At 44.8% G+C, this 72089-nt stretch overlaps 1 protein-coding gene and 1 long non-coding RNA gene across 3 annotated transcripts in view; both read left to right on the forward strand.

Annotated features, from left to right (window-relative positions):
* The first annotated feature begins 6260 nt into the window (after window positions 1-6260).
* Cph (BCL11 transcription factor chronophage) lies at window positions 6261-42297 on the forward strand. Of its 2 annotated transcripts, none has more exons than XM_046631349.2 (3): window positions 6261-6328; window positions 30324-30755; window positions 36947-42297. In XM_046631349.2, exons 1-3 carry the CDS (start codon window positions 6304-6306, stop codon window positions 38989-38991), a joined length of 2502 nt encoding a protein of 833 aa, XP_046487305.1. In that variant the 5' UTR covers window positions 6261-6303; the 3' UTR covers window positions 38992-42297. The 2 variants fall into 2 exon arrangements, with proteins under 2 accessions (XP_046487305.1, XP_046487304.1); XM_046631348.2 differs by lacking the exon at window positions 6261-6328 and adding an exon at window positions 18086-19419.
* Window positions 42298-52858: 10561 nt separating this feature from the next.
* The window catches only part of LOC124221390 (uncharacterized), a 37690-nt gene continuing 18459 nt past the window's right edge, over window positions 52859-72089 (forward strand). The window contains exon 1 of the long non-coding RNA XR_011177428.1: window positions 52859-53041. This is a non-coding gene — a long non-coding RNA (uncharacterized lncRNA). The remainder of the gene's footprint in view (window positions 53042-72089) is intronic.

Genomic DNA, 72089 nt, shown 5'->3' on the forward strand with positions numbered 1-72089 from the left:
TGTCCGTGGTGTAAATGAAAATAAAATATATCACGTGGGTGGGTGCAGTGCGCCAGTTCTTTCGCGGGGCTAGAAAGTGTCCCAGACCGAAAGTTGAGGAATAAGAATGAGAATAAGGCAAAATAAAGAAAAGAAAAATACTCGTGGGGAGAGTGAGAGAGGGGGTGGGACAGGGAACGGGGAGAGAGAGAGAGAAAAAAAAGTCCGGGTCAGTTTGAATAATTTTGACCACACCTCTCGTCAAAGCAATACACGAGCGTATGAATACATACATTTAAATGTTATCCCCGCCGGGAAGCTATTGACTGAATTTTTAAGCAGGTTCACCTTCGTTGCAACTCTCGCCTGCGTATATACGGACACTCTACGATTTTTCTTACTTTCGTTGTTTTACATTTATATTTTACTTCCGATCATCTAATCGTTGCGATGTCAATGTTCTTTCACGAAACCCATTCTACGTCAAGACTTTTATCAAGTCCCTAGCTACCGGTCGCAAAATAGTAACCTACCGCTGGTATGCGTCTTTGATAAAAGCGTCAATCCGAAATATTGCGCGCACGCATCGCGACTCGTGTAATTCGAAAGTTACAACTATTCTGTTGGCCGTCATTTTCAACACGTTCTACAGCGTGATTTGTCAGGCAAGACACTCGAGACCGGTACAAACATGAAAGATTTCGATCGCGGGATGATTGACAAAAAAATAAAAAATAAATACCTAAATAAATAAAAATAACAAAAAGAGTTCGCGGTACGCGAAATAAACTACAAATCGGATGCAAATTGGATAAGTAGCGATTAAAAAAAAGTCCTCAAAGAGACGGATAGGTGCAGGGTGTGCACGGTTATACCCAAGGCATACATGTATAGTAAACGCGCGCGTACCGTGTTAGCGGGAAGGTGTTCGTCATTCGAAAACGAGTCTAAGAGTATTTTGACTTACGAGCCGATGTCTAAAGACATTATCGGTGACATTTGTCCAGGGTGGACAAAACATGTTCCGGTCCGGTAGGATGACCCTACGCCGCGCCTTTTGTCAAGCGAAAGGTATGGTCGACCCGACGTGTCTTTGTCATTATATAACTCCATTGTGCCAACACTTGCTAGTCGGAGAAGTCGACTATATACCTTTGCATATTATTAAAATGACGATGATTGTCATTTTTGTCCCCGCTTCGCCCCCTCCTCCGCCTTCTCTCTCTCCTCTCCTCTCCTCTCCTCTCCTCTCCACTCTTCGCCGACGCTCTCGGTCCGTCTGCATCTCTGTGGGTCGGCCGGTCGGTCGGCCGACTGGATTGCTCGCTGGCTGGTCTGTCTATCCATGGTAGGTGGGTACGCGAACGGTGTTTACACGTACGTGTATAACACACCAGAGGCGTGCGTCTCTCCTCCGAATCGCTCTCGGTACCCGAACGTCGTCGAGGAGTGACCCGGTGCAGGAATTTCTTACCCCCGTTCCCTTGGCCGCGCATCATCCGAGCAATGGTGCGCCTAGTTTTCTCGATCTCTTCTTCTCCTCGTCCTTGTCTATCTTACTTACGCATCGTACGAACTTCTCTCTCTTTGGCGCCCGGCTCTCAGCCGTCACTCGTTACACACATCTTTACAAATTGAAAAGTAGCCGGTACACCGTTGCTCACTTCGTTAAACTTACGATAATAGCAACTTTTTTTACCACCGGGTCACGTCATTTTAGCGCGTCAAATTTTACGAGGATAACGAAATCATCGTTCGGTAGTCCGACAACGGTCGTATTTATGAATTTCTAATAAGGAAGATAATTTTTTCGGATCTCTAAGCCTCGAGGAAAGGAATCAACTTCTAGCTGCGGTGTGTCTAATGAAGAGCAAAAAATTCGTGCGAAGTTGCTTTCAACTTTTCGTTTTCTACTCGTTTCCAGAAAAGAACGTTCAAGTTCCTTGCCGAACTTGAATATTCTTATCAAAAATGAAAATTTCTCTTTCCTTTTTACTACAACCGTAATCGGTATCCTGCACCAAACGATCGGCGAGGAAGGAACGTCCCGGTACACCGTAAGTCGACGGCTGCCTCGGCTGTGCGAGTATATGGTATAATGTATACATGTATATACACACATATACATATATATATATATATATTCTCATGAAATAGTTACTAGAGTAAAATGTCACGAAACCTATCGCGCCTTTCTCTTGCGGCGGACGCAATCCGGGCGAATAATTTGACCGACAAAACTCTGTGTAACAATGAGAAGATGGTCGACGTCGAATTATTGGTCAATCGTTTGCACTCGGTTGAATAGCACGCGATTCGACCTGTTACGTTGCGATATATACGTAGAGGCACGCGTGATATCATTGTGTCGGGATTGCAGATTCGAAAGGGGGGGCAAAGAGACGCTGTTTCGTTATATCAGGCCAGACATTGATCGAATGAACTTAACGTCATCCGTTTACCGTGTGCGAGAATCATTGCAATAACGAATATAATTGTCGGGTGAAGCGGGAAGATGATCGAAGACTCCAACAACGAATCGTCAATGTACGACGACCTTCCGTCTTAACAATTTCTTACGTATATAACTCGTATAACGCGGGTGTAAGACACACGGCTCATTTCGATGCTTGAATACTCAGCAATTTGGTTGGAAAATGATTAACAAGTGTACGTATATAAGTTTCACGAGCACAGCCATCGCGCACGTTGTACGATGTTGGATATATATCCATGGATACTTACACACGTAAGCGCTCCCTTTTCGAAGCAATTGGTAAAAAATAGGTTCTGACGCAACGAAACAATTCTTTTTACCTTAGCTCTACACCTGTGTACCTATTGTTTTGACATGTGTCCCATTGTCGGGTTTCTAGCACACGGACTCAACAGCCAGACAAACGTACGTTGTACGTACGTATTCATTTCTGGGTCCGCACCTATGATACTTCTCGCATGCGGGCAGCGAGTACAGTCAATGTCGAAAAACACCCGTATACGAGGTATGAAAAATAAGACCATTCCTAGCTTTCGAAAGTTTTCTACTTAGTTCATTGAAAGTTCTCTAATACCTTGAAAAATTCTTATCCCAAGCATCGCTTGCGATATTTATATACGATCCGTTGGCCAAAGCCTTGACCGATGTTTTACCTTTTTCAGCGAAATTTAGTACTTGTTTTAAAGTATTCGTAATTCCGTAATATTATATTATACAGTGATCGCTTCGAAACGTCTCGTCCCCGGCTGCAAACGTATCCGACATACGTGACTTTGAGCAGCATGTCGTCCACGAACCGTTTGTAAAATAAACGGCCGAACGGCGAGTATCTACTCATTTTTTGCGCCGCTGCTTCCGATCGACAAATATTGCAAAAATCTTTAACCCCGAGATATCTTCACCGAATTTCATCAACGACGAGGGGTAATATTTTTTCGGTGACTGTACACCGTGGTCAAGTTGCCCCATGCGCACCCGCATGGCGAAGAGGACTCGGGACAGGTGAGGCAAAAAGATAAAATTCGATCTGACCCTCATCGCGTGTACATACATACGTACATACATACATATACATATATATATAGATATACATACTTTACATGCTCGGAAAAAATAAACTCGTGCAGGTTAATTAGCGCGAATGAAAATGTAGGTTCATCGTGAAAATAAGGTCGGACGGTGTCGAACAGCCGGGACATCGGATGCGACGAGTTAAAAGTTTGGAATCGATGTATGGAAGGTTGGTGTTTCTGTTTGCACACGCGGAAGAAGTCTAGTTTGAATACATGTGCATATGACGCCTCTTTTCGTGGGTGGGAGGGAGTAGCCGGATAGACTTCTTCACATGGATGCTGTTGCTGTGTGTGTGTGTGTGTGTTTGCTCGTCTCTCGTAATTTGTCACCGGCTCGTTATCCTGCGAGAAGAACGACGCGCGACAGTTACGAAGGAATCTCAAAGCTCCGCAAGTAATTAGCAAAGAAGAAAAGAAAAATGAAGAAACCACAATTCCCGCCTACCGAACCGCCGTCTTGCACGTGTTTCTTTTTGTCTTTTTCTTCTTCTTCTTGTTTTCTTAAAATATTTTCCAATTCTTCATAATTTTGTTATCATTTTTAAACAAGTCACGTTTCTAATTTGCGGTCTGCCTCGCTCTTCCACCTTGTTACGTATTATTCGACTCGGACCCGACAATGCGTGCTTCGCAAACACGTATTTACTGCAGTGGGATAAAATTGGCCGTATATACTAGCCATTGCAGGGAACCGTTTATCCGACAACGCTGCGACGGTATTTGTGCGGACCGTCGTGATCACTGACTTATTGAATATTACCTGCACAGAAGCATTTTTTTTTTTTTTTCAATCTTTTTATCTGGTTTTTTGAATTTTTTCCCTCTGATTCTTTGCAATTCTGCTTCGTGACTCTATCATTCCCACCGCTGTACATCTTCTTATACCTTGCGGAAATAACACTGTGCGGTTTCTTTGCAAGTTCTGACAAGGGGCATTTAGCAAACTTGTTCGGTAAGGAAGGGAGGGGTTCGGGGGGGGGGGGGGGGCGACGGCAGCTAGAATAATATGCGGCTCGTTCTATAAGGGGAGAGATCCTAATCTTTCTTAGCTTTGGTCGAAAATTCAATTAAAGTTTTGATACGGGCGGGCAGTAAACCAGGACGGTTGCGGCTGAGTAAACCAAAATTTCGCAAGGTCCGTGGACTTTCCTTGGCCCGGGGGCCCGGAGCTGGATCGAAATCCGCCCGTCCGAGGGGCCCGTGAGTAAAACGATTAGACGGACCCACCGCCCGAGCGGATCGGACGGGGCACCTGGTTTTTTAAAACGTATACTAGAAATCTTGAAATTTATCTACGGCAATTTGTCAGAATCCGTTTTTCTCGCGTCCTGATCCCTCTGCGGGACGCCCGGCCAACCGGCCGGCAGCGACTCTGAGGAAGGAGATTCTTCGGCATTCCGCATCGGAATGTTTATACTTTTGAATTACGTCAGGCTACGTCGATTTTCAGGGATGTTGGTTGACCACAATTTGATGATTTTTGACAATTTTGCTGCACGGATTTTATTTATTTTTTATCGTTATTACCAGTGAATTCAATGTTGCCGTCCGCTTCTCTTTATCAATATCTGTGCAATGTTGTAGAATTGAATTCTACGTTCCCAAAATGACGGAAAAAATAGCGTTCTAGCGAAATTGTGGAAAACGAGTCTAGTTAGATTTTCTAAAAATTTGAAGCGATTCGAATTGTACCGTAAATATCCAAACTTCGGTTTCTACTAATTCTACTATGTTGTAGATTTCTCGGTAGCTTATTGTTTTCATAATTATTAACAAATACTCGGTCCACGAGTATCTCGGTGTAAACTCACAAATAGCATCAAATTTTAGACGGCTAACCTCCGCAAATTCGGCGATTCTCGCGACAATCGCCGCGTTATTTCGTCCCAACTGAATCGGCCGCGTCACGTGGCTTTCCTCCGTGGCTTCCAGTCCGGCAGCCTTTCTCTCTCGGTTTGGCGCGTCTTACTTTTCATTTTCCGCACAAAGGCAACAAACACCACGGGCAATCGCGGAAGGCATCGGAGGAGGGCGACCCTCCTAATTTCATTACAAATTTTAAACTCGATTGTCTCCGCGCTCGCGGCTCGCGAACCACTTAAAGACTTCCACTGAGCCTCCGGCCCTCCTCCTCCCATTGCGGCATCGCCTGATAATTTCCAACCTCACAGCAAGAAATTTTCTCAATTTCTGACGCGGCTAAAACTATTAACGACGGTTAGTCGTGTAACGCGCGGCTTCTTACCTTCGAGACGAATTATTGCTGACCCTGTTTTCCTGCATCCGCGATTTCTTCCTCTCCTCTTTTCTCCTTCTTCCTCCGGACACTCTGGATAATCTAGATCCTCGTAACCGTGCGAAAATTTCGACAATGCAGTTAGCGGAGTGTTATACCTAGTTTAGTTCGAAAAGGTGAAAGGTCGGTAAGTCCGGCTAGTCGTAGGAATCCGCAGTTGTCCAACCGGTCATAATCAACAGAATTGCCCAAATGTGGTCCGTTCGGCGCAAGAAGGATCAATGAATTTTGCACGTCATTCCGAAAATCTGTTTGTTGTCCCTCCTAGCTTTCCTAAAAATCGTCCATCATAGGCAAATATGACAACCGGGCAGCGCCCTCTACAAAAGATCGGCACCGTGAATAATATCCGAGACCTGACGGTGCAAAATCGGACCTTCCATCCCGCCATCCGATCTACCGAACTCCTCGCTGCAGAACAAAATCTCCGCATCTCTTGGCTGCCTCCGATATTGTCAATGACACTTCCATCAATGCCAAACGGTCAGTCCACATCGATTGAAGGTTTTTTTTCTTTCGCTTTCATTCCATTTTTCCTCCTCTCCTTTCACCGGCTAGATTTGTGCAACGATTACACTCTTTTCAACTTTTTTGCATGACTTGGGAACACATTTTTTTACTATCTACTTTACTTTCTAAGAGGTTTGAGAATCATTGAAATTAAGTATTTTAACGTTATTTCCAAGTAACAACGGGCAGTGAATAATTCACGGCGGGTTTTAACGAGTGCAGTCGGTGAATACCATCAATTACATCTGTTCGGCTAGTCGTTTGAATTTCCCTGCGAATAATGCGCGGTGCAGCGCGTCGCGTAAATCGCACGCGTGTCTCTAGCGCGAAAAATAATTTTTCTCCCCATACTGGGCTATTTTTGACCCAACGGAGTGCATCAGGAGTTACTGACCCTTGGGCAGTCCGTGACACCGTCCGACTATTTTTAACTGTGCGAAAAATGCATCACTTCCTTCGAAAGCGGGAGGCGAAAAAATACGCTTCTTTGTCCGTCCGTGATCGCTTGCCAGTTGACCCGGCGTACAGCTCGCTGAATTCGCGTTCACCACGGTTCACGTAATATTTCACCACGTTGAAGAGAATCTTCCAGCCGTGGGCGGTTAGAGTGTAGATATATCAGTCGACAGGCTAACCTCTTGTAGCTACGCCAATTTTTATTCCCCGCTTCTTTCCCTCCGCAACTCGTTGATACAACGATTCAAGCGAAATTTCCCACCACCGTCACAGGCTAGTCTGATTTTCGCCGAAAGGGGAAAACGGGGATAAGGACTGAGCTAGGATTGACTAGCCAGAAGAAGGTCCGATTCGTGGAAGCCACTCGGGTCACCAAGGAAGCAATTATCCATCACCAGGAGCTTGGAGCAGGTCGACAGTCAAGGCTCTGCACATTGCCCAATCTCCGAGAGGATCTTTGTCCCGCTAGGACGATGTGTCGTTCGTTTTCGTCCCGAGAGAACCAGTGATTGTTCCTTTTTCGCCGTTTCGTTTTCATTTCTGTTTTATTATTTTTATTTTATTTTTGAATTGATTTTTTTCTTGTAATCCCCTAACCTGCAACTAAACTTCAAAATCGAGTGGTGAGGAGCAGGTGTCGGGGAAAATGTTGCCGGAAGGAATCTTAGAGCTCTGTATACCTACGTGGTGAGGTTGAAATTTTAGGAGAGGTTAATGATTCCGGATAATAAATATCTGGTAATCATTCACTTATTATCTCCTTCCTCCCTCCACGACGGTGCGGCACAAATTTTCGTTTTTATCACGCTGCAGGATCTTTTTGCGTAACTGTAAAGGATCCTAAACCCGGAGTCTCTACCTATCCTGAATCTTGGATGACCCAGGATGGACTCAGGTAGAAAAATCGAAATTCATAAAAAAAAACAACTAAGCGCATCTTAGCGCAGACCAGCTGACCAACCGTGGGAAGAGGTGATTGTGAGTTTTTTTTTTTTTACTATTCATCCCACTTTCACCTCCTCCGCTTTTTCGTCTTCTTTCTTGTCTTCGTCTTATTCAAGGGATTCGAGAAAATTGCTTTTAAATTGGCGAACCCCTATACTGGATATACTCTACAGTGGACAGGTATTAATCTGCCGGCCATTTCCGGGGAACCTCGAAATTAGAACACACCGTATATTCCTCCTAGTTTACAATGCCGGCTGCCAATTCAATTTGAAAAAAAAGTCTCATTCAAAGCTCGCACATCGACACAACGTGTTAAATTAAATAAATACAACGCCTTGATAATATAATTACGTATACAGCCTGCGGTAATTATCACCGAGTATTATACATTAGTAATTAACGCACCTGTTTGGAAAAAGCAGAGTCCGTTTTTTTTCATTCGCTACATTTTGGTTTTTATCAATTTTACTTGACTTTTATTTATTTTTTTTTTTTTTTGCAAAATTTCTCTGTGACTCCCTTTGCTGTCGGGCAGGTTTACCTGTTTCGACGAAAGACGCACAGCAACGATAATATACAGAAATTAAAGGTGGGGTACAATGGGAAGTATTTTTTGTTCTCGAATAAACAGCAGGAAAAAAAAGAAGACAAAGTCTTGAAGCCGATCCGAATGAACGAGACCCGCAACTGGAGTCGAGTGTTTTTAAATTATACCTACAACGTCTTGTCAACGAACGGTCCACTCAAAAAAGTTTGGAGTAAGCCGGCATGCTGTTGGATCTTCTTGGTTTCGTGAGCTCGTGGACAGATTAAGAGAGTCTCGCTGTGGTACATAAGAAGCTGAGGAGAGAGAACAGCAGAGTAAAATAAGGAGGAAACAAAAGTAGAAAGAAGAAGAAGAAGAAGAGAAGGAGGAAGAAAAAAAAACATCCGTACGTGAATGGTCGAAATTTGATCAAAGGACGAAAAATCTGGTGCCTCCTTCGGCGTCCATCGGAAGACGAAATGGTCTCACGAATTTAAGAGAACACACGTGGTTCCTGGGCATCATCCCCTGCCCAGCCCGTGCTTTTTCATTCCCTTTTTATAAACCTTTTTTTCTTTCACATTTTTTTCTTACCCCTTGGCTGGCCATCTGCCACTGCGGAAGGGGCGGCGAGGTGGGGACTTGAGGGCCCGAAGGCCTCCGATTTAGGGGTAACGGCTTGAGCCTTCGCGTTTAAGATCTCGGCCGAACAACTATAGAGTTGAAGGTCCCTAAGAAAGACTGAATGAAACGTGAAAGGGGAGACCGGCCTTTTTTCGAGATAGAATTTGATAAGACTTCGATTGTCGTGAATTTAACGAACCGACCGCCAAAACTATTTTTACGCCCTTCTCACATTCCGCGCTCCCTGCAATTTCCTTCTTCATTTATTCCTCTGTTATTCGTCGTCTTTTTTACTATCGACGTGCGCCGCAATTCGTAGTATAGCGATTCCGAAAATGTTCAAAATTCATTACTCGTATTCGAATCTCCTCCTAAGACCGCCGAATATCACGTACTCGAAAGTTTTCGATCCGTTTTCGCGATCGTCGAAGCACGCAGCTTGCGCTTTCTCCCCTGCGCCACTTGTGACACAGGGTAAAAATTTTCACACGGAAATTGTTGGATTTTTTGAAAAAATTTCGAAAACAGGGAATGGAGGGGCAGCCGCGCACCCGTCTTTGGCAAAGTTTTGTCTGGGGGGTGGGGGGCAGAGGGGGCAGCGCGCGCACACCCCTCATCTCGACTAACAACCTAGCAGTATTTCAATTTTTTCTAATACATTTTTTTCACCTTCCGCTGCACTGGGAGGAGAATCTGTGCCACTTGGGGTACCGTAAGCTTTTTTATACGCTACTTCCGTCTTCGTTTAGGAGTTCCTGGGCTGGCCTTCCCTACGCTCTTTAAGCCCGCTCGATATCCTTCCCATAAAAAACCAAGGGGTCCGTTCGAGGCTCGCGTACCATATCCCATCGCGGGGCCCCATAGACTTACACCTAGCACCTAGCGGAAGGTTACCCCCCGGAATAAATTTTTTCACTTCTCATTTCCCTCTTTCTTTCTCTCTCTCTCTCCCTCTTTCTCTCTCCCTCTCGCTCATTGAGTTTTTTTCCTTCCTCACCTTCACCGCGGCTTCAAGGGGTCGTGCGAAACTTCGACGGTGAGAATTTTTTTATGCAAAAATGGACATGGGAAAAAACATCTTCGCGGTCTTGCCGCAGAGTGGCTGACGCAGCCACACTGCACTGCAGAAGTTGATGGGGGATTTAGAGGAGTCTAGGATCGAACGGACCTCGGCTTCGTCCTTATTTCAGCCTCTAATTCATCGGGCGTCCATTAAATCAACGGCAAATTGGAAACGCGGTCGAAGGATCCGCGAGGAAACGAATATACGCAACGCTTCTCTTGTCGTCCAATCGCGAATCGCTCTTTTACCGCGAAACGCGGACAGAGTGAACCGATCGTTATAATGCGGCGTGCACGCGCGCATTATAACCGTGTGAAGTTGATCTATTAAAATTGCGAAAGATCGTTAGACGGAGATCGTTTCGAGGGCGTGTTTCACTCGGTGAGGAAATGCCCTGAAACGGTACCTTCCGCCACCTTCCAACCCTAATCTTCGGAAAGCCCGAGCGAAGAAGAAGAAGACGAAGAAATCGTGCAGGGCATTAGCGAACCAAGTATAAATCTCCGTGACACGCGAGCTACTACCCGTCATCCTCTACCGATATATATTATATCCAACGGCTACCGATTCCAGATCGAATTACTTTCTCCGTAACTGCTCGCGTGGATATATATAGCTACGTCTCTGATCTCAAGTCGAGATATATCCTCACCCGCAACGAGCTCTTCCATACACCCACGATCGCATGATACAAAAATGAGCAAATCAGATGGAAAATCTGCTCGGGGGAAAAAAAATCTCATTCGATTTGCGAATTTTTTCAGGCTAATGGGAATATTTTCTTAAAGATTTTAAAACGTGTTTTTTGGTGTTTTTTTTTTCTAATCCCGTGACTTTTTCTCAAGCGGATGAAAATTTCAACACCATCCTGATTCATTCGATACAAATATTCGACCAAAAAATTTTTGAAGATGACGATTTGCAAACTATGTACATCGATTAGGAACCATATCTTCGTTGGCGTATCGAATCGAAAGGACACGAGCCTTCAGAATCGGCCTAGCAAATACAAAGAGTACAAAGCCGAATGGATTAGATAGAATTTCTGTAAATCGTGGGGCATTCATGACTGCAGTACGTAGACACACACGTATGGGAAGCTTGCAGGTTCCCGCAACCCTTGCGTCGTTGAGCCAACTTCCAAACACCCTTGGCAAGGGGTCCGTCTCTGGTTATATTTGGTGTCTGTCACTTCACAAGCACACATGCTCGCAGTGGCGTAGTCTCGCTCTCCTCGGACGCGATGTTTTTTCTTAACTCCTCGGAGCGAGCGGCGTGCAGTCTGCAGCCAACGGTTATCGGTTGTCACATGCGGACGATCTAAGAAGCTAGCCCACCGCGCGGTTTCACCGAATGCGAGAAGAGAGCCAGCGGAACGATTTGTCCGAGACCGAAGGCGCTCGGTATTTTTTTTTTTTTTTTGTTTTTCACGCGAAACGAGACCAGCCCGCGTCAAAATTCGACTTCCAAACGCGGCCAGCGCAGATCCGGGGGATATCGGGGCTCCCACGACGCTGACGACGTCGGTCCACGACTCTGGCACTGGACGCTGGAGAGAATCTGCCTCTAGCAGTGATGTACAGCGGCACGAAACGCACATGTGCGTCTCGGAGTCGCCAGACAGAATTTTTTTGCCTCCAAGTAAAAATAATCTTAAAGCCCCGAACAGGATGCGTTGTTGGGGTATGGAGGAGCCCTGGGGTGAGGAGGGGGGGGCATCGTCACCACGATGGTCCAAGATGGTCCGCGCGCACCAGTACGTTTTTTCACCCTTTGGACGACCGCGTCTTTGCCATCAAGCTAACTCCTCATCCACTACCGGGTGACTCAAATTATCAACCGAATTATACGCGGCCTGAACCTCTCGGCTTCGTTTTTTCACTTGCCCGCGTGACGCGCAAGCTGAAAGCTCGCGTCAACCTCGATTCTCGGACTCGCACGAATTTCTGGCTAAAGGAGGTGTGTGCGGCTCGAAAACAGAATCAAAATTAGTCCCTGTGTTTTCGAACGAATTCACACTACAAGTATTCACGTTTCTTTAAGATTACACAGGTCTGCGACGAAATCGTCATTACAGAAGAAAATATTACAGCATGAAGGGTATTACACGATATGATTTTTTTTATTTCTTGTTCGCGAATCAGAATATGTTGTATTTTGTTTTTGCATTCACACTACTTGACTCTATTTAAATAGTATCTGTATATACAAAACCAATTCGAACTGATATAAAGAGAATTTGAAGGAGAAATTAGAAAGAGAAGAGATTCGTCGTGAAACTTCAATCGATGATACGAATGAAAAGAAAACTACTAAATAACTAGAATTATACTAGTAGACAAATTTTCTGATGATTTTAATGTCTAAACTTCTTAAGTTTATAACTTTTTTTTTAAAGAGATTGCTGCGATCATCAGTGTTTGGTTATGATTTGTAAGGAAAAATAGCGTTTTATTAAAAAAAAAAAACATTACATTAAAAAAGTATCCGTGGTACATAATTCGATTCAAGAGCATCAAATCTATTATAATTATATATAATAATAAGAAGCATAAAAAAAAATTAGTGTTTTTTTTTGCCCACCAGTGATTATCTGCACTGTGAGCTGTAAAGCGGTTTTCTACGAATGATCTAGGTATTCTACAGTTTTAACTTTAACCAATTTCTCGCTAGTGGGTTCTACCTATTGGGAATCCCGGGTTAATTACATGTTATCAATTATTTACTTGAACTGTCTTACGAGCCGTCAGAAATAAAACGTAGATACGCCCGTCGACCGTGATGAATTATTCTTAAGGGTTGAAAAGTTGGTGACCATGCTTTCCCTTCAATTAATTATTTCTCAAGGCAACAAGCCCGAGTACGTCGTCGCTTCGTGTCCGAGCGGACTGTCACACACACATATATATATATATATATATATATATATATATACACATATGTAATGCATACAAATGCTACACAGCGTCGGTACGTAACACTGTATACGCAAAACGCATGTAATTGAACAACTTAAATTTATTTATAACCATTATTTGGTCGGTGATGCCAAGTATTTCTTGATCTGGTATTTCAATCTAAGCTGCCGTAAAATGTTCTCGTCATTTTCGCATACTGCTAGTCTATTCCTTAAAAATTTCTCAGTGCTTATATTCTGCGCTGGCTTTTATAACATGATCGTGATGGCTATTTTCTGGCTAACACTTAAGGTAGCTCTTCAAACCAGGTACGGATTTTTTGGGTGCCTCGTCAGAACGTAGCATTGGTTTTTTAATTTTGAATCGTTCAAATATTCGTCACTGATTATTCTAAAACCTAAATATGGTGAAGAATTTGGAGAGAAATAATAAAAGTAAAACGTGAAACGTGAAACACCGTTTTACCGATAAAAAATCATCATTTGTTACATTAGAAAGCAAAACTTTTGAAACCTTGGGGAAACCTTTGGGCTTTCAGTTTTGGAGTTATAAATTTTTTAACCAATCAATTGGTTGAATATTGAATTTTTTATTTTTTTATTTTGTTGCTTCTTAACCAGCATTTTAGGAATTATCAAGAATTCTGTAAGTTGAGGGTTCCGATAATTTGAGATAATTCACCACAAGGTTAATTAAAGTTTATTCTTGATTACTAATTTTTCTTGCGAATGCGATATTTTCCGTCCATCTCTACGGCCGGATACTTTTAGCGAGCGATGTACCATCAGTGGTCGAAAAAACACAATGCTATTGCTATGTCTGCAAAATTGTTTTCCCAATTCCGAAACAAGCGGCTGAAAACTTGAAAGTCTTGAGTGTAAATATTTTCATCCGTACATTTCACAGTAGCCAATCGTACATTTGTTGGCTGAGAAATCCACAGATATATAATATAAGCTCGATCGCTGCGTCGTCGGGTTAAAAAGAAAAGCGCGGAAGTTCACTATTTACGTATTCACAGCGAATTTGTCACATTTAAAATAAAGTTACAGTTTGAAATTGTATCAGCGACGAATATCTGAAACATTGAAAATGAAGAAATGTTTCCATTTGTAAAATCACATGTTTTTACACTTTTCCAAAATCTGTTCGATCACACGTCGACATACCTGTTTCTGGACCAAAAATCAAGAGTATAAAATATTACGTCGGAATGAATTGAAAGGAGCTATAATGCTCCTTTCACACGTTTGCAATGTAGGAGATATAAATAATGGGCATGCATTTCACAACATAGACTCTGAATAAATACCTTGGCCACATGTCGCAAATGTATGAATCAACATACCGATGTCCAAGCATATGTATAATAACATTGACGTATCAAGTGGTCGGTAAACGGCGGTCGATGACATCCAGGCTTGTATTTTTCAATATATCGTCGTTTACGTGTGTTGGTAATTATTTATATTTTCCACCTGTCCATAGATAACGTGTACGTGGTTATTTAAAAATGATCGATTTCGTAAAATCGTAGAAAAACTCGATGATAACAATTGTATTGAAAATGATTGTGGAAGTGACAGAGATTCCGAACGCAAGTTGAGCAGGGCAATTAGGTGGGGGAGCAGGCGCGCTGACGCGGTACAAGAGAGGCTAGCGATGAGGACCGATGAAGACAGCCGTCGAGCACCGAAGCGTGGAGCCGCCGCCGGCGGAAGAGAAGAATCGAGGGGCTTGAAATTTTTATTCATGCAATTTTTCTCACAATCAAATCGTTGTGATCTTACCCGTCGTATACTTGGAGTATAATAAATTTTCTCAACTAAAATATATCTGGAGGACTGTAAGAGAAAAAAAATCGTAAATTTTTCACAATCGTCAAAGTCACTCGTCAAGGTCAGATTCGGTTCTCGAGTCACATCGAGTGAAATCGATCGATTAACTTCGCACCTTCCTCAAAGGTTTCGGGTGATTTCGAGTCGAGATTAGCCAGGACACAGATCCGACCGACTCTATAAGTGCTCTTACCGAGTGTGTATGGGATTTGTTAAACAGGGCAGGCCTGGCAGCCTCGAACCCTATATATGCCTTTACAGTTCCGATAGCGCAGTGTCTCTGGTCTGGCTTGTCCAGCGTGAGTCCAGCAAGAGGGTTTAAGAGCAGGGTGAGATTTTGGGCCCCGTCGTCTGGGCCTGATGCTTATATTTAGTCGAGACCTAGACAAAGAGGTTTTTTGAGGAAAAATATTGGATTTTTCCACCAAGCAGGCTCGGCAGATTGTGTAAACGGTATGCATTTCAAAGCAGCGTGTTAATGAAAATGCGATTGAAATTTTTCCGATAAAATCTGTCCCTTATTCAAATCTTTTGCCGCAATCTCGAGCCTTGCCGCAGGTTGAAAGCTCCCCAAAGTCCCGGAATCTGTGAAACTAAAGTTTTCGGTCCTCCCGCTGGCTCGCTGAAAGAATACGAATTACCTCTGACCACAGATAAGTTTCGGGCGCTAAATAAATTTCCCAACTTCTTTCGGACAACCTCATTCAACTTGACTTCTATAAATGCATAAAATTTCACAGCGACGAGGGACAGGAATTGAAAACGCTTGGCATTATTTTGTCACAGTCGATGATTTTATTTATTTACGTATCTACACATTTTTTTTTCTTTTTTTCTTTCATACGGAAAGCATGAAATGAGAAACTGAAAAATGCGAACGGGATTGAAATTGAGATTTGGTTCGGCCGGCTCGCAGATCTGGTCAGGCAACGACGCCCGCGATTTTGAGCACCCTATAATTTTGAAGAGGGTGGTTTTGACTGCAGTGCGACACTTGATTGGAGGGAAGGGGGCCGACAGAATTTCCCAAGCCTGGTGCAGCAGGAGCGAAATTCTTCGAGTCTGAAGTGAGTTTTAACAATCCGGAAAAATTATCTGCTGTTGCGGTCTGCTTCGAGGCCTGGACAGTCTCTCCTGGACCTGCCCAATATCTTAAGCACCCAATCTTGGGCGCAGCGTTATTTAGAACCCAGAGGATCGAAAACATTGTCTCTCGGAAAAACAGAGGCGGAGGAATGGCCGGCTCTTGCTTCTTTCCAAGACACCTGCATTCTCAAATCGATCGAATTTCTACACAGCGAAAGAAGAGGACGAACAAAAAGTCAGACATACACAACACCGGAATTTATTTACAATTCTTGGTATTGTTGAAACGATGATTTCACCGCACGTCTTCTTTCAATCCTCGGTATTAGAATTCGTACTAGGAACGTTGAACCGAAAACAGTGTTTTACATGCCGGATGTGTCGAGAAGTTTGATTCACTACTATTCCAATAAATTGAGATGACGCAGACGCTTATCATTCATTTTTTCAATGTAAAAAATTTCCGTTCTTTCCCTGCCTTTGAAGTAGTCAAAATTTTTATCGATTTCTTGGTTTCTTTCGCACCCGTTTACCCATCGTCTGTTTAACAAATGGCAAAACAAAAGGGAAACAAACCAAGTAATAAAAATATTCTACGGCCTCCGAACGCTTTGCTCGAGCAATATTGTAATCTGGAAATCGGTCCGATACCTGAGCAACCGAAATTCGTTTAATTATCCAACAACGCGACGATGGATGTCATCATCTCTACTTTAGGACAGTATATTTGTACTTATATCCTCGGTACGATTGTGTCTATATAAACTTAAAAACCACACGTGTTCACCAATCTGCAATGTGTATTGATACGTGTAGGTACATAGTAAAGCATGGCCTTAAATACAACTACACGTCTCGTTACTTGCGTCAGTTTACCGAAGTTAATTTAAAACGTTTATGCCTGTATCAACGCTACCGCGGATACATTCACGCGTGTCTGTTACACGCGTGCACGCAGGTATGTCGGAAGGGAGGGAGGAGGGGCAACTCACCGACGCCTCCACCCATCCATATCAAACCACGAGGTATTTATCCTCGATTTCTTATAATTTCCCACCGTAAGGAACGCGGGGTGAATCTTACTTACGGTTGTAACAAGTGCAGGAAGAGCGTCGTGATCGGTAACTCGAAAGCGATGTGCGCGCTGCTCCGAACTCATCAAAAGTACGAAGGAGAATTTTTCCGCCGCGGTGGAAAAATATCCCCGACAACGACAACGGGTCCAATTAGCACAGTGTGCGTTTACACATCCGCCTCGACTTTCCATTCCCCGGGTAAAATCCCGAGCGATTTCATCGCACGGTTACCCAGTGTGCTTTATACATCGATGTACAGGTATATCATTTACCTACGGTGGCACGAAAAACGCGAGTACACACACGCAAGCACACGCGCACACATACGCACGTATCGAAGGTACTTGAAAAAAGTATAATAAGTATCGCACAAACCGGTGTGTCTGTGTTCGTCTTCGCGTGGGCGCACACGGTGTGTTTTATACCTCCGAAGCACCTTCTCACGTATCCGCACCGCACGAAGATTACGTTCAACACCGATGATATTCTACTTGGGAAGTAATCGCGGTGTGCCTGTAACCCGCGTTACGTATCGGATACAACGTACCCTGGAACGGCGGGTGCGGCAAGGGGGGAAAAAAGTAAAAAGAAAAAAAACGTCAACGGGATCAAGGATCGACCTGTTAAAATCGTGACCATGCACCCAACGCTGCATCGATCTTTCACCGTTCTCCAGATCTTCGGATTATTATATGTTACATGTATATAATACAGGTATATAATACAATACATGTATGTGTGCATGCAGTGCGCTATTCCTAGGTATGGAAAAGCCAACGTTACACAAGACAGAGAAACGGAGACGCGCGAATGTGCCAAAGAAAAGCAAGGAAAGAGGGTGAAAAAATCCTCCACCCGGCAAGGTTACACCCCGCGACTCGGTGTGTCGCGTGTGTTATATATGCGCGCGAGCAGAGGAGATAGAGGCACGGGAAAGCGTACCCCGAAATTTCTGCCCCACGTAGAGGCTACCCCCACCCCGAGGACGCGTTCGCGCGAGGGCTGAGGGAGCGGGGTGGGGCGGGGGGGGGGGGGGGGGGGCAGGGGGGGTGCAAAGCCACCCCACGACGCGTGGGGTGTCCGGTCGAGCCGAAGGTTGCCGAACGCGTCCGAAGTGCGCCAAGTGCCCCACACAGCAGACCCCACCGCCCCGCCATGGCGCAGCTATCCACAGTCCACTCAGAGATACGGCCGTCGCTGGACCATCGCTCCAGGTCCACGCCGAACTCTTGCACGAGCTCTCCGACCAGTGACAGCTACTTACTCGAGGGCCTCCGCATCGCTCCGCTCGAACACCGTACCTCCGGAGATATTTAAATACGCACGAATACCGGCAGTGTGACTTCTGCGGGCACATGGACCAACGCCGAGGAGATTGACGCGGCTGTGGTACGACGGGGATATCGCATAACGAGATTGATAAATAAATAAATAAGTAAATAAAGAAAGAAGTAAACACACGCCGCACGAGGAGTCGACGTGATATCTCTAATTACCGTATCCATCGACACCCTCGACCACCCCCCGTCTCACCCCAGCCCCGCACCGCCCCTCCGGCTGAATGTAAATAATATATCCGATGATATAATTGTCGAACAACGAACGAGCGAGAGGAGCAGAGCAGTTTGTGAATGGTGATCGATTGTTTTTAGTTATTTTTTTGTTTACGCCTCTATCGTTTTCCTTCGCCTCGATCCTTGTATGTACGTACGCGCTCGTTTAATACGGTATTTTTATAATTATTCGGCGACGGAGGGGTTGTGTAATAATAAGAAAATATTTATTAAAACAAGGATAAAATATAAAAATTTCTTATCGTATTATATTTGCTGGTTTTGATAAAACGTTCAGTTCTGTGCCACATCGTCATGACGCTTCGCTGACGGTAAATCAACGATAATCTGTCAGTTCTTCGCCAACCACGAGGGAAACGACAAATTTTTAATTCAACGCTGTTTTGTGAAATGATAGTTTAACCGCTAGAGGATCGCGGGGGATTCTCGAAATCTCGTCAAAGATCGCCAGTGACAAATAAAATAAAAATTAAATTATATCGGTTGAACAGTTGTGAGCGTAACGTATGCGAAATTCGAATCTGTTGTAACAACGCAAGTCTGCTACGAGCAGTTTAAAAAACAAGGAAAGAGGGTCAGTGACAGTTTTTACAGACATGAGGAACATTTGACAGAAGTTTTATTTATTTATCAATCGACGCGGATATAACATTCGGTTTTGTTTTATTACGATTTAACGTTCTTTTAATTCAAATTTTCATCACGTTTTTTTGTGAATGGTGACAAAGTTTCGCAGAAATGCGGTGAAACCGCGCAATGCGATGCGATGCGATGCTGCAATTGCTTCGTGTTACCGACTATAAGTGACAATCTGAAGCTGGACCTTGTTTCTAGTTTTTGTCCGGGAAAACGAATCATTTTGTTGTTTTAATTTTCTTTTTCCCCTTTTCCCGCGGAAAGAAGATCAGAACTATCAAAATGAGGATCAAGATGCCAGCTGTCAGAATTGCCCAAGGTAAGTCGCCAAGAATTACTCGTAATTTCGAATTGAATATATCCTGATCTCGTCTCATTTTTTTCGTTCTCCAAAATTCCTCTATTTCACCGTTTCCTCGCTAAGGTATTTTGTCCCTGTTAAACGCGGGGATGCGAGAAATCGCCGTAAGAAGAGAACCAGTGTACTCTAAAAGTTGCGCGACGTGTTCTCCGGTAGTCCGAGTACGATTGTCACCTATCGTTCTTTTCTCCAATACGATCGCGACGTGTGTATTCCGAGTTACCGACTTATCACGCTCTAAAAATACCGTACTACATTGTAACATTCTCCGTTTCTGCGACGAGAAGTAGAAGAAAAAAACTTCCGTCCAAGTACCAGCGGCTGTTTTTTCCTAACATTTTTCCTTTTCTCTGTATCTCGTATCTTCTCCCACGTAGACGTTGCGAGGCGAAGAAATGAAAAAAAAAGAAAAAAAAAAAGTGAAACGCTAACGGTTTACATTCTTTTCGCAACTTGCGAATCAAGCGTCTTCCGTTGGACACATGCACTTCTCCTCAATTACAAATAGTAGGGGGTTAATTATGTGTGAAAGGACGTTGCTCGAAGCTCGATTATATTACAGTTCCCGTTTAGTCCGCGATACCGTAATTTCACGCGTTTTTTTCCCGAACTTGATCGTTCGGAAATCAGTTGAAAATGAATGAACAAAATAAAAAAAAAGAGAGAAAACCTGCAACTCGTTTCGTCACTTGTTACCGCGAAAAAATAGCCGCGACCCTCGTCGCACGATACCGAATCCTCGACTCTCGCGATTCCTTACTCCGCGCGTTAAAACTCGTCTGCCGCCTTATTTTCGCGAGGTTAACGACTCGCGGATCGTCGAGGGGTAGTTGGAGAATTTTTAATTAGTTGGTAACCCCCCCGTCGGTTTCCCCTGACCCCCCTTCTTCATCTTCGGACGAGATCGCAAAGAGCGAAGCTCTCCTGAATTCTGCTCGAGGATGACGAGGGGGGGAATCGCGGCAGGGGTTACGGGGGTAGGGGACGGCGGGTGGGGGGCGCATTGTCATGCGCGAGTTTTTCACAGACTTTTCCACCCCCTCATCCCCCTTTCGCGTCGTCGTTTTCTTAATTACAACTGCGATATTCTTTAGTCCGCCCGATGGCGTCGGGGCGAAAAGATACCGGGGGCATCTTCGGATGACCCGCCCGTCGCTCTTGTACCGTCTCTCGAATCTACCTGTACGTCAGAGAAAAATCACAACGTATTTCCGATTGCGATTCCTTGTAACCGACGTCGTTCGATCAACCTGCGGTGATAACGAGAACCGTGCAGCGCGTACGTCATGGATTTCCCCTTTTACTCCACGCGGCTTTGCAGATGATTCAGTGTTTTCTCGTGTCAGTTATGAATTTTGACAGCTGCGGGCTAAGTGCGGTAAAAATACTCGAATTTTTTTTTCCGAGGTTCTTCACAAATCAATTGATTCGTCAATTGATCCGATACGTGATTTCTGTCTTTTTCTCGGTTTCTTTCCTACCGCTAACCACCCCCCCCCCCCCTCCCCCTCCCTCGTTTCGTGCTTTCAAAATTAAGCGATCAACGTCGATTTTCTATTGAATTTTAACGATGCGAATGTTATCTCCATCGGAGTTTCTCTTAACGATTCCATCAGGTTTTTCGCTCATCATACCTGTCGTAAATTTTCCGCAATCATATTAACTGTTTTTCTTAGATTGATACGTCATTGAACACGAAGTTGTTTTCACACCGAACACAAGCGGAGATGATATACGGGCTACCTGTATATGGGAGAAATGAGTTCCGTTGCGCCTTGCGCTAGTTTTTCTCAACCTGTACAAAGTACAAATAAAAAGAAAAAAAAAAAAAAAAAGAGATGGAAAACAACGATTTCTCAGTGAAGGAAGAATCCAAGTTCGATAGAAAGACGGAGGAAACTAGGCGTTTGAAAACTAGATCTGCTCGCGTGAGAAAGATAAGAAAAAGAAAGCGAAAAAAATTGATATCCTCACAATGTGTTGTTGTTTTTTTTTCTCTCTCTCTCTCTCATTGCGCAATTTGATTGCACATAGGTATAACGCGGTCTTCTTGTACCGTCTCTTACACACATAATAATCGTAAAGCTACATAAGATGCGCTACACGTATGCATGTGTATAAATGTATGTACGTATGTTTGTATGTACGTTGGCTACCGCGTATAACAGATAGCGTATAATATGTATAACTTTTGAACGGTATCCGTCGGTGCATTGTTTTAACAACGGTGTCTTTACACGTCAAATGGATCCGCAAGTGCACACGTAAGATACGTAAAAACTGTTATTTATTAAACAAAGTGTGTTTTCAACACCCGGACAACCCACTCTTTCCCTCCTCTCCTCCTTCGACACGTGTGACACATATGTGTCGTATCTATTAAATATTGTCTTTGATGTAACCCGTCGCCGTTGCAGGATCGTCTCCCTCTCCCTGTAACACACACACACACACACACACGCAAGCGCACGCTTGATCACCTTGTACCTACTCGCTCCTCTCTCTCTCTCTTCCTCTCTCTCTCGTCGTTAAGACACGGGCGCAAAAAACTCCACCTCGGCTATGCCTCTTCGGATTTGACTTCGGAGATGAACCTCCCGGGCCAAGTTCGTTCGCCGCGTGGCCCCGACCAACCAACCCTTTCTTGGCTCGCGCCCCGCACGCGCCCAGGTAAGGTGGCGTCGGATTATGTCACGAGACAGAACTGACCCGAAAGAGTACGGATGCTCGGGCTGGTGCTCGTGGTTTCTTTCCTCGTCTCAGGGACGCAACGTGGGTGGCGCAAAGAATCGTCGACGGAAAAATCATGCCTTGCGGAAAATTGTAAAGGGATTGATCGAGAGTAATAAAAATTGAATGAAAATGAAGTTCCGAGATCGAAGATTCGTCGGAGATGGAAAATCGTGCGTGGGTGGTTCGACCACCCTCCTAGAGATGGCGCCAGGGGTCGTCGACGAACGACGTCGGGGTGCGTCGACGCAAATTATTATCAGTGTCAGGCGAGGAATAGAGAAGCTGCGGTGGGAACATCCGCATTTACAATTTTACTTAATTTTTTCTCGCGGAATCGCAAACGGTTCGCCGTTCCGAAAACAGACGAGACTGGCCAGCGCCTCGTTTTATCTGCACAATTTTCGCCCCACTATTTTCTGACAAAACTAGCCAAGGCTGTATATCGTCTATCCAATCTAGTCCCGGCAATTCCGTCTGAAATATACGATGGTTCGCTCCCATTTGCGGCCGAGGCTAACGTCAAGTGGGTTTATTTCGTACGTTTTTCTGGGGGGTCGAACTGCACGGAAGCCCGCGGTATACGTTCTATAGGTGTAACGATCGACTTTCGAATCATCACCGTGTACGGAAAGAGATTAACTTCGGTTATAACTGCCCCGGCTTATTGCCGCAGGTCCGACCTAACCGACCGTCTTTGTAAACCATTGACTGCTTACACTCCTTTCTTTAAGTTTATGTTCGGGGCCAAAAACAGCGCTACGTCATACGCGATACACCTAACGAGGATTAGCATCGGCGATACGGTCGGTATGTGTTATAACGGCGGCCATTTTGTATTTACCATTTTTATTCACCGGCTTGGACACACCTGCAGCCACCACGCCGCGCTCGCGCAACGCCTATCGCAAACATTCTATTACGTATACCGTTTCTTTCCTCTCCTATCCTCCTGTGCTCTGCAATAACGATCTGGAATTGATCAATCAAGGAAGTACCGAAACGAATATCATTTTGGAACAAGTCGAAGGCGATTGTAGCAACGGTCACGGGCTGACACACCGTCTGCGTATATTCGATTACGTTCTGCAGCCGGTACCGCGAGTCGTTGATCGTAAAATATAGCGATTGTTAATCGCAACGAATGAAGAAACAATCACCCGGATAGACCGATATGTACAAATTATTCCACGCCTGTGAATACCGATGATGTATCTTGTCGTCTTTCGGTCGCTTTTCCCACTCTAAATTACGGTGACAAATGTAAATACTACATTGTTGCAGGCTTAAGAACCGATACAGAATCATTTTGTGCCCATTATATCGGAGACACCTGATTCACGGGTTTAAATCTTGACCCCCTTGGGTAAAGACTATTAGCACGAAGGCAAAGTGCAGCGGAGCGGACTGACTGAGGACCGACTGACTGGTCAATGGTCAGGTAGCCCTGGACATCCCCCTTTGACCGAACGACCAACAAAGCCCACAATGCCCGAAGATTATTGCTTCAGAAGTGTTCACACCTTATGCAGGAGGTGAGGGGCTGCTGCGGGGCGGTGTCGGACAATGAGGGACAATGGCCAGGAAACCGACACTACAAACAACATAAATTTACCTTGTCCCATCGAACCGGCGCGGCGTCCGAGTGGCGCGTCTCTCTCCCTGTCTCTTTCTATTCTTCTTCTTATTCTTAGGCTTCTTTTTCTAAACGCCTATCTTTTGGGGTTTTCTCTACGCCCGACGTACGACGCTGAACGCCTACTATAAACCGTTTAAGGGTGTTTGAAGGCGTTTAAGAAAACTTACGGCTTAAGAGGTCGTAAAACTATTTTATCCGAGATGAAAAGCTCGGGAAATAACTTTACAGAAATTATCCTACTCCCGCCTACCTCGTACAACCCTCTCTTGCAAGTTTAAGTCCGTGAGTAAAGATTCGTTGCCGTTTAAAGAACGAGAGAGAGAGAGAGAGAGAGAGAGACAAACTTCTCTCGGTGAATGATTCGAACGGTATATACATCACACCTGTACGTATTCTTCGAACGGGGAGGGGATGCTGACGCGAATGCTGACTTTGCACCGACTCTCTCGATTTATTATATCACGCTTACGAGGTTGTTGATAAGCAACGTTCGCTCGGCGTATATCGCGAAAGTTTCTTGTACAAAATTTCACCTGCGAAGAAACGAGAGAAAAAAATCGTAGCGCGAAGGAGAGGAGAGAAAACCGTTGGAGGGGCAAAACGAAAATTTGAATCGCTCCATAGGCATATCATATACCGTATACCAACCAACCAACGTGCCTCGACGCCCGTTACACGAAAGAGGCAGAGATCGAGGGTACAACACACGTATGTGTCCGGACGTATGCGAGGTTCTATAAATAAAGTTTAGGAGAGCAAGTTCAGGGGAATAGGGAGAACGCGAGTGTTTTTAGAATCTCTTTTTATTTTCATTTGGCTTTTTCCATTTTTGACCCGAAGCCTCCGCGTACGCACGCACGTACATACAGATACGACACACGTACGTTAGTACGGATCGTCGTTTATACCGCACACCGTGTAACGAAGCAATTTCTGTGTGCCCTTGCATACGGCACTGCAACGTTTAAACGCCCCCTGACCGAGGACAACGAAAACAGACGAGGAAACCCGGGTGAACTTCTTTCGGTTTTTAGAGTTTATTAGATCTCTCCGAAACTCCGCGGTCTCAAAGGAGGACCTCTCTACCTCCGAGCGAATGGGAGAGAGACGGATGGATAGAAACGTCTTGGAGTATTTTCTTGCCAAGGCTTTTAACTGCCAGGCACGTAGTCCGACGCTCTGTGTAGTCCAGTTATTTTAAAAGTTATCTACTTTTCCTCGACCCCACGCGGCGAGGTCGAACGGTCAAAATTGACTCTTGAGGCTGAATCATTTTCTGCTGTACTTGCTCTTTCCTCTTCTTCTTTTATTACAAATTACCTAAACTCGATGCACGGTTGGGTTGGTTTTACTCGAAACTAGACGTCGGAAAAGTCTTAGGTAATTGAGTACACACCTGTATACATGTACACCTACACGTGCAGTTCCCGTCTCAAAGACGGATAAAAGATCTCAACTGAGCCAAGACCGCGCCCGTTTGATTCTTTGCGCCGGAAAGGGAAGCGACAATTTTCAACGCGATCAAGCGCCGCGGTTCGAGCGGGACAGGAAATTTGCTTTAACTTAAAATGTGAGCACCGCAAAATAAAAACACCGCACGAGAGAAATTTAAGAAATCATGTCCGGCCATTGCGACGTTGATTTGAAGGGGAAAAAAACCTCGAACCGAGACATGCATATATAGTAAAAGCGGCGTGGCCGATTCCCTGTGGGTATGTACAATTATTTCCTCAGCTCTCGATTGGCGCACTCCTCGTGCAAAGGCACGACGGGATATTGTCGTATTTTTTTTTTTTTTTTCTATTTTTTTTTCTTTCAGAACAATAATTGCCGGCTACTGGACCGATGGCGCTGAAAGATGGGACCAGGAGGGGCGACCTTCGGGGCAGTGGGGTGGTCTCCGAGTGTGATTCTTTTGTCGACTTCTTGGGCAATGGGGTCGTGATTCGCGGGGGGTCGCGATGGAGTTTTTCAAAGTTGACGCAAATATCATTCATTTTTTCGGTCACCGGATTCCGATGAAATTTTTCAGGACCCAATTTTCCGTCATTATGAATTTGATTCGTAGTTGAAAATTACTCCTTCGCTGCGCATCTCTCGACACTATACAGATAATTTTTTTATTATTTTGTCATTCTTATCCTTCTTCTTCTTCTTGTTCTTCTTCTTAGCGAGTTCTTCCTCCATTTCTCGTTTATGATCCAACTCACGTATTTCTAGTTGACAATGAATTGCTTTAAGAAAATTATTCCTAAGGTGTTGGGATAGCTGATGGTCAGGTTCGGTAAACACCCTTCTCCGTACAACAGTTTTCACGGAGGAATTCAAACGTGTCGAGGTGTGACCGAGTGTGCCGGAGAGACACGATTCGACCGCTGAATGAGAGTAGGCGGTATAACCTTTGACCTAAAGAATTGAAAAATTGGCTTTTGTCGTGGGTATGCCTATGCTGCCGAGAGTAGCTAAACAGCTGATGGAACAAACCCGAAATGATCGAACGAATTTTTTCCGAGCGACGTTTCAAGTTCACCGAACTTTTTTATGCACGTCTATTCGGCTGGATTAATTTACTCAAGTGCGGCTTGTCGTTGAGTTCGTGGCGAGAAGGACACGAGATTTTTTTTTAATGAAAATTTTCTAAATTATTTAATATTTGTAACTTCACGCTTGCGATTTAACGAAGAGAATTTTCGCACTCCCGTTGACCGAAGGTCGTGCAGGGCGCATATCTGCTAATTAGGAACTCGTATGGCGCACATGCGTCGAGTTACATTATTCAGGGGAATGCCGAGCTCCGAAACTCACGGTACACCGGGCAGCGATAAAAGGTAGAACACAAAACAGAAAACACGGTGTGGACAAACTTTTGCAAAACTCGCTGACGATGAGAGTAGCGAAATGGGTATAATATACAACCGCAATAATTAATAAATTTCAATTTTGATTGCTGCGGTGATATTGCGGTGAAATATTAACGTCGTTACGAAAGGTATTTATTTTTTTTTATTTCAATCCATCCCCATTCTAAAATTTATCACAAAATAAATCCCCACAACGATCGCACACTCATTCTGAAAAGTATTGAAATTTGAAACAATGAAAGTTACCATCGACAGCCTAACGAGGCATATCTTCGATTTAATCGATGCCAAAATATAAGATTTCCTTCTCAGCGGTGTCTCAAAATTTTGTCGAAATGTGGTCAAACGGACATGTGCGAGACACCTGGACGCATAACTGTATTCAGTCCGATCCCACATGATTTATTTTGATGAAAATTTCACGAAAGGGTTTTTTTCTCACTCTGAAAGAGGTTGAAAAGAGGGACAGGTCAACTCTAGGACCTGTTTGCCCGATTTCAATGGACAATGTCCTGCCCGGGACAAAGGCCACCTAGATCCTCCCACGATACGCATGAGGGGCGCTCTCGCGGTCCATTCAACCGATCCGTGAGAACTCCGTTTCATATTTTTCATAACTCTCTGCAAACGGGATGATATTTTTCTGCCACACACCCGCCGTTTCGGCGTCCGTCACCTCTGGTCACTGATTCCCTCCGCTTGTCCGTGGGTCGACGTTTTAGCCGGACTTATCCAAGACACCTGTGGGCCCCGAAATCCGTGAGAGAAAAGTAAAATCCATCGAGAGTCAGTTCAAAGTCGAAGGAGGCAGAAAGCTTTTTTTTCAGTTCATGGCGCCTGCCGTTATGCAACCAACCTAGCAGTGATGTATTACCGGTACTATCAACGAACATTTCTTACACATGCCCATATTCCGATTAACAAACCGCGGGATTTTGCGTCGAAGCAACGGAAGGCAACGACAGGTGAAAAAAAAAAGTATAAAAATTGGGTGCCTTGTTTATCGATGTAACGTACAAGCTCACCTCTGGGACAACGTTTCCCTAAAAGAAAGCTGGAGAGAAAAAAATGCGTCACCATTTTGAATCCTTTGTCTACCGTACGTTTCGGGGGAGACGGAACGGGGACCGGTCTAAAAAACTGTTACCCCTCAGGTACGCGTATATATATATATATATATATATATATATATATATATATATATATACACATGTATGTGTATAGCCGACAGTCGTAAGGGGGTTTTAAAAAGTGGGGGATTTTCTATAAAAATTATCCCCACTACCCCGAGGGTCCTTTTCATTCTTTGATATCCTGTTCGGCTCTCGCCAGCGCGGGGATCTTCAGTTAGCATCCAAACATGGACCAAACAAGATCTTACACTACCGTTTTAATTTGCGAATGAAGATAATTTGCGGTACTTTCGATCGTATCCGTGAACTTTGCCGATCGGCGATGCAAAATGGGTGGATTGAAGGAATCGAGTGAGCTTGGACGGTGCCTGGTTTGACGAATACTTGCTTCGTAATTGCGAGTGATGAGTGGATGAAGACCGTTTCTGTACGCGTAGAGATCAGTGATTTTAATCGGAACGCGATGCGGATAAAAGGTGAATGTTTAAATTGGTTGAAAATTTCGCCTTGAGCCTTGAGCCCCGAAACGAGGTGTCGGCATTCGACATTCGTGCATCATAGGACAGCTGATCTCCTGAGATGGGAATTATAATTGAAAATTAGCCGATTGGTTGCCGTTGATCCGTTTAGCAGCTGTACCGCTGGGACGCTGTTCCGTTACGGCTTTATACCTATAGTGTGACTTTGATAGACGTTGAGGTAAAAACGTACGTATATAACGCGTCGAGGATCGCCGAAGGCGGTGTCCTTGTTAGTACCTACGGCGTCCTGTCAAAACGACCAGAGGACACATCGAAACAATCGAATTACGATCATCCCCAGGGCGAGTCCCGACCCAAACCAATAATTCGATTACCCATTAGTATTGACTCTCGCCAATTTCCTTTCGGGTCCGCCGACCGGAGTACAGGAAATATCGCAACCTTGCGACAACTTTGACGATCGAACTCGGATTGAGATTCTCGTTAAAGTATTGAAATATTTTTGGAATTGATATCTTCCCCTCGTCGCCTCTGCCTTCCGATACGAATCGAATCGACTTGCGGTATCTCGGAAAATTGATTTCGGTAAATAAGAATCGACACTCGGATATAACGCGCGGTTACAGAAAAATTACCACGCAATAAAAGAACCACCCTGTATATCATGGCCGGGCATTACGGATGTATGGACCAATTTGTAAGCAATCCAACTTGTAGTCGCGAACCGATATTCCATATACTCTCTGCACCTTATCTTTTCCTCATATACATCCGCGGGACGCGAAATAACAATACCCGACACACATCGACCGATGCGATGTTGCTGCAGTTATATCGGCTAGATTCGTCGTCTATCTCGAGTACTATGTATACCTAGTTGTACGTACGTATGTTACGTATGTATGTACCTTGGACGCGCGTGTAATGCCGGCGCGGTTCGAGGCACGAGTTTTGGTCCAGGCAACATCTGCCCCCGAAAAAACAAAAGCCCATTGTCGCTAACGACCGGTCGCACGTCTCTTGTTTCTAACCGAGCGCTTTTCAATCGTAGGTGCTCGCATAACGGACTCTGCTGGTCTATTCAACTTCTTCCGAACTTTTTTCCTTTCTTCGTTGCTATTATTTTTATTTTCATTCACCGCGTTAGATTTGCTTTTTTTTTCTCTTTTTTTTCAATACAACCCTCCCAAATTCAAATATCCTTACGCGGGACGCGGTTGATTCGACCAATTTTCTATGCTACGACATGAAAATCTTGGACCTTGCCGGCAGTGGAATCTGTCTTTACTTGTCACTATCGTTGCGTTTGAATATTTTTCTTACACGTACGTTTCGCGGACAATGTATTTTTTTTTTTTGTTTTTTCTTTGGGGGGCAAGCGCCCGTCTATTTCCCGCGCCTACGCTTGTTATACCCACTCTTGTTTGTTCGGTCGATCGGGTCGAAAGATTCTCGAAGAAGGCGCATGTCGCGGGGGCGAAATCGCGAAACTAAGGAGTGGGATGGGACGTTACGATTTCTATAAGGACGATTTGGCCACAAGGAGGTCCTGAGGTCATCCGCAGACGTCGCAACTCACTTTTAGGGTCCTTGAAGAGCATTTCTGGCAGCCGTACGATTTCCCGTTATACGTTGGCATTAACATAGAGATTGGCAGCGTTTCATATATCGATCCGTCCACCCCGCCTCCGAGTCTCCTCTCGCTCATCTCTCAACCACTCTTCGCGGAGTCGAGTGCTCACACCCGCCACCTCCGACTGCCCCCTGACAGGGTGTCTGGCACGAATTGTTTTTCCTTTTCACCTCGCGCCCGGCTGATCCGACCTCTTTTCCCCGTTTTAACCCCGCTCTCGCCCCTTCCGCCTGGAAAAAAAAAGAAATAACGAATTCCCCAGGGGTGGAGTCTCCGCTTGACCAACGTCCAAGGCGCAAGCTCGACTCGCAGGCTCCACCCTTGCGGGGAATTTCACCATCGACACGTGGAAATTTGAAAACCTGACATTTATGCTTGTTCCAGCGGAAACGTCTCAAGGCTCCAGCCCGGACACGGTGCAATGCGGGGGATGTCGGGCCTCCTATCCTCTCGGGGACATCGTCAGGTTCATCGAGCACAAGGTGAACCACTGTCGGAGCACCCTTCAGGGCTGTCACAGCCCGCCGCCGGCCGCTGCCCCCGAGGACTCGGACCCCGAGGACGCGCTCGCCCTGAAGAACGACCAGGAGAAGCTCAACTCGGTGCCCAGCATATCGGCGCCGATCAACAAGCGCGGCAGTCGTCTCGAGAGTCCGCCGACGCCCCAGGGCTCCGGATCCGACGGCGGCAGCCCCATCGAGCTCAGGGCAAGCGCAAGCTCCACGCCGAAGAGAAGACTCGAGGAGGACAAGGAGGAGTTACCTAAAAAGCCTAAGACGGAATCGGTCGATGCCGACACCAACACGACCAGTTCCGGTAAGCGGAAAATGGGGTCGCGAGAGAGAGAGAGAGAGAGAGAGAGAGAGAGAGCCGTCGGCGAGCTTAGATCGGTTCTTCAAATTGTTGGTTCTTTTTGTTTATTTGTTTCTTCATTCGTTTATTTTTTTCTTCTACTTTCATAAGTTGACCATTGATCCTGCGATTGACGCGCCCGTGATCCTGGAAAGGGGAAAGAGCGAATGAAGAAGATGAAAAAAAGATTTTTAAAAGGACACTCGCAGCGCGACATGTGACGATCGGCACGGTCTACCGATCCCGAACAATGAGGGAGAGAGAGGGAGAGAGACGCGCCTCGTTCGATTTTTGAATTTAAAACCACCCCACGATAGGTATGAGCGTAGGGGGTGAATTTTGCCCATTGTCAACCTCGACGAGCCATGTGCTGAAAGGGTTAACGCGCCACTGTCACCGTGCTCAGTGCGGTGAATATCGAAGCTCATGCGGGATTTTCTTTGTTGTTTACTTGTTTGTTGCTGATTTCTTTTTTTTTTTTTTTTTCACCTTCGTCAAATTGAGGAAAATTATCCTTATAATCGAAAATATCGTCACCCGAATAGATGTGCAACTGGTAAAGTCATTCCGATTACCTCTAGTCTGCTGTATCGAAATTCACTTTATACCAATGAAAACTATTTGATGAAGTTGCCGATGCTCATTGTTAGTTACTAGTTATTTTACTTTAAAAATATGAGTGCATTAAAAAAACAGGATATCGTCTGGATGATAATTCTCGTTGCAAAAAAATACGTTACTCAAATTATGACGAAAAGATAACTCGGATCAATACTTGACTACTCTGGAATGAAGTCACTTTTCCAGCTGAAGGTATTAATTAATACATATTCACGAAGTAGTTACAGATTAATTTTTTTTTTTTTTTTATCGTCTCGTACTTATCGTTTTATCCCAACCGTCGAACAACATTACATAAATAGACAATGCTTGTCGTTGAATTTCGTTACCTGTAGTCATCTAACAATTTGACAACTTGGAATGGCGTGAATTAAACAGCATCAATTTTTTCCATCGGAATGAGCAACGGGGTTTCGGTACAGAAAATCTCTGTGCAGGTCGAGGGACAAATCTCTCGGTCGTGACCACGACACGAACCACTGACGTTGATAAAAAGCGCATCCCAATAAATAACTCGAGATGATCCCTCAATTACGCATTCGGCGTGTAAGAGGATCTTCCGGTCGCGTCTCTCCTTTGAGTCCTGCAGGACGAGAGGCAGGCGGCGTGCCGCAGACACCCGGAGGACGACCCCTGTCGCACACCCTGCGAGCGTGGAGAGGATATGACTGCCGCGTGATCGCGTGGACGGCACACGAGGGCATTTGCTTTAACCCCTTGGCGCGGGTTTTTGTCGGAAAGTTTTTGTAACCGAGCAACCTCGAGCCCAATTAGAGTCCTCCCATTGTGATGCCACGTGGCGACGTAGCCGTGACCCAACTGCACGAGCCACTCGCTTTAAATACGACGAGGTGTTCCTCGCTCGGCTGCCTACCTTCCTTCCTTCCTTCCTTCTTTCGTTCCATCCTTACTCGCGTGATCATGCACCAGGTACAGATACCGCCGAAGGGGTGAAGCGGATCGTGGCACCCCGAGTCTCTAACGAAACCTGTCATCGCCCTGCGCAATTTCTCCATCTCGAGACACGTCAAACGAACTTTTTTTTTCGCTGCTTGACGACGTGACGCGCGATATTGAGAGAGAGAGAGAGAGAGAGAGAGAGAGAACTTATCGCCTTTATAGCCGTTACAGCTCGGAAACAACGCGAGCAGGTCGCCGTGTAAGCCGTCGAAATTGACACCCAGTCCGTTACGCGGCGCGATATACGCAGATTTGATATCACGCGTCAGGATTGTCTGTCGAATATTAATTTTCGAATGGGGTGAGATATGTGTATATGTATACTTTTTCTTCCGTGATTCCCCGTTCCGCGTATGCGGCCTTTCTTATTTCATCCCCCCCGGATTCTCGGTTCCTCTCAGTTTCCCGGTTTTTTATGACGCTTTTCCGACCCCTTACCAAAGACCGCCCAAGGCGATCTGCGAATTGCGTGTCAATTGGCGACCGACACACGCGGTCGAGATCCTGGAAAATACGCTTCCAGCCTCGGGTATCCGGGAGCAATCTCTCTTCCGCTATCTTATTCATCTTGTATCCTAACGCGTGTACAACTTGGCGAGAAACTCGCTACCTCCGGGTCCGAGTTTAGGTATACGATATACGTACATACGGACAAGGAGAATTTCTCAACTTTGTTCTACAGTATGACATTAGGAATGTCTTGCGGCGAGACGCGAATACGACGTAAACGGCTTAAGTACCTTCTACTCGACAAACGGCAGGACGGACAAAGTTGGCTGACCGCAAGGTACAAACCGACCGTGCAGTCCCTTTGTCCGATATAAAAATAACAGACTCGTCTCGCCGCGAAACGCGTCCAGACGCGGACGTTTCGTCGGATATTCCTCGCACCATGTGCCCATAATCTGAGAGTGATTTTTTTTCCACGACAGTTTCCTCTCGGTTTTTGCTCGCGTTAACATGTCCTCTCCTTCTGCTTTCTGCTTTCTGATTTTCTTCAATCGTACGGTTCGGACGAAGCCGCGGGGGGTGGGAAACGGGTCCAGGATAAAGGTTCAAAAGTTGGGGTGATTAGTCGAGCTCGAGAAGCTGCGTCATGGTTTCGGAGATTATTCCACCGAGGTAGATCAGAGCAGCGCGCGAATCATTCGGGGATCTCTACCTGGACCAGGTTCGCGTGCGTCGTCGAATTTTGTCCCCCTTCTGCGGCTTCCGAGCGCCGATGCACAACCCTATCGTCGTCCGGCCCGACAACAAAGTGCATACGCCGAATACGTCGGCTAATCGATATTTTAATATAATCAGAGCCCGTGGATGACGCGTGGCTCTGCACCTTTGTGACGTTATACTGCAGCCCCGATGCAGGAAAATTGAAAGGGAAGAACGACGCTAGAAATCAAAATCCCAATATCGAGCGCTTGGATCTTCGTCTTCGTGCTTTTGGGCTGCTCATCGACAAACGCGGCCGTCGCATCTAGGCGACGTGACGCGAATTCGAAACTTAAATTCTGCCCGGCATTCGTGCAACACATGTCTTTTACTGTGCCGAATTTCACGGGCTTCGAACCCCCCGCGCACGTGTCGTTTACACTAAAATTTCCCGCTTTATAGAGAGCCGCCTTTGATAACGCGTGTAAACTTTCGCGTCCGCGATATATATATATAATGTATATGCGGTTGGTCGATGTGTCCCGAAAGTTTTCTCGACGTCCTTTTTGAATAGCGGTTGAATCGGTCTTCGGAAGAATTCTGATCTATCGGATTGCAAGATCCGGTTCCAGTGAAACGTCGGTGCAGCATGGATTTTTTTTTTTACGAATTCGACCGATTCTTTTTCCCGAATAAATGTTCTCCGGATCTCCGATTCTCCCGGGGCTGCGGGGCAAGTCAGGCTTGTTTCGAAAGTGACCGAACAATTTTCTGCAGAAAATCGGGGTCCAAATTGCCTGGCAGAGCGTTTAGAGCGAAATTGTTTGGAAGAGCATTGTTTAAGGATGAGTTGAACCTTGGCCGTTCGTTCGACTCTGACTCGGAAGTGCATCTGCGCTCAGCAGCTCCCCAACCTGCAAGAGGGACGCGGAATGTACGGGAGGTAATTGTCGACGATGGATAAATCGAAACTATTCTATCCCCGAAGCACAACGCGGTGCGATCTTTCGCGGCTTTTGAATTTTCAGCGAGATTTCGTCCCGCGGTAAAAAATAATCCTAACGGATGGCCGGTCCGTCGTTTGCATATGAAAAGTACACAGAGTCACCCCCTTTAGCCCCCCCACCCCAATCGATAATACTTTCTATAGACTAGGCTCTGCTTATCTTTTACCCTTGCGGCGCGGCGCCGCCTTTTCTTCGACTACACAAGGGGAAGTTGGCAATATTTTCGACTTCCGGACAGAAAGGGAAATTCGTCACGCGCCGTTATAACCGCCCCGACTTCTGCGGATCAGCCCATCCTTGGACTTGAAACAATGATCTTGATTTTTAAAAAGTTTTTTTTCACGCTCGAAAAACTCGTTCCTCGAATGACTCGGGAGTTTTTCCTACTGGCACCTAATTATCGACGCTTCGAAATTCGCGCCTTGCGCCGTCCGGGAACTCGATAGCAAAAGGTGCTTTCCGCAGCGCCTCGATCTAGCGACGTGTCGAATTTGGAAACCACTTAAAACAAAGGATCCTCTCCAATTCGACACGCCACGATCGCCTTGTTCTCCCTTCGCTACCTGCCCATTCGTACAACCAAATTGGTTACCCGGTGGTTCGGCTGTGTTCGAAAAATCATTTCCGACAATTTTACTCGAGGTGATTTTCGAAGGTGCAACAGACTTCCGTGACAGGCATAGAGGCGATAGTTTTACAAACGTGGATCAACCCGGGTGCAAAATTTAAGCAACAAAGTATTGCAGTTTCATCGAACGATCGAAAGAAATTTTAAATTCAAATGGGCAGCTAACAAGATCTCGGCTTTAAGTCGCTTAGCGAACAAAGATTTCTTCTCGCAGTCTCCGGACTCCCGTTTAATTAAGATCAGTTTATTTCGTTGACGGTTCTTTGTCCCTGATCGATTTTGCCGCTTGTACCTGGTAATCCGCAAATTTTCATCCGTTAAAGCGCACGCGTTTCGTTTAATTTTGTCACGTCCATGCTTCTAACCTGAGTGTGAAAAATTGGAATTCTCACAAAGGGTTTTCATCGGCGTTTCGGACAGTCTAGTCGTTAAGCTTGACCGCGTGCATGAATCTGCGGGCATGCAGGGCTATATGGGTGTATAAATAACGGTAAGAATTTTCTTCGCTCGGAGAGTTATACGACCCGTTGAAATATGCTTTTGCGGTTATGTCTTGCGTCCTTTCAAGAGGGTCCGCGAAACACATGGCGATGGACCTTTTCACCGAGGGTGAAAAACTGAATTAATAAAATCCGGCGGTAGCCGCGAACGACGTGGGCGATGTCGTCGACGCCACGTGGGGCGTGAAAAATGACCGAAAATCTGATATTCCCGGATTAAAAACATTGAAATTCAAAACCGCATCCCTGCATCCCCTTGCCTCCCCCCCCCCCCCCCCCCCCCCCCGGCCAGGGACAGAAAGTCGTTAAGGGTCAGTTTCATCCCGCTCCACATCCCCCGCTTATTGTCGGGGATATTATTTTTAAGCCCTCCTTCCAGCCCCGTACCACCCGATATATACTATATAAGGCTCTGCAATTTGACACAGACGCGCCGTTTGAATCACGAATTGAATTCGTTCGGCGATTGAAAATTAAGGAGGGATGAAATTGATACCCCCGGTTGCTCCGCGTCTCTCGACGGGGGTGATATTTTACGATTTGCCGCACACCGGGTACACTGACCAGTCCCGATACACTCTCACCCACAAATCGACGATTTTGCTTTTTACACATCCACAATACAAATCTATGCGGCATCTAGGGGACGTGCAGTTCGGTCAAAGCTTGAGCCATGTATCGAGTTCGCGTAGATATTCGGCTCACTTTCTCCTTCCCCATCCATCTCTATTCTCCTTTACTTACGTTTTGCACTTTACGAAAGAGTCGGAAGACTTGTTTTATTGTTGGTGAAAAATAAAAAAAAAAACAAAAAACCTGCAAGTTTACTTTTGATAAGTAAATATATGTTTGAAGAAATGGTAGATCAGCTCAACTTCTATAATTTGTTTTTTTTTTTTATATGGCATACATTTCTGAAGTAATATTTGAAGCATTTTTTAACCAATGGATTGCAAAAACGGGTCGCAACACGACGTTGACACCTGCCCATTAATATCAATCGCCATTAAATTCAACGTCATTCCTAGAACCGTTCTTCTAATATCATAATTTGCAATAGCAATTCAATTTCACAATGGTGACACTCGGTGCCTTGTCTTGTCGTACCTAGAGTTACGCAATCCAATCGAGCGTCGTCCCGTAAGAGCACCAAAACGGCGGTTTTGCAATAACAGCGTGCAACATGTTCCGCCCGGCTAACCATAAATCAAAATTAAAAAAGGCTGTAATAGTGTGACGTGGGATCCGTTGTACCGGAATAAGACGATCAGTTTGACCGCTCTGTTGCAGAACCGAGATGGCTCCAGTGTTCCCAGTGCGCCCGCAGGCTGTCCTCGGCGTGGGAGCTTCTTCAGCACGCGCAGAGCGTCCACGGGGCGAGACTTTACACGTCCTCGTCACCCTCGGCGAATTCATCCTCCAACACACCAGCCCCAAGTCCTCCGACGCAGACGTCGACGCACACGCACCACCTGAGTCCCCCGAACCATCTGAACCTCAGCGGTAAATCGACGGGAAGTTCGTCGGCGGGTAATTCTTCCGGGGGTGGAAACACGAGCGGAAGTAGCGGCAGGCAGCTTCAGTCCTCGGCTTCGCTGGTCGGCGATCCTCTGCACAGTTTTCTCAGACTTCCGCAGCACCTCGAGAGGAGCTTTCCGCCGATGTTCAGGCCGGACTTTCTCGCTCTGAACCCCCTCGCCTCGTACCGGGGACTCCAGGACCTCCAGACCGCCACCAGGAACCTGCAGAACCTCGGAGACCCGCTCCGCGGGATGGACGGCCTGAACCTCGGCGACTCCCTCGTACGGAGTTCACTCGACTCTTTGAACAACGCGAGGAACCTGGCGAACCTGGCCGAGCTGTCCCACGGACGTGGGCTCTCGGGACAGGCGCATCCACCACCACTCGAAGCGAACCTGGATTTTTACTCGGCGCGCCTAAGGAGCCTCGCTAACCCTTCCTTAGGCGCGGCTCCGAATCCCACCCCAAATACGCCGTCGAACCAGGGCGCGGTGGTCAGCGTGCAGCCGATCCAGCCACCGAGTCCGGCGGCCAATCCGGCGAACCTCACCCACAACAGCATCCAGAAGGAGAACTCGCCCCCGTGCTACACCCAGAGTCCGATCGGCGGTCACCACAACAACAACAATTCCACCGACAGTGACAAGACCAGTCCGCCGGTAGCCTCGACCCCGATAATCGCCGACTCGGAGACCGTCTACACCTGCGAGGTGTGCGAGAAGAAGTTCCGGTTCCAGTCGAACCTGATAGTTCACCGAAGGAGTCATCAGGACAAGGAGCACGCCTTCCAGGAAACGATACAGGACACCACGGCGACCAGGTGCGAGATATGCGAGATCGAGGTGCCGAGCTTTTCCGAACTGCGAAAACACATGCGGAACGAGCACCAGGAGGCGCTTAACGTCGCGTCGAGTCCCCAGGGCAGCGTGGAGACGGTACCGGACGACGGGAGCAGCTGCGACGAGAACATGGACCTCGACGAGGGCGAGGAGACGGACGCGAAGCGGGAGGACAACGAGGAGAACACCCCCGAGGACCTGAGCACCACTCAGGGTCAGAGCAGCGAGGAGGGCGGAACGCGGGTCGACCAGAAGCCGAGTCTGGTCGGTGACCTGATGGAGAAATTCGGGCTGAGCAACATCGCCCAGTACTCGGAGGCCTACAGGCAAGCGTTGCAGGAGAACCATCGGGGCGGTTTCGTCAAGACCGAGTCGCCGTCGAACCTCGTCAACTCCCTGAACAACAACAAGGAGAAGGACAGCGCCCTCTCGCCGACGAATTTCAACTCGTCGACTACGCCGAACATCTTCTCAGGTCAGGGATTTCCCCGTTCGGCCGGGCCCGACTTCGGCGGTCTGTGGCTGCCCAGCCCTCACTATCTGGAGAACAACGAATTCCGGAAGGCCTCGAAGGCCACCACCTCGAGTCTGTCGCTTCAGGGACTCCCCAGTCCGTTGCTCAAGAAGGAACGGAGCGGCAGGAACGACACGTGCGAGTACTGTGGCAAGGTCTTCAAGAACTGTTCGAACCTGACCGTTCACAGGCGATCGCACACCGGCGAAAAACCCTACAAATGCGAACTGTGCTCATACGCCTGTGCCCAGAGTTCGAAGCTCACGAGACACATGAAGACCCACGGTCGTCATGGCAAGGATATTTACAGGTGTAGATTTTGCGAGATGCCGTTTTCCGTGCCAAGCACGCTGGAAAAGCACATGCGGAAATGCGTCGTCGTGCAGCAGGGCCAGAAGATGGGGATGCCCTACTCCGGGAGTCAGGACGAGGACTCGTCCTTGAGCACGAAGGATACTTGATCCTGGAACGTCAGTCTTCCCCCTATACCGCCACTCTGGCCCCACAGGCCGCCGTATCCGGTGTACTAGACGTTCGTCGCGTTCTTCCGGCTAGAGGCCAGAAACATCCCTTCGCCACTTTTCCCAAGACTCGAAAGACACGGACGATTTACCCATCCTCGTTTATACTTTCGAAAGGGTAGGTGAAACGCGCGGATTGTCCGAGTCCCTGCAGATGATTGCCAAGTTTTTGTTTCCTTTTTTTTTCATCCTTCTCGCAACACGCGCTGAAGAATATCGGGAAGGAAACATTTTTTTTTTTTTTTTTATTTTGCTCCCTCCAAACCCATCTGCAGTTTAAAGGTTCAGCGATTCGCGATGTTATCGCGAGGATGTGTCAGACTGGCGATTGGATAAATGCCAAATGCGAATTCGAATGGAAAGTCAATTTCCCCGAAGACAAGTTATGCTAGTGAAAACTGTCGGATTTCGAAATTCGCCAATCAAATATCGAAGCTCTATGGTCGACGGTCGAAGGCTGGAAATGCCTGGAACAATAGTACTCAATACTAGTTGTCAGCAACCTCGGAGAGATGATATCCGCAATACGAAAAAGAAAAGAGTCGCTTTGAGGTGTAACAAACTTAGAACGAAAACGTTCCAATAGCGAAGACTGGACGAGAATAAAATCAATATAAAATTTTAAACGAAATACTTAAACCCCATTAATTTTATTCAAATAAATGGTTACCATAATGAGTCTCATACCCCCTATCAATAACACTTACGAATAATTAATAAACAAATAATAGTAATAATAATAATAATAATAATAATAATAATAATAATAATAATAATAATAATAATAATAATAATAACAATAGGAGTAATAAAAATCACACACGTACACATATACACAAAATAAAACACACACTATGAATAGTAACTTTATTATCATATTATAAAGATTATTTATTTAATAATATAATATATCGTAATATATATCGAAACTTTAAAACTATGAATGTACTAGTACGTTTTTGTACATTGTGTAGTAATTTTTTGAAAAACAACGTGTCGCTTTGAAAATGGCGCATTACAGTTCTGTATATAATAAATATTCACTCTATTATGTATTAATATCGAGTAAGAAAAAATATTAATTTACATAATAATTATTACGTGCTACCCATATGTAATTTAAGGTCTAGATCGATTATGTGTAAAATGTATCATACCTATTATAATTATTATCACTATTACGACTACTACGACTATTATTATTATTATTATTATTATTATTATTATCATTATTATTACTATTATTATTGTTATTATTATTACAATTATCATTATTACTATCATTGTCATTATTACAAATTAAACGAAACGTACATTATTTTGTTCCGATATTAAGTTATTATTGAAATGTTTTTAATAGTTAAGAAGATGCCAAAGTTGTCTAGGTTTATCGTCTATTATCTATATATTGTACACGTGGTGTCTGTGAGGGAAGATATGTAACTATAAATTAATCGCGTTCTTCTAAGTTATTTCTGCGGTGTTTGTGAGAGTGCAGACCTTTTTGATTCAGATGATTTAAAAAAAAAAGTTATATCGTTGATTGGATCTAACTTCCTTTCCAGTCACCCCGCTGTCACGTTTTATTATCGTACTATTATTGCCTATTATTGTACGTATCAGTTCATTCGTTGATTATATTTATTATTACTATTATAATTATGACTATTATTATCATCATCAACATCATCATCATCATCATCATCATCATCATCATCATCATTATTATTACTATTACTATTACTATTATTATTATTATTATTATTATTATTATTGAAGTCGAAATACCCGTTTCGACCTTCGTAAAATCAAAGATTCATTACATTCTTGATCCTACGAAAGCCGTGAGCGATTTCGATCTTCAATATTTCGAAAATTCTGTTTCTTGCCCAAGACTGAGGTTTTTTGAATATATTATTAAAAATATTATTATTATTTGAATGAATTGTTTTTTTTTTTTGGTTTTTTTTTCTTTTTTTTTCATATTTGTTCAATCAAGATCGTTTTGTCGTTGTAAACTTTTTGAAGAGAATTGTTCCTAAAAAATGTAGGCAATAAGGATAAAAAGAAGAGATAAAGTGTGTGTGTGTGTGTCTGTGTGTGTGTGTGAGAGAGAGAGAGAGAGAGAGAGAGAGAGAGAGAGAGAGAGAGAGAGAGAGAGAGAGAGAGAGAGAGAGAGAGAGAGAGAGAGATAATAAAATAAGCAAAAGGAAAAAAATGGGAAAACTCATATCAGATAGTTTTTGGTGTTAGAAATGTACGGCTCTAGATAAAATCTCGTTATCTAGTTAAAAATTTGTTAGATAATCTCATATACGTACCGGGCCTGTTTATATATGTACGTGTATGTGTATATGACTATATCCCTATATACGTACATGTATATGTATATATATTATGTAAATAAGGCACTATATTAATACTGCCCGTAGCAAAAATTTGAAATAATTATAAATTCGAAATGTTAATAATAATAATGATTATTCTAGTGGTTATTTAAATACAATTATAAGGCCCCGTTTTGCTGCGGACAGGATGAAGGGACGGTGTTTTTTCGAGAAATAAATGAGCAAAAAAAAGAAAACACAAGAAAAAAACGAAAAAATTTGAATGTTAGCCGAAGACCGCAAGTTATAGTATGTGTCAAAAAATAAACGTACGCAGAAAATACCGTGGATGCGAATGTTCGTTTCGGTTTCTTTCCGGTCGATTATTTTTCATGTTGAATTCAACTCGCAAATTTCATGCTCTTTTTTGTCTGTATTATCTGTCATGCCATAGGACCAAATTCTCTGCCGCAGACGCATATATTGTATTGATAATTTTGCATTGCAGAAAGTCGTTTCCAATATTTCTACACACAGGGTAAAAGAATAAAGACAAATTATTCCGATAAAAGCCAGTATATAATGATAGATTCAAAGAGTATCTATAGACAAACCTATATATGAATAAAATATTTCATGTAATTGTATAATAATAACAAAAAGAAGAGAAGAGAAACAAAGAAACTAAGAAAAAATTCGAAGTAATCGACAAAGTAAATGAATAAATTTGAAAGAAAAGAAAGAAGCAAACTAGTTGCGGCGAAAAATTTCGATTTTAACAAAAATTTTCTGATCCAGGGTAAAATGAAATTAAAAAAAAAAACGTAAAAAAAAAGTGAAAAAAAAAACAAAAACGAAAAGATGAGAAAACAGGAAACACAAAACTCGGTTTTTACGGCAGTGGAGGTCAGGTTAAACCTGGTCAAAACGAAACTTATAAACCGAGATTCGACTTTAAGGCAATACGAACACGGAACTCGCGTGGAAATGTTTGTCATTCGCCTCGGTCGGCGAATCGACTGGCAAACTTTTTCTCGAGATGGCCATTAGTTATAAAGTAGCAGGTACGGTGTATGTCTTGTGCGATTCAAATAAACGGAATTGTTTTTAAAAAATATAAATACACCTATATAAACTTGTTTTGACTCCCTCGATCCCGTTTATTAATCCCGCGTTAAACCTACGCTCACAATTTTATAAGATTCTTCGCGATGTCATCCGTCCACCCCCCCCCCCCCCCCCCCCCCCCTTCCCGCGTCCCGCAGATATATTAACCGAAAGGGAATAATTTTTTTCATTCCTCCACTTTTCTCGTACGCCACAATTTTTTTCAACTTTTTTCTTCCAGTCGAACAAACTCAGCAACGTCGGCTCTACTTTACTCGCCCGAACGACTTATAGAGCCGCCGAAGCATTACATACGTATATACACGCAGATACGATAGAGCAGTAAGGATAGAAGGACGGTACCTGTGTACCAGCTTTAGATTCCTCCCTCCCCCACCCCCCCTCCCCGCCCCCCGCCCTCATTTCGGGAGAAATTCACATGGATAGAGGTACACTAGACCCAGCTACGTACAGACACAGGGTTCAGCCCTCAAAGTACCTGCAGCTATGTCACGGTTACTTTACATTTGCAAGAAGTATTTCGAGCGAAGACGTCGGAACGTCTGGAGGCTTTGAGGTGATACATGTAATACGTTACACGTATAACGTATCAATGGGGGGGGGATGAAAGGCGGGGGTGAGAAAGCGGCGGGAGCTGAATAGCCAACCCCTGGCGAGCGCATCCGGGTATTATCGTTGTAGGCAGTGGAGGCAGTGTATCGCAGACGTCGAGGTTGCGACGGGTAACAGATCTGTAACCCGGGTTGCATATGCCCAGGGAGCCTGACCCCCGTTGGACACCCCTGAGTCTCTTACTCCTCGACGACCCTTAAGCACTCGGCTCGCGACCGTCGCGGTCTTTCAAAAAAATCGATACTGCCTGCCCACATGCATTTTTAATTAGACGGAGGCGTTTTTCGTTTTTTTTTTCTCTTCTTTTTTTACGAGTAATCGGTAGTTGTGAAAGTCTTTGTTGTTAGTTCGATTTGTAACTCGTCACGCGAACTTTACTCCCGCGGTTTTCATTCGGGATGTTGCGTCTTTTTTCGGACAATTTTTATTTGTATTATCAGAATTACTCGGTTTCTAATTTTCAAATTTATATTGTAATTTCATAGAGTTTTGACAACGTCCAATATCGTGGAAAAATTAACTAACGGCATTTTTTTTTTTTTTTTTTGACAGTTTGTTAGCAGTAATTATGATTTTATAATGTTACACGCGACGAACTTGACAATTTAAGCAGAGGTTCGAGTATTCAATACACATATTTCAATACCAAGGAGAATGAATTAGGTTCTACGCAGATGTATGCATAATACTGTAAAATCACAGTATCATTGGTACCCGCATATATTCAAACCCATTAATTTGTGTGTACTTAAGTTGGCTGGTAGGAGATGTATAAAATGACATGCGTCACCGTGAAGGATAAATCTAATCTGCACCTTTTGATAGACCTACAGAATTACTCTAACGAACCCAAAAGTGATTCAAAATTTTCACTCAAAGGAAATTCTCGAAAATTTTCACTGTAGAACCAGACGAATGACAAAAGCGGCACGGTAATTTCGACCATTGAAAATTTGCGCGCGTATATACGAGAATACGTCAATAAAATTACGGTTGTTCACACATTAATCGTCTTACACAACAAACCCCGGAACCCAAAGTTAAGACAATAGCGTCGATTTTTGGTATAAGCTCCATTGTTCGTGGTACATTCATCTGTCAAGTGCCGTGACTTCTGTGAGTCGCTTAGAACCAAATCTGAATATTAATTAATCAAAAACAGTGCGAAAGGTAATGAATTTTTTCACGAAAATTTCACAGAGACGTGGGAACGACTCGCGTCCATCGATTGAGGTGGAAATTTTTGAACCAACGACGGAGGAAGTACGAGAAATTGAACCGCAACGCGGACACCGGAGACAATTGTTTTGCGATGTCAGTTGAATGCGTGTTAACTATAGTGACGTCACTACAATGGCGAACACTAATCTCGACGTCAAGCACAGCAGTGGCCCTCCTGCCGACTCTATCACTGATTTACCCCTTTATTTTCAAAACAAAACTTGTCCAAACAATTTCTGACTTGATTGCGACGGCAAAAATATTTTACGGAAAAGCTTTGAATTTATTTAGAGAAAACCTTGACACATCCAAAAATTTTTACAGCCTTTAATTCACATACTCGTCTTTCGCATGAATTAATTTCAATTGAAAATAATCCGGTTGTATTTGGTCAGTGGATTTACATTTTGAGACGCTCCGAGGAGTGACTTTATCGTTCGTAATTTAGTTTTCAGGACACTTTACAACAATTTCTCGGGTTAAATACGAAGTGAGGTATTTTAATTACCGAACTTGAAGCAAAAGTAGGAATTATGAATATTCATAGTTTACAAAACCTGTTCCGTTACGATATTAAGATGGTAACGTCAGTTTAAGAACTAGGGCAACTTTTTGCGCCAATGGTACCGCAACCCCACGACAGTGTGTCCATGTTACCTGACGCCAGACGGTACACTCTCACCAAAAATTAAACTCACCCTATAGTCGGATTTATCGGTGGGTAAAACTTCCCCAGGTAAAATTTGTCCCCCGGCAAACTCCGGGCCGTGCCTTTGCCCTAGGGAATAATCTCAGATCGATCGTTGATTGTACCTCGTACCTACACTGCGCTAAAGGTATATGATTGGCGAATATTTTTTTATACGATGAAATGACGTAGAAAACGTGTATAACCCTTTCGTAAATGGATTAGATTTTCAAAGCCTGAAAAATTTCGTACGAATGTAATCCACGGATACGGAATAATCATAAAAGTTACTAAACAGTTGGGTAGTAATATTTGACCATCCAGAGATGTGCCGAGCAAGGTTAAACTGTTATACGGAGCAAGTGATTTGGAGAAAAACATTTCGTAACGGGGATAGGCCTTTAAGTTTGAAGTTTGTTAGATCGTCGAGTTAGTCAACTGTTAAGCCAGATAAGCAGCGAACATGCCTGAAAACAATTGGGCCGGATTAGAGGGTAGTTTCGAGCCGGGTTTCTTGCTGGTCAAAAGGTTACCCAAGACTCATTTGTCTTCGAATCAAACCTGCCGGTTTAAAATCACACGTTAATGCGGAATTGAATAGGAGCCACGCAGTCGCGTCTTGGCGATGTTATCCCCCATTTGTATTGCTCAATTCACGCATGAACCTTCTGTGAGCCGTTTCCTGATCAGCTGTAATCCAAACCCGCAACGCGAATGTTATCTACCTTAGCTACGAGTCCTTCTGCGAAATGCCTTCCACATCAAGGTGATCACGATCCTTCTTGATAGGATGGAACCTGAAATATTATATACCTTTTACCGGGGGAATTAGCACGTCAATGCAAACCGCGTCTGCGTCGCCATCTAATATCACATCTCAATTGTAATCGACGACTCGGAATTCTAATCAATTGTAACTTTCAAGTAACTCTCAGAACTCGCTGACGAGGGATGAAGGAGTTGGAAAACCGGGGCAGCTGGTCAACGTCAAATTCGCAGCCTTGTTCGTTCGTCGGTTGACCACCCCCACCCTAATTCGCTCGTCCTCGAACGGTCAGCATTCGCCTGCGTGCGAGGGTGGCGTTGACCAATGACAGAGCGTCCTTCACCGACCCCTTTCAACTGACCAATAGAAAGATTTCGGCAAATGCGTCGAGGACGTGTGAATCAGCGAACCCTCGCCTCGCACGATCCTGCAACGCGTAAGTTATGCCTATTTTATCGTCAACATCTTTAGCCGCACCTATGTATGAGCATCCGCGTAATTCTACCCTAGAAAATTTGTTCAAGATCCCGAATACAACTCGCAAGAAATGAACTTCGCGAGTAAAGCACACGTGCAGAATCTCGCCACCTTCGAGTCCTGAAAAGCGTGCGCGGGGCCGCCTTAGAAACGGTGACGAAAATCGCCCCCGCACATGTAGCGAAAACAAAAGAAAAGAGCTTAAAAGCCCGACGGACTAGGAGGAGCCGCGGTGGTGGAACTTTGCTCAACTTAAACACTCTGTAAGTATAAGTATGCAAGAGGAGAGGTTGACTCGGATGAGAGCGAGGCGAAACGTAGAACGAGCGAAATGGAAACGGTTTCTTCACGCGTGTGTGGTACGTAATATTTTTTTCCACCCTGCGAAGCGGGAACCGTTGCATCCCTCGTCGCAACACGCGGACTGCAATCAGTGCGTGCCTATGCGCTGCGCTCAAGCACCGAGTAATACCTAATAATGATGAAGTTCCGTGCAGCAGTCCGCGTTGAGGAACGCGGTGGCGAAGGAAGGGGGCGAGAAGCGAGGGAAGAAAGCTGCAGGGCTGCTGCGGCGAAGGGAGAAAAGGGGGGGGGGGGCGAAGAGAGGGATGAAGGGGGTGGCGGTGGGGGGAAGGCTGAGGAACTCGGCGTTGGGAGGGTCGAAGGCAACTAACTCCAGCGGTGCGGAGGTGCTCCGGGGTGGGTTACACATTTGAGTACATAAATGTATGTAACTTTGAGTTTGTGTTGGAGTGGGCGGCGGCCATCTTGTCCGGTGGGTATTGACCGAGGCGACCGCCGCTCTCGGAGACGACATGCCATGGCGGGCCGACCACGCCGACCACGCGGACCACACTCGGCGCTAATTGCACGCTCTTTGATTTCGCCGGAAGCTCCACGTCTCGTATTCCGGCCGTATCTCTCTTTCTCGGAAGAATTCGAGCAGCGAAGCTTTCGATGCACGACGTCGCGAATCACTTGCGGGTCAAAGCCCAAAGCCAGGACGCTGTGTGTCGGTGGCTTATTTGTACGTGGCGGATAAAGTAATTGAACGGACTTGTTATGTCCCTGGACGTCCGAGGGGTGATTTCATGCACGCAGGCGCGAGGACTCGTTTTCTTTACAAGGTTTAGGTACTTACACTTTGCAAGTGTAAGTATCCTACGATACGTTTCTTCTGTTCTGAGTTTAGTTGACACGTCTGGCATTGTTAATTGCAACGACAGAGAGATGTCTCGGAACGTAATGTGCTAGATTATTTGAACCTTACACTTCATCTGTTAATGAAATCGTGGCCACCGAACCACTTTTTTCTATTTCAATGATGGTCCGCAGACTAAGAAGAGACGTGAGGATAAAGTAATTGCATGGAGGATCGGAATGATTACTGTTGTTTCTGATTATTATACCTCGAATCGGTTAATAAAATCGCAATAGACAGCACTAAGCCATGCGGAAACAAGATGAGGAAAAATCATAAATCTTATTTGAAATATTTTGAACCTATGAAACATACAGTATTTCTTAAAAAATTCTCAAATATACATTGCTTCTTCTTTACACAAAATTACTAACTATCGCCATCAATTTTGTATTACTAATAAAAATATTGTAAATAGCACAATTTTTTATGAATAAAAACACTGGTCAAACGCGTACCAGAAAAAGTTCACAAGTCATGGGAATTATTAGTCGAAGCTGGTACGTTAGGTGCTAAAATTTAATCGTTATACCTGTTTCGAAACGATCGATAATAGTCTTCTTTGACACCTTAGCTAAAAATTTTCTTAGCTTAATCTGAAACGTTCGATCAGCACATGCAATCCATGGGCCACTTTTCTTCTCTGTCTTATAAAATTTATTATTCTAAAAATACATGAATTACCGTGAGTTTCGGACGTTTTAACCAGTTTTTAATACGGAAATAAATCCTCAAAGTGGCACGTGTCACGTACCTCTTTGAAAATTTTTCCAGCTGTACGTTTGTGCCGTATCAACCGGACTGATCGAAGAATCCAGCGTGAAATCAAGGCAGATTATAAGATAAATGTGCCGGTTATTGAACTCGTCCCAATTGTTGACCTTTTTTCGTTGTATCTGTTTGATCCTTAGTTTTAAACCAACCAAAAAATCAATTTTTTGTGTCTAACCCTCTGGTCGTTGGTTTTAATCGTCGAGAAATCTACAATTTGTGCCTTCAATTTGTAATGTTGTAACATAAAAGGGTCAATTTTGGGTTTAAGCGTGTCAATAACTGGTACACTTACCTTACCTACGGGAGAATTAATTTGGGAAAACGTATAGTTTGCACTGGCGAATTTGCGGCCCTAGGCGCGCCAATCACGGTGAGTTGGCCTGACGGGAAAATCGAGATATTGGAGGAGAGGAAGGCATCCCTTGGAAGACGGCATCCACGTACCGAGTACTCGAGGTCAAGGCGACGCAGCCCCGAGTACTCGAAAGTCGAAGGTACAGGCAGCGTCGTGAAGTAACCTCCGCAAAGTTCGAGCGGGATTCCCTCGGAAACGCGGGAACCCTTTTCTGCCAGGGGCATCATCCAATTGTCACCTCACGCCCGCGTAATCGATCTCGTCAGAATAAGAAATTCATCAAAACGGCTCGCGGGTCGAGCACCAGGCACTCGAGTCTCAAACGAATCCCTACGCGAGCGATATTACCAGCTAGAGTAGAGGAGCCGGATCCTGTAGGGTCGAATTCCGCCTTCTCCCGACGGCGGAAAAACAAGAGCGTGCTCCAAGACATTCCAAAATCTGAAGCGGAGTTTTCTCGTCCAATTATTCCGGCTCGGATTACGTTGAATATAGCTTATCTACGTCTGTACCTTGACGTTTGAATGAATCAAAAATTCACTTTTGGATCCACCGCAAAAACCTTGATAACGATTAAGTTTTGACAAATGTTCCCAAGCTGGGCGAAGCTGTCTTCCGACCGAAGTAACTTGAACCAGTGATAACCGCGAACTTGAACTTTACGAAGCCGTGTAAAATTCGGTTTGGCAAACTCGACGCTGAGCTCAGCACAAGCGTTCAATTTCTGAAAATATCAACTCACCACGCAAGTGTAATTATCCCTGAGTTGTCGTCAGGTTTCAACGCTGATACAAAAAGGCCAGTAAGGACTCTGTCAATCAGCGCCGAAAACCTACAAAGAAGAAAGAAGATAGTAGAAACAAAACTTGGCACCTTTAAGGCATTTTCTTTCGTTCATGGAACAACATGAGCAACGTATGAGAGTTATGATTAAACTCAGGGGCTTACACCAAGGTTAGCGTGAAATGAATTCCTCCGAAAATTTCCGGGGTCAAAATCTGTCGAAACAACATTCCCGTGGTAATATCGGCGAGAGTGCTCAATACCGCGCAGCTCAGCCTGGTATTTCTGGCTGTTCGCTGTTGCATAGTAAAGACTGGCCTTTATTCCCCGTTTTCGCCTGGCACGTACTGTTTCAAGGGTGAGCTAGCCACCGACTCTCGCTCCGGCTAAAATTCCACCCTCCACCCTCCGTCCTCCGCCCTCCACCCTCCCGGCAACCCACCGACGCGCACTCTTTCGCGTAAAGGGTATCGTCCTACCGGGCACCCAGCCTCACCCGTGAATCTCTGTAGGAACGGTTGTATGTGCCCTGCTCCGTCGGTGGCCACCACCTCTGATTATACGCCGGCATCGGCATACCCTTTCCAACAACGCGCTGTACTCGAGGTCGTAGCGGAGCAGCGCCGAGCCTGTAGTGGAGGTGTGTGTTATAGGTATACCTAGTACACCTACCTACGTATAGATGTAAAGGTTGTTCAGCTCCGCGGTGGCGGCGAGGAGAAGGGGGGTCTTGCTTTTGGACTCAGCTTGTAGTGGTGCAAGGGTTCGACCCTTAAGGGGTTGTGGCTACACCACCCCCACTACCGCCGCCCGCTACCCCCTCGCCGGCGGCCATTTTATTCACCCTTTAGTCTGGACTCTCCGACGAGTAATTCGTAATTCAAAGTATTCCTGTCGGGAAGGATTTTGCACGACCTGAGTAAACTCGCGTTTTCATCTGGACCACCGGTTGGGTGTAAACCCACACCTGGAATTATACCAGCGATATTTTCTACCGATTCAATCAAGTTTCCGAGGCTCTTTTGTGCCAGACGCACTGAACTGCCGGAAGTGTACGTCGAAACGCCATGCGATACGGGAGAGAATTTTTCGGGTACAGCTAAATTGGCTTACCGGTTCAGCAGATCCGTCACACTGCAATGCTGAACGCGGATTTTGCTGTACTTGCAAAATTCGAACCGTCGCGGCGAAAAAAAATTTTTCCGCTCTCTCTGTGTATCGAAAAAAGTCTTCCGCTGGATCAGCGAATCTTTTTGTTTTCATCCCTGCGAATGCTTTATCTTTACTTTCAAGCACGCGTCTTATTGTATCCTGGATCAGTTGTGCATTCAAGAATATCTACGAAACTCATCAAACCGACATTTTTTTTCATCGTTATTTAATCACGTTTTTCCAACAACTTCCGACCCCGAAATACCATTTACGTTGTATCCACTGCAAGTATCGGATGTTGGAGTTTTAGCCTCGCGATATCGAAAGTCGGTTCACCGCGACTCCCCGAGGCTTGATTGGGATTTATTAATTGACACAGCCAGTTAACCCCCACCCCATGTTGCAGAACCATACCCATACTCAGAGCTATAACGTTTACTTGCAAACGATCCGAGAGTGCAGATTACACCAGGACACCGCGCCATGCCGTTATCAGATTTGGCGCTCTATTTCGGAGGGTATCTGTTTACGGCCGGACTAATGGTTCGGTCCAAACGGTGTAACTCCCTGAAGCTAAACGCGAGGTTCTTCTTCGATAATAATTAATATTCAATTACTCTTGCGGCCATTCTGTTTTCAGCTGTTATCCTAAACCTGTACACCAAATAAGGCGGAGGATGGGATGAAATAAATCGGGAACAAGCAGTCACTCGTTTATTAGAACGGCATCAGTCACGTAAATGAGGATTTGGAGTATCTCTTTATTTATTCACAATCAAATATCTTACCGTCTACGTACTACCTACGTTAATTACAATGAGTGTGAAACGGTGATCAAGATCATTTTTGTTCACCTCGTGCAGCTGCCAGAGTCCTTCGGCGAAATGCGATGAATGCAGGTCCTGAAATAAGAAAAAACTATTTCAACCAACGGAAATTTGCGATTGTAAACAAGCTTGTTCATCGGTTTCGAACAAGAGCGTTTCGCTGTAGCGGACCGACCGATCAGTCTACTCACGGTCTTCAGATTAGACGAATCAGATTCGGCTACAGACATGGCGCAGCTGATAGCAACGGCCGTGAGTTTTTATTCGCAATAAGTTACGAACAGACGATTTTGTCAAACAAAAGTGGCAGTGCTGTTCTGCGTCCAGAATCAATCCTCTTACGGATTCGGAAACATTATACGATATTTCACACCATATGAATCAAAAGGAATAATTACATCATTATTTTCCTCCAATACAATTACGTCGAAATTACGAGAGGTTGTTAAATACCGAGGAAAAGTAATCGCCAGAAGGAAAACCGACGTGCCAGTGTTAAAGATTGAAATCCAACCCGACGTTTGTGAACTTGTGAAGACCCGTGAAGTATGAGGTCTCGATTTCCATTCCCGTGGACTGTTCAGTTTCCGAATATTGTTCTGGCGTAAACAGAGTGTGGTGAAGAAAAAGAAGAAGAAGAAGAAGAAGAGGAAGAAAAAAGTGTAAGTGATGTGAAGGATCTTAAGCTGCGGCAGGATTGATGAAAATATAAACAGTCTGCCCATATTTCTATTTATTCAGCTCTCAAATAGATCGTATCGCGAAAGTACGAGTATAAATTGTTGTCGAATAACATTAGCGGTGGGACAACATATATCATTCTGGGCGCGCACCTCTGTGTTGACAGGCTCTACCCCATTTCTGGGGTAGAGTTCACGTAAAACCGGACACGGAACCAGACTGGCTGGTCTCATCGCCCCACATACGACTGACCACAATCGCCCTGTAGACAAATTTGGCCCAGTGATGCCCAACCGCATGATGTCGGATCGCCAATCGTGAGTAACGTAACACTTACAATTACATACCGAACGTAAACAGTGATTTGTTGCGTGTTCAAGAGACTTGAGGAAGAAAACTTTATTCGCCGTTAATTAGTCCTCACCGCCTACCTTCAAGGTGTTTTATAATAAAAAAAATCTACGAAGATGACACCGAGACAACTTCGTTGAAAGTAATCGCAGTAAATACTTTTGAATAATTGACGACTAATTCCGGTACTCTCCGAGTCTTGGATGCAATAAAGAAGGCCTGATTTATAATAATTAATATCCCGTATATATATATATATATACACACATACTTACGTAGGTGAGGAAATCGGCCTCTTTAATTATGACCAATTTCTTTTGATTTGAACACGCTTTTCTCGCCCGGCTTACATCATATAATTAGGTAAGAACGAGGCCTCTTCAACTCGCTTACTAAATAATAACAATTTCTGTTCCCCGGCGGCGTAACGCCGCCTCGAGCCGGCAGACCCAGGCAAGGGAAGGTTATATTATACGGGGTCGAACGGGGGTGGCTGAAGATGGAAGTCGAGCTTGCTCGGGGGAGTGTACACATATCGACATCGTCCATGCATGACAAAACGCCTGGCTAGCCACGCCGGGAAAAACGACGAGAGATCCGGTCTTCATCCTCTACGAGGATACACCCCCACCGCCCTTCGCATCCACGTATGTATCTTACACGCGTTATACTTCATACCTACCGACTACGACGCCAGCCCCCGAAAGCGAGATGCCGAAAACTCGCGAGAAAACTTTGCGATAATTCTCTGGACGTCTATCCACCCTCAGACCCGCTGTTTTCGCGGTATGTTTTCCCTCTTCCCTCTGTGTTTTTTTTTCGCCCCTTTTTCCCCGTTTCTTCCGTATTTTTCTACCTTTTTGCCAAACAATGGACTCCCACGCGACTAGGGCATTGGCCGGACGTCACGTCATCTCGCGGAATAATAACATTCGTGGGTGTGGGAAAAAAAGAATAAATAAATAAATAAATAAAATAGGAAAGAAAAATTCACGCCGAGATAAGAACTGATCTGAATAATACGGTCGTCTCGTTTTATGCACGCTACCTTCGGATCTACTACACCGTATATGAGGATATCACTGCCTCGTGAATACATATGTGTGTGTGTGTGCGCGTGCGTGTACACGTGAGGGACGCATCTGTGTACATACACATATACGGCCATTAAGTTGATCCTGCTGCACCGACTCGGAGGGTCAGAGATATTTTAATACTCGATCTACCGGGTCCAGAGGTCCAGCATCATCCTAACAGGTGATGAAAGACACACCTGTAAAGGTGAAAGATCACATCTTGCACAGCCAGTTTGCAGTCCGTGTCCAGAATCTCTCCACAGCGACTATTTCGTCGGATACTCCGAACCCCTGCACAACAACATCGACCGATCCCCATTAATCAGGTCAGATTGTCGTAATTGCGTTTTTCAAAATCCGACAAGAGTTTGCAAGCATTTTTTTTTTATACAACGTATCCACGGGAATCTTGTTTCGAAAAGAGAAAAAATTTCGAGGATCCCAAGAGGACTGAGATAGTGCAACACAAAGTTCCGAGCGAGATACGAAAAAAAAAGTTTACAAACTTTTGTCAATTAATTGGTTCACAAGATATCGGTGATGGGATGATTAGAAAATATGAATATATTACGCAGAAATATGAATTTAAATCGGTGTAAGCCGGGTAGGATTTTCAAATTTTCGACCTCTGTTTCCTTGATAAGATTACGACCTTTTGACCGAGTAAAGTTCACCCTGATTTTAGAGAACTTGAATTTTCATATCTCGGGACATTGCGTACTGAATAATTTTGCGACTCTTGTAGAGATTTTTTCATCGCAGATATAATAATCAGAAAAATACAAGGCGTAGTTTACAGTAATTACTTGCGTCACTCGAAAAATAAGCTCGCTCCACCATCGGGAACGGTCGATTGCTTTTGAAATCGTATTAAGAGACAATTTCTGAGAGCTCTGCGCGGTGGATAAAGTTCGGAATATGATATCTTGTATATTTGCAAAAGTAATAACCGTAGGTGGGTACTGGAACGAGGGTGTACTAGGGGGTGGGTGCAGGGTGGATGAAGGGAGGGAGGGAGGGGGGGGGGGAGGGGGGAGGGTAGCCTGGCGACACTCGAATCTCCAGCTGTAAGGGTCCATCTCATAGCAACGCCCACAGTAGCTGAGATCGATACGAGCGCAGTGTTCTGGAAACGTCGAATTTTCTCCCATTTTTCAATTTCCAATAAGTATTAAAAAATTTCACCTCGATTACCGAGACCTTGGGCCGCAACCTCGCGTTCGAATTTTCGAAATACGCTACTCCAAAGACCGGGAATAAATTTTTGAAATTATCATTTGATTCGCACTTTCAGGCTCGACTTCGCTCCACTACTTGACTGGCCTTTGTATCTTGGTCGTACAGTACACGCTCAAAGTTTGTACGATGAAATTACAACACAACTGCGATTTGTAGTCCTGCATGTGTTTCGAAATTTTACGAAACACCGTAAGGCAGAAATTCACGAGTTGCCGTCTAATTTCGCGCCATGATCCTCGAACGGACGCGCAGATTATGCTCCTTGTAATCTGTGCCCGAAGATCGACGGCAAACGAACGCTCTTGGATTCTACTTAAGTATGCGAAGGAAAGAAAAATTAATAATAAAAGAGCCTCGATGGCGTGGCCGAACCTCCCTTTACTAGAATAACTGGGCCAAGATCTACAAGATCTGTTCTGTAATAAGAATTGAAACGGCGGGAACATCGCTAAAGGTTACGGTATTTTTTCGCACTTCAAGATACACGGAGTCGAAAATTTTATTATTTACAATTTTTCCCACAAGTGTTTGTTCTTGTCTTTATTCTATGTAGTCGTCACTTAAACCTCCCAAGCTCTGAAAATATCTGCATTCGGGTATTAGGCATTTTAAGTCTTCCTCTATCCGTTACCAGAATCCCCGTTACTTGCAGAAGTATCACCACGCTGTTTACTGTCGTTCAGCGATCGTTTCAGAAATTAATTATTTACACTAATTTCTGTGAATATCTGAGCACCTTGGTGTGACCTGCGTTACATAAAAGTAGCGGAAAAATCGCCTCGAGAAGTTGCTTCGATACGCAACGCGAAGTCGTCGACAGTAGTAAAAGCATTGCTAGTCAGCCCCTGCTTGACTCGCCTGTCGGGTAAGAAATTCCTGAAAGGTCAGTTCACCTCGCATAGAAAAACCACGCGATTTTAATATTTCTGGTTTAAATTTCCTCCGCCAAGATTTCTCAACCGTTTTCAAATTTACACCGTATAAATTAACAAGAATCAAAGTCGATTAGTGGCAAAAATGGCGAGTACTAGTCACAAGAATCGTACCCTATAATGAATCGAATATATATTAGCGTGCAAATAAATCCAACCTTTCGCCAAGTTGAGATAAAAATTCGGACTTTCTCTCCCGATTCTGTAAGATTCTTTCTTTTATTTTGTAAGCGCTATCCCGTTGAAACCATCTCGTTTGACGATCAAGAGAGAAACAACAACGAAGTGGAAAAACTACCGAGCCAAATGAACGGAAGGCTGCATATACGCGCAAAGGCACTCACTTAGCGAGTCTCCGTGTCTCGGTCACGGGTAAAGACACTACCGACGCCATTAACGATTCGCACTCGAGGCAGCGCGACGCTTCGCGTCGGTTACGAGCCGAAGTACCCGAACGCTAAGTCTTTCGAACGAAGGAGCTGGGCATCTCCTCTGTAGTGCGTAACGCTACGTACACCGGTATAAGGGAAAATGATACCACGTTTCTAGGGACGTATCTAACAATAAGGTACTCGCAAAGTGCATCGGCAAAGCTCAGTCAGGACTCAGAATTCTCAAGTGTAGTTCCATGCAGAAAACAAGTGCCTGCTAACCTTGGTCAGAATTTAAACAAACAGCTTTGCTACTAGTTGTTGCAAATTTCTACACACGAAGGAAATTGGAGATAATTAGATCTTGTGATATTTTTCACGAAATGTTGACCAATTTACATTATTAGTGATAAAAAGATTTTTCCATATTCGAGTGTAGTTTATTACGATCATAAATTATGACTTCGTGCAAGTTTCACGTGTAATTATAGAAGTAAAATTATACGTAAAATAGTGTATGAAATAAATTTTTAAAACGACGAAAGAATATTGCTGATTTTGCAAAGCATAGAATGTGCGTACAGAATTTAACATAAAATAACACGTAATTTTTGTCCGCCGTTCTACCCCTAGTAAGAATTTGTGAATGATTGTGAATTGGATTGTTCGGGTGAATATTATACTAATTTTAAATTTTCTTTCGCTGGTTGAGCCATAAAAATTTTATTCAAATATTTGCAAAATATTACAATGAGTTGTATAAATTTCGTACCTCACGTAAAAATAGCAAAAAATGCAACGATGTTTCCGAAACGCAATATAGAACATAAAATGCACGGTTTTCGGCCACCTTAGTTCGGTATGGGGCCCCATCGATTGATCCATTTTCAATGATATCAATACGATATAAATAAAAACGTGCGGTTACGTATGATACACAATCAGCTATGATAGTTATAAGCATTGGTTTTTGAACAATCAAGTATTGAAAAGTACCGTTCAACATTATCAGTAAAAAACTGTGCTTCCGTAATTAATTTATCAATTATTCAAATCTACAGTACCAGAACCAAGTGTGCAGAACGTTTTACAAGTACAGTGGCAAAGGCACAAACGAGGCCTTCGTTCTATTACCTAGATTTATTGAATCAAAAAAAAAAAAAAAAAAAAAAAAAAACAAAAAAAAAAAAGACGTTTTAACGAAAATGGCAATTCAGGGTTAGCGAGGACGTGAAATATCGCGTATCCTCCTCCGGCGAGTGCAATGAGGATAAATACAACAATAGCCGAGGCTGGAGCGGCACTCGGGTAGCCCTCTTAATTGGGTCCGCCATTTTCGGTGTTTCGGCGGGCGGTTGGGCAGCCCCCGCGCCCTCGCAGAAGGGTTGCATCCCCTTTCCCTTGCCGCCCGCCGCCACTCGGTGGGATCCCTCGTCGCCCGGCGTCCCCGTCTCGCCGCCCCCGCTGCCCCCGCATCAACCGTTCCGTACACCAAGCAAGGCTCGTCCACGTCCCGGACCCTCGAGCCTCGAGGCCTCGTTCGCTCGGCCCGAGTGGCTTTTGTTTTCGCCCCAAAGGATCCGCCATTTTGAATTTATGATCCCCGGACCCGCTCGGACACCAAAAAACTTTGGTCGTTAGCGGAAATTAAGGGACTACCTCGGTTTTCGTACGTACGAGGCGCGTCGTCATCGCCCGTAATAAGAGAAGAAATGGAGGGGGAGGGGGGGCATGGACGACCCTTTGAAATTTAAGACCCAACCGAACCTCCTGACACGTGTGATAATTACAGTACGAAAATACTGCGGGCCGCGGATGCCATGGATTGGCTAATTCTCTGGCCAAGGATCAAATTTTGTCAAATGCATTGATCATGTTGTTTCCAAGTATACAGCAGTGAGTCTGAACTAATTTCCATTAATTCTTCAAAATTCGTGATATGTACAGAAAAATGTTTTTACCTTTTACCTCTAAGACTAAGTAAATATAATATTTGGAAGATGAAGATGCTATTTTTGAATTTTAGCCAAATTTGAGATTTTCCAGCTCGATGGCTCAAAGCATTTGCACCTTTGCTCTTTTTTAACGGGCTTTTGTGATTCGAGAAAAAAGCAGATTTCGGAAATAGATTGCCGTGATGAACAGGAAAATAGATCTATTTGAAATAGAAGATCGTGTCTGCAGTTCTTTCGAAAGAAAAATTTTAAGTAGTTTGATAATTAACCTCAAGTTGCGAATAAGAAATGGACAATTGATCGTAATGTGATAATTCCAGGGATAGTATAAGGGAAAATTAGTTAAATATGCAAGGGCGCAAATAAATTAAGCCCCCACCTCTCATGATAAATGTATACACGATAACGCACGAGGCATAATGGTGTGAAAATACCTACGCGGTGTTATTATCGCAACGATTATTATATTTATAATTAAGACGTCGTAATTAACGTGCGATAATCGTTGTGGTCGTTATCATTCCGGGCACGTAATTCGGTGAGAAATCGTCGCCGTGGATATTCCGATAACTCGATTCACTGTCTAATAGTTTAGTACAAATCGAATGTCCGCCGGTCGGGGGCGAGCGAATGCAGGGTTCTGCAGTCGGCGGAGATGTCGACTTAAAACAATTGCACGAAGGCGTTCCGCAATATCCCGACGTTCCTAATTCGGTTACGGAACTAGAGTGTACCTGGGCTCTCTTCCCTCACATCCCTCCTCCATACCGGAGCCTCGAAACGTGCTGAGAAATACGGCGATAATCGATATGGATTTCCAGTTCAAACATGCGAAACACATTAACTTGGTAGAGGTAGCGATTTATTGACGGTTGATTAACGCCTCGAAAAAATTCACAATTTTCTCTTCGATGATGTGATTCAGCGATGATTTGTGAATTAGTCACAACAGAGGTAACGGGATGACACCCTTGCTTCGCTAAGGGATGATTTACCCGTAAACTATGATAGGTCGCGGTTTCCGGTAAACTTTGGTTCACGTTTAAACCTGGATTCTGAATCTGTTTCGTTAAAATTATAGAAGTATAATCGCAGAATACTTTACGTGCAGTGGAGAATTTGGGAAATAGAATCGAAAGTTCTTAAATTCAATTGAATATAGAGAAGTTTCATGGATTCTTTAAATTTCATATTTTAGCAGCTTAGGGAAAAATAATTCAGTAGTTTATTTTCGATTTTACATTCGAAACAATGTTGAATCAATTTATCAGCAGGTTTCAAATGATACTGTGGAACAAACTTTCGTTACTCACAGACGATGAAACTTGACCGGGGAAAAAATTTAATTTTTCTTTAGAAAATCTGCAATTACAGTAAAATGGTTCGTTGTTGTAACTAAAAGGATGTCGACTTTCGATAGAAAATAGAACAGTTTGATAAAAATCAATTTTGAACATAAAGCTTAATTGTGTGACATAAATTACACGAGGCTTGTAAAAAAATTGTATTTTCTTTCCTGCCGAAGTTATGACGGAACCGGTATCGACGTTTGATTTTTGCAATCAGCCTCGAAACTGAAACTTGAAATTAAAATTGAATTTAGCGGTCATACAAGTCGTGCAACGCGATGAAACAACGTTTTCAGAAAAGACGCACGTATCAGGAGTGAGACTAGCTTCTCGATATATAAATGTTTGAATATTCATCGGACAAGTTTCGAGATGATCATTTCGCGATTAAAAACTTGCAGAGATCTCAACCACTCGTGTAATAACGATCAATCAAACAATTAGCATGAAACTTTGCCGTGAAAAGTTGCCGCGGAGCCGTCGCTCCTCTCAGATTAAAAGATTTTCATATTATTCAAGTAAAAAAAGAGCGACTCAAATACTTCCCTCGATCTCGCCCGGCGGTAATTTTATTCAGACTGTCCCGTTCTCCCCTACCCTTATACTTCGGGCATCGTACCCTCAGTGCCAGAATCGTTCCGGCCCTGCAAAAATGGGCCAGCCCACCAGTTTTGTCCACCCCTCGAAGCCGGTGCGGTTTCCCAAGCGTAGCAATTAAGCCCAGGGGCGAACTTCTGACTCAACACTCACCGGATATTTTGTCCTGCATTACCGACCCTGCGCACAACCAACCCTTAACGAGGCTTCGAACCCCTGGCAGATGTCACGGAAACCGTTTGTACCGACCCGGGTGAAACTACTCCGAGGGCGGTAAATGCGAGGCCTGATTACACTGGCCGTGCGTCTGTCGACTCATACCCAAGCGACGCCGACGGTTCCGGCACTGAATATTTATATCTAATTCATACCCGCGGACAGCTGGAAAACGCTTTTCTTTTGGTAAGTTATTCCTTCAGCATCTTATCGCGCTTTAACGCGAGAGAGAAATTTTCGCTATAACTTAGAAGATATTACAAGTGAAATTAAGGTCAATGTAACTTCCGGTTTAATTTGTTTCTTTTCTTTTTTTTTCACCGCTTCGTTCATCGCGAGCCCTTTGCAAATTTATCTTGGGTGACCGAGTAATGTCAAAAGGAACACAGTACGATTCCAGGATCGCGTCCAAGAGCATTTTAGTTTTTCCTTTACGCTTCTCTCTTTTTCTTTATTTATTTTTTTCTTCTCTTCCACCGTCGGAGGGAAAGCGCTTGAGTCGTGAATGGCCTGACATATCGCTGCCGTGCCTGTACCTGACACTTGGGATTTTTCCATTAAATTTTCCAGACCCGGAATCTATCACTGTTACAGTCCTAGCGGTCGTGGAGCGTGTAAGTGATATCCATTACAATTATTCTCAAGCTTTCAAAGCCCGGCAAAAGGAGAAGCAGAGCAAGGCAGTGCGCAGGGAAATGATTTGAGAAGGGATAAAAAAGAAAGAAGAAGCACGAGAAAATTTTTCAAAGGAGCGAAATCCGCGGGCGCAAGAATTCATTCGCGACATGTCGCTCAGCGATGGGGTTGAAAATTCGTACCGACTTTTGGCGATGCGCGTGATAATTTTAAGGTCAAAGTCAAACGTGCAACACGTATTAAGGCACCGATGAAACCTCGCGCAAATTGAATACGGACTTGAAAAAAGTCGAACCTCGTATTCAGAGTATGCAGAAGTTCTTAAAGTGCTATATAGCCCGGTTCGTAAGTCTTGTGCCAATATGGAGTCACCGTCTTGAAGTAAATGTAGATTTCAAAACCACATTCAAACAAGAACTGTCCAAATACAGATGCGGAGCTGCGGGGAATATTTGCCGTGACTCTGTAACTGCAAGGATATTTTCTTTTTTTTTTTATGGTTCCTTTGTTCCTCGCCTGCAAATCACCGATGATCTTGAACACGTCTCGTTGAAATCTTTCACACAACTTTGCTCCGGATCTTGTTCGCTTGGCAAATAGAATTTTCCTCAAACTAATTTCACGTGCAGATGTTCGAGATCTGTGAACGTAGCTGATTGTGACTCGATTTGTTCCTTTCCATTAACCGACAGCCGCATTAAATCATTTATTAGTTTACTCGGTTGCCGTGCAGAGTAAAGAAAAGGAGAAGAACGAACAGTTAATTTGCAAGGTTAACGAACAGCCGTCATTTCGATCGTCCGTGATGCCTAGAACAAGTAACTTTTCAGCATTCGTTGTACGTTCTTTACGCTAGGCAAGTCTTCCATTTCCATTACGGCAGAATAAATTTATGATGAAATTGTTACAGCAAGTTAAAATGAAAATCTTCACGGCGCGTAGAATATATGCGAGGGTCGAAAGTTTGAACTCGAAGAAGGCGTTTTGTCATTTTGGCGTGCTCGGCGGGCACAGGGCGTATTAACGGAATTTAGATGCCTCGTGTTTTTTGTAACACGGTCGGGCGATTCGGCCGGGTCCGTAGAGCCGTCGGACTTCGGCTAAAACCCAGCCTAATCGCAACCCTAATCCCGAGACTCGCAGGCGCCGGGCTGCTGATTCATTTTTCAAAGAAACCGCGAGAAAATGCAAATGCGGAGGGCATCTGGCAACAATGGCCAAGGTCTCACCCCCCCATTTTAAGGGTTGGTTTTCGCCTCGGCCCGAGGGAGGCTGCCGGGTAGGTGTGGGGCTTGCCGGCCATGCAAAGCAGCCTGGCCTTCCCCGCCGCGACGCCCCCCGTCGGTATCCCCGACGGAAACCTCGACACCGACCCCAACCCCAACCCCTGATAAGGGTGGACACCAGCGATCGATTAGAGGCCACCCCCACCAGCATCTACACCGAGCTTTCGCTACATTCTAACTCAAAACGCCGTCCGCGTTACGGTCATCACCCAGAAACGGTAATATTGATTATCTGCATATTTGCAATCACTTTTTGCGGGTCCAATTCGCATTTGTCTCGCAAACAGTGCTGGGAGTACCTGAATGATTTACGGTAGACGCAATTTTACGCTTCTCGAACATGATCGCGAATTCGTTGTAGGAAAAAAAATTACGTACACGTTGTTTCATTTGATGTTTATTTTAAATCGCTTTTTTCAACGTGTTATATTCGACGATTCTCTGGTATTTCCGAGCCCTTGCTCTTTGTTACGTATTCGGTAGGACGAGGCGTCAGAAATAGCGAACTATTTCAAATCTCTAATTCAATCGGCTTCGAGTTAGCCGTAGTAAGCGAGGGATCAATTATCGGCGAGAGCGAATAATGTGTTTATTTTTATACCGAGTTGCAGCCCTGGCGATGTATACCTACCATAGATTGAAAAGATCAGCCGAGAAATTGGAAATAAATCTAAAGCCTTTAAAAAAAATTGGCAATAAATTCTGAAGTTAGTCCGGTCCAGTGGGCATTCCCACTTCCCCCTTGCCCTTAAATTTTAAAATTCCCTAATTCCGTGGAAAAAGGGGGAATAACACGGAGTGCGCTGCAGCAAGCGAGCGGAGGAGAGAGAGAGAGAGAGAGAGAGAGAGAGAGAGAGAGAGAGGGGGAGAGAGAAAGATATATAAATGGAGAAAAGGGAATAACTGAAAGAAAGGGAAGAAAGGGTCGGTCCAACGACCGTACTGGGAGTACTGCTCGTCGGCTATGCAATCGATATAAAATTCGGTGATGTCACCCTTTACGTGTTTTCGAATCTTCAATTTTTCCCTACTCCGCGGGCTAAAACCCGCCAAAGATAATAAACCGGATGATTCGAAAAGGAAACGTTAAACGAATAAATTCACTCCGAAATAGAAATAAACAGATGCAGTGGCTAGCCATTAATTGATTCGAAGGGTAATTCCCGGAGCGATATAGGTACACGACGGCAGACCATAAACATAATAAATTTGTAGTACCGGTGTAAAATTCGTACAGGGTAGTCCGACGGTGTAAAAGGGAGAATGAAAAAAGCTGAGGAAAAAATTTTTCACAATGGCCTGTCGCGCTCCAAAACCCAAAACAGTTCGGGAAAATGTCATTTATTTTATTATTTATTTTCGTTTCCGGGCACCCCGCACGTATACGCGAGAGCGATTGGCAATGTGAAATGTAGGGAATGACACGGCTTCGAAAGGGACGATCTCTCCTAGCTCCGAGCTTGGGATATCCCTGCAGGAGCAGTAGCCTAATGCATTGTCGAGTCGAGTGCGGATTTTTAACCCTTAAAATTTAGCGAAGGGTGTCGCGACCGAGAGAGAGAGAGCGAGAGAAAAAAAATGGGGTTCAAAAGAGGGATTACATCGGGGATTTTGGTTTTCGCGTTTCATGTGCAGAGCCAAAGCCGATTTCCGATTTTCACTTTCAGCCTTGCACTCAGGAATCAGCCGTACTCGCTACACGTCTTTGTCCGCGGGTAAATTGGCCCGTTTTCCCCGAAGACTGGCCAGTTTCCACCTTGTAAATGCATTAAACACGTGTCAGGGAAAAGCTGGCGCCAGTCGTTGCGAATCAATTCGCCAGGACCTCGAGTAATTCCGTATTGAAACCGTTCCGATGGATTCTCTCGCTAATAACTCAAGTCAGCCACCTTCCGTTCATTAATCAAAATCGCACGGTTATTGTCTTCGGTTCGTCGTCTATTTGCCGAGCTCAGCGCTATTTACTAGATACTTGAGAATTCTAATTACACGCGGCGAATACGCGCGTCACCTTGCGACCAATTCATTCGCGTGTGCAAATAAATGTTCGCAACATAATCTATTCGCGAATCAGCTGTCGAACGTCGCGTTTTGGAGTAAATTTTTGAACACCTCCAATTTTTCCCCCACACAGATATTATCGTCGAGTAGAAATTCGCTATTTTCAAAGAAACGATGAGAAATAAATAACCGGAAATCAGGCAGAATTATCCCCGGAATTCTAATATCGAAAAAATATGACAAATTTTTAATATCAAATTCCCGAGGCTTCGTCTTCATTGCCTTCGCTTTTCTGCTTTTCGTACATTTTCCACCAAAAATTCCAACGAACCACGAAGTTTTATTTCTTTCCAAGCGCACGACTTTTCAGCCTCGCTTAGTTCCGCGTATAAGTATGTGTAACATATAGCATTCCTGCGGTGAGACTGTTTTTTCTTCTCCTCATTTTTCGTCATATTAACTCGAGCCATCGACCAAACTCCCGATACCGCATATTCAGTTTCCGCGGTGTTTCCGAGGATCTTCTCAGCACCCGCAAGTTCGTTGTGTATTTTTTATTCGATATTAACGTGTAAGCACGTTTCATTTTTTCAGATTCCGTGAGCTCCGAGTCCCCCGTATGCGCAAAGTCGGCTATGGCCTGCAGACCCCAGCCTTTGAATTTTGAAAAGTCACGTTCTATGGGTGTGTTTGTTTGGACAACGGTTTTTTTTCCGCCGTGGGAAACGGGCCCAATACTTCGGAAGAGACGGTATCGATCAAAAATATATTAGTCCCCAATATGACAGTGCAGAGTGCTTTTCTCTCTCTCTCTCTCTCTCTCTCTCTCTTTTTCTGCAGAGGGTAGAAAACTTTTTCGGATCCCAAACGGAAACACAAAAGAGGCATACCTGCCGGGGGAAAAGGGTTTTGCTACCTGTAAAAAAACGGGGCAACTAAATTAATGATTTAGTGTCAGTTCCGATTCGGGGTTCCGTTTTTTCTCTCTCTCTCTCTCTCTCCGTCTACCTCTCTCTTTTTGTGCGAGCTTCAGAACACACTCGCGTCTTTTGGAGTACCGCGAATCTCTACCGTAACGTTTCTTAGATCAGCGTTATAGATTCTGAAAATCTGCAGCCGTTCAAAGAACGTCCGACGATGAAACTGACAAATAAAAAGAATCTTTTTGAACCAGTGACCTGACGCCGTAAGATATATTAGGCGCGTTCATCCGTTTTTGCGATTCGTTCACGCTTAAAAAATTCTAGATTTACAAACGTCTGGTATTTTCACCCCTTCTTTCCAGCTCTTTCTCTTTTTCGACGAAATATTTCGCGAATGAACAAACTTGCGCTGTTTATATTCCCTTCCTTCTCTCATCTCCTCCTTTTTTTTCATCGCCTAGCTCGCCCGTCAACCGCGCAAGATACGATACTTTTTCGCAGTTTGAGAACACAACGCGTTTCGCCCCTGCCCTCTGCTCCCCTCGCATGCATATACGCGAACCGTTGCGTTCCGAAGAAGAGAAGAAAGGAGGAGTAAAAAACAAGTAAATAAAAATAAAAAAAAAAAAATGACGAAGCGAAAAAGGAAAAAAAAATGGCAGCGAAATATTACACGGGCAAGATGTAATTGAAAATTATTGCCGAAAAACGCGTTCGATCGGAAACTAGACCAAGGAAAGGGTTAAAATACCAGGTACGCGAAACCTTTCGACCCTTCCGCATTGAATATATCGTACGGATGTTACCGGGGGTTGTAAGCACGTACATAGATGTGTAGGGGATGCGTTATAATATCACCGAAACGTGCTGAACCTCAACATGATGCTAAGGGCGGATGAAAATGGCGCGTGATTCCGTTCACGCGATTGTTTTCGAGCGAGAACGAGAAAGGAAGAGAGCATAAAGTAAACGGGAAACAATTGAAAAAAAAAATAAATAAGTAAGTAAACAAATAAACGAAATAAATGTTACATTCGTCGGTTTTTTGAATTCGAATTTAAATTCTGCATCCCCGCGACTCCCTCGAGACACCGGAAACTCAACCCCTGGTCACTTCAAATGCAGTTTTCAGTTTCGCGTGTCTCTCCGTGCTGTAACCTTCAATTTTTGAACGCTTCGTAATTCCCGGGAGACGCCGGGTTCGGGATAGCGAGGGAGGACCGTCCGCCATCTAATACGTATGTAAGAAAATCCCATCGAAGTTGCACAACGTTTCGCGACGTGCTGCTGGAAAGTTTTCAACTTTCCACTCCTTGTTTCGGCTCGGTTATTATGCCGTCTTCGGGGGCTAGAACCACCCGGTTTTTGACCCGGAGAAAAAGGTCCAAGTACCAAGGTGACCCCTCGCCAACCCTAGAGGACCTCGAAGGACCCCGAAGCCCCAAAGAAGGCCTTTATAACGACGTGAAAAACCAGCTTTGACGCGGCTTGACCACGTGCCGGCCTCACCTCGCCTCCCATTTCCGGTTCAAGTTTCTCGTCAAGACGCCCTTGTTAATCGGCAGCAATTCTTGTAACACCGAAACGAAAGTCTTGTTATATTTTTAGTCGAGAGTAGACGCGGAATTGCGTTAGGCGAACATATTATACTCGGAATTCGATGCGTACAGTGTAGGTACGTGACAACGGGAATCCTCTCTCTCCGTTCTATACCATACGGACGGCATATAAATACGTAGGTATATTTTCGAAGAAGTTTTTCTAAAGGATACGGAATTCGCGCATAAAGGACGACTCGAATCGGGGAGCACAAAACACCACTTAGGTCGAGCTCACGCAGCGCAAACATGCTAATGGACGCTATACTATCGTTGCGGGGTCCGTCTTCGGAAGGATTTCTTTGCCAGAGCTACTTCAGCTTCCTGCAACCCCGTTTTTTCGCGTATCGAAGCCTCGGGAGTGACAACCGGAAAGTGTATATTGCCCTTTTGCCGAATACGTCATACGCACGAATTTAGGGACGATGAAAAAGGTGGCGAGATTAATTGGCGTGTTATTTTCGCTTCGCGATACGCATTCGGATCGTGGGTAGAATCGGCAAAAGCTAGTCGATAAACCGGAAAGTGGAACGGCCTCTCGGAAGTAGGATAATCGGATCGAAGTCAGAATCGGACAGTTTTGTCTTATCGAGAGGTGTAATATAAGGAAATCATTTAGGCAGGCGAGAAATGTGCCGCAGGCTTGGCCGGAAATAACGATTCAAGATAAGGGATGAAAGCCTGCACGGATTCGCACCTATCGGTAGACGCATCAAATCATGTTAAGATCATTTCATCGCGCCTTTCCTGCCCCGAGGTTTCCTCTTTTTACACTCTTCCACGTCTTCTTCCCCCCCCCCCCCCCCCCCCCCCCCCCCTTTCTTCCTTCCTTATGACCCTCATCAGAAGCAGCAGCAGCAGCAGGGTTAGTGTATGACTGTAGATAATGCCCCTGGTCTATCGACTGTCGAGGGTCTATATAGAAAAATTGTGCCGCCTCATCGAGGCCGAGGAAGAATTCTTCACATTGTAAAAATAGAAGGAGAAGGAACGAAAGGAGGCTGCGTGGGGTGGAAGAAAAAACAGACACGAACCCTTCCGATTATTAACAACAAATTTTGCCCCGTAATGATATCGGTCGCTCGGTGTTTCCTCGGGGGATGAAAAACGCCATTTTGTTCGGAACCCTTCGGCCTACCTCCCCCGTTATACCGTATTGATAAAAAAAATACAGCCACCCCATTGGTCCGCTGGACAGAGGGGGGCGACCCCTTGCTGACCAAGCGAGACGCAATCCCTATAAATACACGTATCGCGGAACGCGTTGCGCGAACGAATGCTGCATATTTGAATTATTATCACATAAATAACCTGCCGATCTACGTAGATTTTCATCAATTACGAAGTTCCAATTCCAGTATTAATTTTTTTTTAATGAAAATATATAACAACGCGACACCATTCACATCGTAACATTTTTTGAGAAACCTTCCGCGTCTCTATCGCGTGAGTGAAACTAGTCGGTGGACGAATACTGTGCACTTTTCGCATTTGTATAGATTTGAAAGTATCAGAGTAAATTAGTTTTAACCCACTCTCACCACGATCATTTTAATAAATAGTAGTACTAACCTGTGATTTCAGAGTTCGACACCTCCTCGTTGATGCAAAAGAACTTCCCTCAAGAATTGTCAGAATTAAAATCTCGTTATCACCGAGTGCGGAAGAAACAAGGTACTATTTATACCTCCGTTTATTTTTTTAATAAAAATTCTCCAACTTATGTGAGATTCATCGGATGAATTAAAATCAAGGTACTATAACAGATCGTCAACTCGAACGTGGAATGATTTACTCGGTAACAAATGAGCACCGAACAGGCTGGCACTTGTGATCGCGATCGGGTCTCTTGAGATCGAAATCTTGACATTTCTTTGGAGCGGTGTAATGAAGAACGAAATGATCTTCTCGGCAGTGAGTTCAGACAGGGACTGACTGAACGACGACGGTAGAAGAGATCTCTCGTGAGAGGTGTGAGAGGTCCCAAACGGGGTGAATAGGCCCAAAAATCTTACCTGAGGCAACCGCGACCTATTGGTGGGGGTCAGGTATGAAAAGGTTTTTACATAACCCTCATTATGCAATGCCGCAGGAGGGCAGAATGAAAGATGTAGGAAAGCTCGACTGCTGCTCCACCTTTCCTGCATTGCACACCGTGCAAAACGGTACAGTCTCAACGTTCCCATACCTGCCCGCCATGTGTAATTGTTCGAGTTCCGCTACCTGAGATGCAAATACACACTGTATCGTACGGCCGTGTGTATGAATGTGCCGTGGATACGAAAACGGCGCAGCTACAACATGACATATCAGCATCGCTTCGCCCGTTGCAGGAAAAATTAATTTAATTTATTTCTACCCCGCTGGGAAAGGAAGGTGGATGGATGGATGGTTGGATGGAAGCGTTCATGACGTCGACGCCATCTCCCCAACGAGCCAAAGGGTTGGACCAGATGACGCCATTTCCAATTTCCTGAATGAAAAGCGGAACCAATTCACACTTTCAACACCTGGCTCCCCCCCTTCCTCCTTCTCGACGTATAACTGTTCTTTAATTAACTATTTCAACGGACTAATTGGCTTGAGAGAAATGACTCTCACCGGCATGTGAAACTACTGCAGGCCTGGTGGACGCCTGTTACATATTCGACGTCGTTTGTAGCTCGACGAGTGAGTACCTACTTTTGTTCTAAGCTCTGCTCTCTTTTTTGTATAAGAACTCTGAAGAATGTTGTTTTACTTGTTGCGTGATTTACGACTGGCAGAAAAAAAAAATAATACAAAACGAATAAAAAACAGTGAAAAGTTAGAAATTTGCGAGATGAGAGAAAATCCCCGGTGTGTTCGTCGCCGGTGCTGTGCCGAGAGGCGCGTTGATGGGGAGTCGCGCACCTGATACCCTTAAATTTTTCCCCAAATCGCGTCAAATCGGTTTTAGCGTACCTGCTGAGTTTCCGGGTGTAGCTGCAGTGTCAACCTGCTTTCGCCCGATGAAGTCGAAATGTTTGATCCACCCCATGGGGTGGATTACGCGCTTTTGACAAAAAAAAAAAGTAGAGAAAAAAAACGACTACACAACGTGTCGAGCTCACAATAACTCTGGGGTAGTTTTGGGTGAAAAAACGTGAAAACCGACACCAAAATAAAAGGACGAAACTACGGGTGCGCGGGTTACATGCACAGAAATTGCCTGCGGCAAAAAGCGCATGTAATATACAGCAAATAACGATATCTGATTCACCCTTTGCACTTGTTCGAGTATCGTACCTATTATTAAGGTTTCTTTACCTCTCACCCCCCCCACCTTTCATTTCACGCGATCATATCAACCGTTGAAATCTCGTTCTCCTATCAACTCTGGCATCCGACCTTTCGTTGCGGCCTCTCAAGGACGCCGGGACACTCAGTGTAATTAGTCCATATATACGCACACGACGCCCAGACTAGACGGGCAGACACGCATACAGGTGTGTAAAGTAGAGCACGCAACTGTGTAGTATTTCTCTAAGAGTTTAGAGGCACGGATAATTGGGTACCTGTGGGATCCGCGAACTCGACCCGAAGTCAACGCGTGTTGTTTTTAGCTCCCACACCATCCGCCATCGCGATTTTAGCACCAACAGCCTAAGTCGACTTAGAGGGAACTTGGACCGCGGATGACTTTTTACCGAAACAAATATCGCCTAGTATATATATACATATACCCAGGCATAGGCGCGCGTGTTTAGACGGCACGGTATGCGTTTGTAATCGCCGATTACGATCCGAATTCGTTCAAGTATACCCAAGGTACATGTACAATATACATTCGAAGCGCGATGTTATCTGCGGGCGGGGAAAAAAGGTGTCCTTGAAATAATTTCCCGCGGCGCGACGTGATCCTCCAGAACGCACTGACCCAAAAAAAAAGAACCTCCCCTCCTCAGACCGGGGTCTGACGTCCAATTGAGATTCGGATCAGTTACAAGAACCATTTCGCAGAGCCGCCAAGATTTCGGATAATTTCCGAGGCGTTCGGCCGCGTTGAAGAGCCCTCGAGATTCCGAACCGCGTAGAGTTCGTTCGAGTTCGAAATTTCATTCGGGGGCGAGGATATCCGGGGTGCCTCCACTCGAAATCTCCCTCTTTGCGGTGGCCGTTCGCCACCCCGTAGATACGAGAGGCCGCTGCTCGCCCGGTCCCGTTTTAATTTCCAATTTTAATTTAGCTCCGATAATTTTCACCGCTCCAACGGGTCTCGTGGAATCGGCGGCGCCGATGCGGAGAGCCACGCCAGCGGAGGAAATCGTCGAACGCGCGTAACGCACCCCGCGATCGATAGACCGCTTGTAATCCTCTTCTGAATTTTAACCCCATCTGTCGTAGCATGCGCATCCCGACTCGTCGTCGACCTATTTCGTTAACCGAGTTCAAAGGATTCGTACCTGGGCCCTAGGGCCCCGGTCCCGCAGCCGCACGGGTCCGTCGGTTGCGCAAGAGCCGAGGGATAATCCATTAACATAATTTTACATAGAGCCTTATTTAACGCGGGGAAACATTATATCCGAGCCCGCCAGATGCAAAAGAGGGAAATAATAGACGGTGGCGCGTAGGTATGCCTGCAAGCCTCGAAGGTCCTCAGGTATACGGATACTCGCTATCCGCAAGGGGTTAATTCAAATATTTAAAATATCGAACAGATTTTACACGTAACGGTCTCCGGCTACCTGAAACTGGTAACTCTAGCCCGCTCGAGTTTTACCCGGCAGCGATCCGAAGGGCTCAAAGGGTTGCGACGCCGTGAGGATCCGGGAGTCTAATTTTCGAGCGCAGGTATAAATGCACGTTCGTTCACCGTTTTCCATCGAAATTAGGACCTTCCAGGTCGCCGCGATACCTTTTTATCCGAAGCCTCCCTAGAGGCGTTGCGCTGCTGCGCTTTAAGCGGCGAACTGGGACAACGCGAATTTCGACCTGTCTTTGATTTACGCCTCTTCTGACGGCCCATTTGTCCGCGGTCCCTTGGACACTGAGGGAGTATCGGCCTTATCTACGCCAGCCAGTCGCCATCTTAAAACCACCGCTGCCCGGGTGCTCGGGACAGAACTAACCTTCCCCCCCTGCCCTCGTTTCACCCCCACGACCCCTCCCTCCAACCACGCGACCCCTGCCTCGAAGAACTCGCCACTACGCGTGAATTAACCAGACGCCCTTCGCTGAGAGAGCCTCGCTGTTTTCGTTCGCCCACATTTTGCAGCTTCTTTTTTCTCGTTTTTCTTTGTCGTTTTTCTGTATTTCATTATGCGAGTATCGACGATCCAACATCGACACTTATATGCAAAGAGTAGAACCCAGGCTAGCGATTCGACGAAATTACGTTTATTCACTTACACATCGAATTACAAAATGAATTCATTTTTCTGAGTTGAGAATTACCAATTTTTTTTTTTTTTTTTTTAAAGTTTTACGGTCGTATGCGAAGAAGCTCACACGGAGAAGATCAATTCGATTGAATATAAACTTGTCGGAAAATTTAT

Source organism: Neodiprion pinetum, chromosome 6 (assembly GCF_021155775.2).
Source record: "Neodiprion pinetum isolate iyNeoPine1 chromosome 6, iyNeoPine1.2, whole genome shotgun sequence".
Lineage (NCBI taxonomy): Eukaryota > Metazoa > Arthropoda > Insecta > Hymenoptera > Diprionidae > Neodiprion > Neodiprion pinetum.

Bases quoted from the DNA above. Each gene is read 5' to 3' on its own strand.
- Cph (XM_046631348.2), top strand. From the start codon at position 19,383: ATGAGGATCAAGATGCCAGCTGTCAGAATTGCCCAAG. The intron at 19,420-30,323 runs GTAAGTCGCCAA...TGCTTGTTCCAG, and splicing joins AGCTGTCAGAATTGCCCAAG to CGGAAACGTCTCAAGGCTCC. The intron at 30,756-36,946 runs GTAAGCGGAAAA...GCTCTGTTGCAG, and splicing joins CACCAACACGACCAGTTCCG to AACCGAGATGGCTCCAGTGT.